General features: G+C 33.4%; 2 protein-coding genes across 4 annotated transcripts in view; both read left to right on the top strand.

Moving 5' to 3' along the window:
• LOC145294152 (WD repeat-containing protein 64-like) overlaps positions 1-1,716 on the top strand; it is a 124,088-nt gene extending 122,372 nt beyond the window's left edge. The window contains exon 33 of the mRNA XM_080141262.1: positions 1,356-1,716. Within this exon, the coding sequence (XP_079997388.1) occupies positions 1,356-1,442 (87 nt within the window). The 3' untranslated portion in view covers positions 1,443-1,716. The remainder of the gene's footprint in view (positions 1-1,355) is intronic.
• An 11,780-nt stretch (positions 1,717-13,496) lies between these two features.
• Positions 13,497-47,234, top strand: LOC145294151 (DALR anticodon-binding domain-containing protein 3-like). 3 transcript variants are annotated; one of them, XM_080141260.1, is made up of 13 exons: positions 13,497-13,714; positions 16,952-17,256; positions 21,787-22,112; positions 25,950-26,026; positions 27,816-27,872; positions 31,132-31,214; positions 31,932-31,990; positions 35,073-35,155; positions 37,329-37,461; positions 38,654-38,712; positions 41,137-41,244; positions 43,365-43,433; positions 47,071-47,234. In XM_080141260.1, exons 1-13 carry the CDS (start codon positions 13,523-13,525, stop codon positions 47,188-47,190), a joined length of 1,671 nt encoding a protein of 556 aa, XP_079997386.1. In that variant the 5' UTR covers positions 13,497-13,522; the 3' UTR covers positions 47,191-47,234. The 3 variants fall into 3 exon arrangements, with proteins under 3 accessions (XP_079997386.1, XP_079997385.1, XP_079997387.1); XM_080141259.1 differs by having other exon boundaries at positions 27,756-27,872; XM_080141261.1 differs by lacking the exon at positions 13,497-13,714 and adding an exon at positions 14,952-15,507 and having other exon boundaries at positions 27,756-27,872.
• Positions 47,235-72,089: the final 24,855 nt, after the last annotated feature.

Genomic DNA, 72,089 nt, shown 5'->3' with positions numbered 1-72,089 from the left:
AGTCAAATTCTTTTTATAAATCATATAATATGTCATAGATGATGTCAAGGGTTTGTTGGTGTTCTTTACACTTCTCATGGCCTGTCTAGTGAAGAAGATCATATATTTAGTCTAAATCCACACTGGCTTTCAGGGAGATTGCCCTCCAATAGGGTAATGGGGTAGTTAAGCAAAATTGTAGCAAGGATCTTCACTGTGATGGAAAGAAGGGATATTCCTCAGTAGTTTCCGCATGCATTTTTGTCTCTTTTATTAAAAATGGTGACGATATTAGCATCCTTCCAGTTCACCAGTATTTCCTCTTTCTCTCTAATCTCGAGAATCAGAAGATGCATTCTGGCTTGAAGTGGAAGTTCTACATATTTAATCAGTTCCAGAGGAATGTTATCTGACCGTAGTGCTTTGAAGGATTGGGTGGCTTTGAGAGTGGCTACAGATTCGTTGAAGGTGGAATTTGCAGGCAAACTGGGCTGGGTGTTGAAGTACATTTCTCAATGAGCATAGTCAAAGAGTTAATTAGATGGAAAGCTCTGGTGTAGGATGCTTGTTGTGCCAAGCAGAACTAACTTCTGGAGTACAGTGATGTTGATGCTGTATTTGATTTACAAGGAATTCAACTATTTCTGAAGATCATCTGGAATTGAGCCAAGTGCACCTATGATGACTGACACAATAAAAGTTTTCTTATTCCACAATCTAGCAATTTCCACCCCCAGTTTCTGATAGTTTCATATTATCTCATTCTTTTTGCCTGCAAAGTTGATGTTGTTTGGGCAAACCACATCAAAATTTGGCATCCATTTGTCTTTTTGTTCACAATTACAATATCCGGTTTCCTGTGAGTTATCTCTCGATCACACTGAACCATGAAATCCCAGAGAGTCTTAACTTCCTCATTTTCTACTATCTCTTCTGGCTGATGTTGGAACCACTTGTCCATCACTTGGATTTCAAAATTTTGGCACAAGCTTCAATACAGATTTGCACAAATTTTATCTTGGTGACGTTTGTACTCTTTTTGAGCAAGTGTAGAACACGCACGAACAGTATGTGACATTGTTTTAAGAGTTAAACTACACAAGCCTGCACTTATCAGAACAGTCTTTCCCGAACATTTTTCATTGATTTCATTCATATTTATTGCCTGTTCCCGAGCAGCAAATATAAGATTTTCTGTCTCTTTAGACAGAAAATTCCATGAGTCCTGACATTTTAGTGCCGTAGTATTTCTCTCAAATTGACCATGAAGTTACATTCTTACCAACTTAGCCAACTTTTCTGCCTCTATTCTTTCCTTTATTATTATTATTATTATTATTATTATTATTATTATTGTTATTTTGTATATATTTCAGGTGGTTCCTCTTCAAAGTCTTCAACGGTTCCCAAAATTAACAACAAATCGCACATTGCATGTCAGTCTTCCAACCATTAATACATAAAAATAAAAATATGGTTGAATTTGGTGATTCAATGGGAATCATGGCGCTAAACAAAGATGGACAATATCAATCCTAAATCTCCAAACATTGCCTCAAACAATTTTTGTGATTTTCAAATCGGAAATAAAACTCTCACAAAAAAATTTCACATTAGAACAGTGAATACCAATTTGACTATGGACAATCTTGAATACAATTCTGATGCACTTACGTCTTTCAACAAGACTTTGTAAATATTTTACAATTGAAAAATAAAAAAATGTCTGTCTACCAATCTTTATTGTTTGTTTTTTTATGTTTGTTGCCTATTTCTTGAAACTAATATGATTTAAAAATGAAGTGTAAAAAAATTTAAAAAAAAAAAGCCTTTCTCTCTTTCCCGTCAGTTTAGTTGAAGAAGGTTCCACCACAATAACTAAGTTGTTCAGAAATCCACACAGATGATTTGTTCATAGTGGTGAAGGCTTTGTGTAGAACCAGCCACACTTTTTGGTATTACTGCTAACCTTTGTCAGTGCAAATGACTGCCACAAAACATAGCATACAGTAGATTACAGGTTTTTACATCAAAAGTTACCTTCTCCTAGATGCATGCCTGGGGGTGCATCTCTTCCAGTGAATTAATGGACTGCCAGATATCAACCTGGAAATTTCTCAAACTTGGCACGGTACATACACTGCCTAATCTTTGTAAATAGTCACACCATTATATATATGAGTTTCTAATCTAAATTAATGCAAAATAATCCGACTTCTCAAACTGATAAAAGATCCATTATCATATTTGTATTATAAGGTAAAGCTGGCCTTAAAGCTCTATGAAACTAGAATATTCTAACTCTAGAGAAAGATGAAGCTAAAAAAATCGGAAGGGAATCAAAAGTAATAAACAATACAGAATCATACACAGATGACACCCACCTCCATCCTCAACAGGTCCTTAAGTACCCGGCATAGAATTGGTCAGGCCGGCAAGTCTTTTCTTCTTTTACGATATGAACTGATGAACATATGGTCACTTGCTCCAGACCAAAAGTTAATCAATTTTTCTATTTATTTAACCTTTGAAATCTATTTGTCTTAATATCCTAAACAGTTATACATTGCAATCATTTTTTCTTATTTCTGCTTTGACGTAAACTCTGAACATTTTAATTGTACTCATTTTGTAGTTTTTAAATCTTTTCTTGTTAAATGTGCTATTGTTAGTACTGTTTCTCTTTTTCTTATATCTAAAATGGGGGGGGGGGGATTTTCCTAACTAAACTTGCATTGTTATCTAAACTCGAAAAACACGGCTTTTTCTCTGCAGTATGCATTATTTTTAACTAGTCTAAACTTAATTCTTAACCCAGACTGTATTACTTCTAACCAGATTTTAAATGAGTTTTTCTGATCTAAATTAATACAAAATAATCCGACTTCTCAAACTGATAAAAGATCCATTATCGTATTTTAATCATAAGGTAAAGTTGGTCTTAAAGCGCTATGAAACTAGAATATTCTAACTCTAGAGATAGATGAAATTAAAAAAATCGGAGGGGAATTCTAATAGAAAAAAAATCTGGACTGGATTCTTGGCAGCATTCGAACATTTTCAGCTCTGACCGTTCCGATCAGCTCAACATCCATTGATTGTACATCTAATCTTTATCTAACTCCTTATATCACTTTGAATCTTACCTTAAACTTTCATTCCATCCTTATGTTAAGATAAACACATTATAATACTCTATCCAACTATTTAAAAAAAAATTAGACAGATGCAGTTATAATATCAGACTCCCTTGAGATGCTTTGTGCCTGGCCTAAATTACAGACTAGAACAATAAACCACGACACTATGTTTCTGTGATTTCTCTCAAAACTATAAAAAATACCGCTGCTAGTATGCTAAGTATATCCAATTATATCCTATAGATACTTTACCTCCAAGATGACTGCCTTTGTCTGTTTTGCATGCCAAACTTTTTTTTCTAACCGCTACCCAAAACTCTATGTCCTAATGTGTAATTATACTGTGCTGTTATTTAAACCCTCTCTCCTGATCACTAACCAACTGCTCTATTTCTCAAGCTGCCATTAAATCTAATCCATTGCACGCAACTTAGAGGGGTTTTTTAGCTCTCAACACTTAAACCTTAGTAGAATGGCTTCTTCATAGTCACTATCGTTAAGCTTTAAAGTAGATACTTACTAGCTGTAGTCTTGTACATAGATTTAAAAGTAACCAATAATAAATAGCAACCCGTTATCTTTTTTCCTTTGATAGGAGATAGAATTACAATAATTAATACATAAAAACTGAACTGATACTCATTATAATATAAAATACAAACTCCGGATTTTAAATGAAAGGTGAAGCTATCTTCCTTCGTTAGAAGTCTGAAGACAACAAATATACTTAATATCTAAAATTCCATATACTCGTATCTACTGAAAGCATACCATTTATCCATTTATATTTAATTATAATTACAGAATACGCCATAAATTTTATATTTTCCAGTTATACCTGTATTAAACTGTACTCCAAATCAAATGTTGTTACTTGTATCTATATTGAACATACATCTTATCTTTCTGTCATTTTAAACACTCAGAGTTTGGCCACCAAATTTTAATTCCTAATATCAAGATAATCATACCACTCCTAAACTAACATATAATTATATCTAAATCATTCATTAACTCCCCTCCTTCTCTTTCCAATCCTGTTGCAAATTTAGTTGCTTCCACTGCATGAATTCCTACTTATCCCCTCTTCCGTTAAAAATGAAAATGAAAAGCATAGTAATATCCTTTTTAATCACTTTGAGGAGTGTAACTTTTCAATAGATATATAACCTACTAAATAACTGATTAACATTAACTACCCATGCAGGGTCGCAGAAATACCTGGTTTAGGACCCAGGCGTAGGGCAAACCCTTTCGGTGCTAATGGACCCATAGATCTTCCCAGGTTATCTGCCTAGAAGAAGGAAAACTCTGAAGCAAAACCTAGGGGAGGGAGGCCTCTTCTGTCCCGGAGGACAACCTTCCTAGAGCTGGTGACACAAACAAATTACCGGTTGGCAAACCTAAACTGCTTAAGAAGGAGATAGACTCTGTCTATCGCCCAGCTTTCATACTCCTTCTTTACCTATTAGCCAGGCGTAGAGGTGCTCTCACAGGGACTCGACAGAATCGCTCAGTGGTCGACCTTGTTTCCTGACTAGAGCAATAAACGCCGTTTTCCCCACTCCCACCACATCCCATCCCCCTAAACTAGACACTTTGGGAGTGCTTCAGTACCATATTCCAGTATAGTTGAACTGGGCTGACTTTTTTCTGATGGGTTGAGGATATCAAATTGATAGTTCCTGGCTGCTATTTCTGACTGATAGTACAGGAACCCTAACTCTTTGGTAGTGCTTAGAGCGGCTGCTCCATCAACAGTTGTATAATATCGGGATGTTTGTAGTGTCATGTTACGCATGGAAAGGGACCCTACACTCATCCCTGGTGGGCTTTCCTGAGGCCAAAATCCTGTAGAGGAGACAGCTGTATTGCCTGTCTGATATTCTGCACAATCACCTGTCCAGCACCCCTCACTCAACCTAACTAAAACTTTTAAATTAAATAAAATGAAATGACAGTTCAATTAAAAATTACGTTTAAACCAGGACCAAACTCAACGAAAACCAACTTGCCTCCTCCCTTGAGGCTTGCTTTTACGAATATCCATGGACTTAGAACTAACTTAGATGATGTTGAATCATTTCTCCTAGTAAACACCCGGATATCTTAGCATTAAGTGAAACTAACCTACACTCTCCATTCTCTCTAACCATTTTAACATGCCAGGTTATCTCCCACTCTGCCGTAAGGACTCAGACAGACATATGCACGGGCTTGGAGTCTATATTCGTAACACCCTCCCCCTGACTAGAGAAACAAAAATAGAAACAGACAACCAGGCCTTTATGTGCTTCAGACTAAATATGCAACATAATATTAGCTACTTGTATTTTCTCTACAGCTCTCCCTCAACCCAGGACTGTACTCTAATAAACAAAGTCTCTGACAGCATAGATATAGCACTCTCCCTTGATACTAGCACACAAGTGCATGTATTTGGTGACTTAAATGTCCACCACAGTAACTGGCTTGAATTCTTTACTTACACAGATGCAACTGGTAGCACAACACATAGCTTCTCTATATCCCATTCTCTATCACAGACGATTTCCGACATGTTTCCCAGACCAGCAAGATCAACATGCCTCACTTCTAGATCTCTTTCTGACAACAGTTCCTAATGATTGTATAACAAATGCCTACAGCCCACTCAAGAATGCTGATCACGCTGTGATAATGATTGAATTCACCCTAAATTCTCGACCCAAAACTGAAGCTCCATTGCTCAAAACAACGAGGTATTACAAAAAGGCTGACTGGGAAGCCATCAGGGATCTCATCAGAGATGCTCCATAGGGAAGTATCTTTTCTCTTCCAGCTGAACAGTGTGCAAATGAGACTACTGAATCGTTCAAAACTGCAATTGAAGCACATGTTCCCACATGGAAATTCTATAGCAAGCCCCACTCTCCCCAATGGTTTACTTCTACTTGTGTAACTGCCATTGCCCAAAGGCAGCATGCATATCACAGATTCAACCGACATAAGTCCAATTCAAACAGACAGAAATATATAGAAGCTAGAAATAATTGTAAGAGAGAAATAACGATAGCTAAGACAGAATACACAGAAACCACCAGAAAACGTATCAAAGCACAGAAATTAGGAACCCGTGATTTTTGGAAATTCTACAACAGCGTAGTAAATAATGGGCAGTCAACGATTTCCCCACTATCAAACAATCATAAGGTTATTTGCACAGCAAGCGACAAGACTAATCTGCTTGCCAGTCGGTTTGTCTCAAACTCCACATTGGACCAAGCACACCACTCCCTCCTTGACTTTCGTTTGTGGACAGACGCCACACTAGATGATTTGAAAATCACCCCTTCTCAAGTACATGGTATCATAAAAAACCTAAACACCTCAAAAGCAAGTGGACCCGATTTCATCCCAGCTGTATTATTAAATAAATGCTCTGCTAAGGTTGCTCCAGTTCTCTCCAAATTTTACAACAAATGCCTTAACAAACCTTGCTTTCTTGACTGCTGGAAAACCGCTTCTGTGATTTTCCAGTTTTCAAGAATTCTGGTGAACTGACCCATTTAATTATTGACTCATTAGCCTTCGACAAAATATTTGAGTCCTTAATTAATCAAACTCCTGTCCATCACCTTACAGCTGCTAAACTTCTGGCCGATAAACAATATGGATTAAGGTAAGCCCGTTCCACAGCAGATATCCTAACTGTAATCTCTGAACTATTTTTGTTATTTTGTATGTAGATTCTCTTGGCCTGATGGCATCTCCAGTGTTAAGATTTTGCAGATATCTTTCGGTTTCTTTCCATCATAAAATCAAAAGAGTGATAGTTGTTGTTTATCATTTATCATGGTCAGAGTCATCTCAGTTTAGGGGCTTTATTGTTGGTAGAGAGAGGGACATTTCTTTTTAAACAATTTGTTATTTTCAAAATTTGTTACTTGCATAATAGTTGATTTTGAGTTCTTTTTTTCCTATTAAGGAGGCAATTTTCATTAATTCGGATTTTTACTTGTTTTGTTGTTGAATTCGAGTATTTATTTCTTTGCTGTTAATGCACAGTTTTGTTAAATTGTTACATCCTTGGCACTAGGTTTGAAGAGTTCCAACCTCAACTGAGTGAGTTCTATTTATACACACACAAGCATCATAAGATTGGGTTTTAATAGTGTTAAAAAGCACTGAAACACTACCACTAATCAAACCCCCCCACCCCCCAAAAAATAAGGAATAAAATAATTTTTTTTTTAAATTTAGAATTACTCCTGCCTCCAATTGGATGTTTTTGATGATTTTAAAAAACACTAGAACCTAACCCATACTTGGATCTTTGTAGCATACAATAGATGAGCTGAGCATGGGCATTACCAGAGCATCACCAAACCTCTACACACCACTGACGGTAACCCTAAGTCCAGGTTACAATATTTTTATAGAACTCAAAATAACACTGTTACAGAACTCTTAACTACTATCTCATCATCATGATAGTGATAATGATGATACCAAATAATTTTATAAAAAGCGAATAAAATTATTATTTTTATTCAAATTATTATTACTTTTCAGGAATTTTTAGATGAGGACAGATAATTTGAATTATTTGGACTATTGTTCTCATCTTGAATGTTATTCTCAGAACGTTTTGGCCAATATAACCTCTGACCTTTTGTGTGTCCTGTTGAACAGTCGTCTGTATAATACAAATAATAAAAATCCCAGTTATTGTGCAATATAGTCAACAAGAAAAAAATATTGAGAAAAATAAATATTCAACAAATAATTGTTACCAATATCAATAAAACTTACTTTTTGTTATGTGGAGATAGATAACCAACCCGAAACATTCTACATAAGGAAGCGAGTCACCGGATTTCACCAGACCCTTGTAAAAAACCAGAACCCCCCCCCTCCCCTGAACATTAACATGCTTTATTTGTCTCTACAATATTACATTAATAAACTTCTCTTTCAGTATTCCAACCACAGTGTATATTTATTTATTCCTTTCATGGAATACTTTATCTTTGATTGTCTGAATAATAGGCCATCTTAGGACCTATCAAATTGGCGATGAGAATGACATGTCCCGGTCCATAATAGGGCAATATGTATATCCGTGCATCAAGGCCTTCATTCTGGAAATATGTGGATGACCGCTATGGAATTCTTTTATCATTCTCTTTTGCAGTGTGATCGGTATGACGACTCTCTCTGCATGTCCGATATTTTTGGATAAAATATACTCCATTTTAAAATTATAATTCAACAGAATTATGCTCCTATACAGTCTGTATACAGTCTGTATACAGGATCAGTCCTAACCCAAACACAAATGCCGGTTTGTCACCAGCTGAATTAATGTTTGCACGGAAAATCAGATCCGTATGATTGATAATTTATAATTAAAATTTTACTAAATGCAACCAAGGCAACAGCAATGAGAGAAAATCACTCGACAAGTGATGACAAAATATTCTTCTTGAACTATAGGACTGGGAAAAGCTTTTGGGAGGAGGGGATGATTATGAAAAGAATTGGGCACATACTATATTCGGTAAGAAGTAGTAAATTTGACTGTCACAGGCATATGAATCAGCTAAGACCTCGACACACTGATGACTACAAACAGGCAGAAAATAATGAACTGCCTTTAAAGGTATTGTATGACTCTTTTAATATTCCTCTACCCATAGCACAACCTACTCTGAGAGTAGTATCTTCGACTCCAGGTCAGAGAGTACCAGTTTCACCACCAGCTCCACCTCCTCAAACGGTATTGAGGAGAAAAAGTACAAGGATGAAAAGAAAAGTTAACCGACTGAGCCCCAAACCTAAAAACAAACGGTATTAAGCAAAATTCTCCAAGGAGAAATTGGCTTGTGGAGAGGTGTTATGTGGAGACAGGTAACCAACCTGGAACATTCTACATAAGGAAGCGAGTCACCGGATTTCACCGGACCCTTGTAAAAAAACAGAGACTTCCCCCTGAACATTAACACGCTTTATTTGTCTCTATGTAAATACGTAAATAAACTTCACTTTCAGTATTCAAACTATAGTGTATATTTATTTATTCGTTTCACGGAATACTTTATCTTTGATTGTCCAAATAATAGGCCACCATAGGACATATCATTTTTCTACCTACCTGCATAATTTTAAAGCGTTGAAAGAGTTTTTATTTCAGTTTAAGATTCCATTTAAAACCAATAGTTTTATAACATACGAAAAAAAGAAGGGCGTTGATATTCACAACCGCCTGCACTTATTTGAAAATGATATTACGCCAATGTAAATTACATGAATATTAAAATAAATATGGCCATATTTACGTTTCAAGAGGCAGTTTTAAAGACAATATCAGAGATATTAGAATTCAACAAAGGTGCATCACATTGAATTGAATGACACTTTTAGAAAGGAAAAAGGTGTACACTAAAGGCGAGAATGTTACAAATCTCAACAGACTTTGAGATCAAATATGGCAGAAAATTGAGGCAATTAAAGTGTATTAGAATGCATAAAGATGACTTCCAAAAGAAACGTCAAAAAGTTTGGATAAAGCATCAAGTCTATTTGAAGACTGAATTATTGTTAAGTTATTGAACTTTTATTATTTTTGTTTGTTTTATAGCTTACAATTTTAAATACTAATAAAAATGTTCTTTGACTTTTTGAGTTATGCTTCTAAAACTGGACAGAAACGTATGACGGCATTGTTTTTTTTTGTTTGTTTTACATGGTAGTCACCACTTATCAAGACCCGGAAGCCACTCGTGGATAAGGGTTATTGCGTGTACAGCAATTAATGGGATAATATCATAGTAATCCTTAGTAATGGAGATTTGATAACGTGTCTTTACTTAAGGGAGCGGTTTATCAGGAATTTGTTTATATTGGACTTGAAGACATCCAAGTTGTAGTCAGGCGGGAAACAGGCAAACGGAAGAGAGTTCCACAGGCGTGCACTTCTAAGAAAGAAGCTTTGTTCATGGAATCTACATTTTGATTTAGGCACAGATAAAGAGTGGGGAAAATTATTGACAGTGGTTTCAGCTAGATGGGTGTTTTTTTTTTGAAAGATTGGCGATGGAGGGGGTCAGAGATTTGAGTTCAGATTAGTACTTGTCATGGAAATAACGATAAAACAAAGACAGACTCGCAATGTCTCTTCTGTGGGAGAGAGGTTGCAGAGAAGAGAAAAGGGCATCCCCCACTAAGCCACAAAGTCTATTTTGTGCTCTGTCAAGGCAGGATAGGCTGTTTTTAGCAGCTCATGCCCAGATGTGGCAGCAGTACTCCATCCCTGGATGAACCTGGCTTTTATATATATAAAGAATTGCACCAGCAGTGAGATATCTTCTGGAGCGGTAGAAGGATCCTACCATTTTTCCAGCGACCTTGGCAACAGACTTCTCCCAGAAGCTTGTCAAAACATGGAGCCTCCCCAAGACAAGAGCTATCCATTTCAATTGATATTGATGCCAGATGGGGATCAGATCGTTGATGATGTAAAGATAAGAGCTTGGTTTTAGATGCATTAAAAGTAACCAACCACCTCTTCCCCCACTGTATCACGCGCTCAAGATCATATAAGAGAGAATCAGAGAACTTTGTCATTTACGACCTTTCATGTGTTGCCATAGATGGTCGTGTCATCAACATGTCAACGAATGATTAAAGTATGTGTTTTGGGAGATCATTGATGTACATCAGGAAGAGAGTCGGGCCCAGGATGGACCCCTGAGGGACTCCAGCATTAATACTGTGGGGCGTATTCATAATACGCTGCATAACAATTTTGGTCCACCCATTGTTCCATTTCAGGATATCCATTTTCATTTCAGCCTACCCAATTGCATTTCAGTTCACCCATTTTTTATAACTTGAAATTTATTAGTTTAAAAAATATCTTAAAAACAAAATGAATACAATATTTTATTTTTATTTATGTTTTTGATGGGATTTAACAGCTAAAACATTTTTTGTCAATGTATCTAACTTTTTCTCATATAATCAATGAATCTAACAGTTTTAAGTGATCCGTTTTAAGCACATAAAAATTTGTGTCTTTCATGAAGTCAAAAATTATTAATTTTCTCGTTCAAATTAATTATTCGATAAACTTTAAAAACATTTATCATTTTATTTAGTTAGTTATAGTTAGTTTACTTACAAAATTTTATCTTAATAAAAATGGGTGGACTGAAATGAAAATGGACTAAAATTGTTATGCAGCATATTATGAATGAAATATTGAGTGAAGTTATACTCAAAAAATAAAGATAAACACATTATTTAAAAAGTTACTATCACTACTTGAAAAAATCATTTAGAAATAAAAAGAAAATATAATTTATGGAAAAGGAGATAAAACTATTATAAATTTTTACAAATCGAAAAAATAAAATAAGTAACACTTTAAAAGTGAAAATCCTAAACAATCAAACAAGTTTTATTAGACTTGTGGGTGCTTCTGCATTTATTGACCTGCAATTTCCACAAAGTTACACGGGTGTGCCTGGCAAATGACAGGAATAACCAAAAATGGGCGGGCAAACCTTATTACAAAACCACAAATTGTTACACCCTCCCCATCTATGTTAAGAATGGTGATGACCACTGAAATTCATAAAGTAATATATTGGAAAAATAAATGTCTTAATATCGAGAAAACTACTTGTCAACCGTTTCCAGTTCTTTCTATCATCTGCTGGGCACATCCAAGTAATTTTGTTGAAATTGCGGGTTGATAAATGCAAAAGTATCAACTTGTGAATTGGTTTAGAGATTATATCCTTCATTGTTTTACAAAAACAGAAAAATTAACAGCAGTAGTACCATTACATAATTGAAAAGGTGTAATAAAATAAAATTATAAAATGATTAGAGAATTTAAAGAAATTGTAGAAGACTAGGATATAAAATACCCTAAACTCGCTACAAGAAAAAATAATGAAACGAATTGAATGAAGGAAACAAAGAACTCAAATGCTGGAATACAATAAACATGTCATTTATTTTCTGTTGAGAAATGAAAGTCTTGGATGTACACGTGTTCATTCAGCCGTTGACGACTATGCATGTGGAAGGAAAGGGGAATGCAATAGAGAAACGCGAAGTGGCAAGCCGGCCTGTAGAAAGAGAGGGTTAAGCTCAGTAGAGCGTCGCGCACATGACTGTTGATGGACCAAGGCCGAAGGGGAGATAGAGTGAGAAAGTCAATCCAATCATGGAGAGAGAAAGCGCATAAAGTGTACGTACTGTTTGTTGGCTTTTTGCCCCACATAGTAGCAAGTGGTGTGAGGCACGCGCGTACAGCTCGAAAGCTGGTCCTAAAAAAAGGGAGAAGCTGCTTATTGCTCTTGCTTTTATAGGTGTTTCCGCTGGTCTTTTGCGCATGTGTGGATTTCCTTTGAAAGGGGAAGTGACGTTGTCCATGCGTGCGTGTATGTGAGTACATGTGTGTACGTTAGCGTGTGTGTATATACACGTGAATGTGAGTGTATGTACGCGAACGTGAATATATGAACGTGTGTGGACGTGGGCGCATATGTTTGTGTGCGCGTATGTATATGACAAGTAATATAACTTCAAATGTGAACGTGTGTTTTTGTGTGAGACTAGAAAAGGCTCGCGCAAAATCAAAAATGAAACTCAAAACTTAAAACGTTTAAAAATTTTATTTAAATACTAATACATCCAACATGGGTGTACTACAAGAAAAAATGGTCAATTAGCACCTATTCAATAAAAGTTTTACTTGTAGAAATCACTTTCGTGCAACAAAATGGATAATTATCTTTATTAATATTATTTTATTTTTTTTTACGAATTCTGTGATAAAAACTTAGTCCAAAATACCGGGTTAATAATTAGTATTTTCTTGATCTAATTGAACAAAGATTTCTAATATCAATTGAAAAATAGCTAAATCACACATACACACCTATTTCATTATTTTCACTCTACACAAACAACATGATCAAATATGCTATAAAAAAAGAAAAGAAAAACAAGTCAGTTGCAAATAGCATTTTTAAATAAGTGCAGCCAGCTGCGAATATAGACTTAAAAAAAAAAAGATGGTCATTTTTTTTTGGGGGGGGGGATCATGCCTGTTGGTGGTCATCATTCGGGTTTTCATTAAAGCGAAATTAATTATTTGAAATAACTTACTCTACTACTTAAATCTGAGTGTTTAACCTTCTCCCACTAGATTTAGCATTAGTTATAGGGTCAGTATTTTTTTTTTTTTTTAATATCTCTTCAGACTTGAATCGACGATTGAGATGACGATTGACAATCGTCATCTAAAATTAAAAAAAAAAAAAATTGATTGATTGATTTGATTTTCAAAATAGTGCAACAAGGGAGATAATTAGTCACTTAGTTATCTCCCTTTTTGAATAATCATGGCGGATTGCACGTGGTCGCCAGATATTGACAATTTAACTCGACTCAGTTCCCTGTTGCGTGATCTTCTTCTCGAAAAAGGAATAGAGAATGATGTAATTAAGAATCTCTTTATACAAAGGAGGGTTAAACATCTGCAAAATGGTGATGCATTTGTTCCTCGAGGGCGAATAGCAAATATTTCATCAAAGGTAAACACGTTGAAAATTTCGTTAATTGTTCAATGTTTTTATGATTTTCTTTTAACAGCGGTTGCTGGAACATTATAATTTTAATCGTTTACATTTTTCATGAGATTAAAAAAGTAGTCAGTGTTTGGCCTAAATGGTTTTCGTGCACTGCAGCCTGATTCGACTACAACCGGTGTCAAGCGAAAGTTTGTTTCCTCTAACAAAAAGCGACCGCGTTACTAATTGTTTTCGTTCTCGATTTTTTACGATGCATTTAATAATCTAGTTGTTGACAGAGGATTTAACGTTGGTCGGATTCGGATGATCATGTACAAACTGTACGATAGTGTTGTAGATTATAATCTCAAGTTTGTTCAAAATATAATAAAAAATAATGAGTACTTTTACAGAATTTGAACCGAACTGTTGTTTTAATCGTAGTTCTGGCTCCAAGTTTTAGTTCGGAAAAAATATATATATAGATACCAGTCTGTTTTTAACGAATATCACATTTAAAATTGTCGCTTACAAATAGTGTTTATTACAATTTTATAGTATTTTAATTCATTTATATATTTTTTTTATTTTGTTATTAAGACCTTTATTATCAACTGTATTTGCTAATGGTTTTCAATTAAAACGATACAAAACGAAACTATGTGCACTGCAGCTGAGTGCAGCTCCACGATCGAAGATTTGCTATTATGGAAACCAAAATGCCACGCTGAATATGTGGCATATTAATTGTCTATAGTTCTGGGATGAGGTGATTTCATTATGGATTTCGTTTTTCGGACTCATTTCCTCATCTTCGGTGTTTTTCCACTACGTTTCGGCCGTATCATCCTTCGGCCTTCTTCAGGTGTATCTCGAACTCGGGAACTGTTTTTTTTTTTTTTTTTTTTTTTTTTTTTTAAATTTCGAACCCAACCCCCTATTGTTACAGGGGTACCATGTTTTCGTTCCATTCAGGTCGTCCCTGCTGCTACCGCTTAATGCTGTTGCTGCTGCGTCTATTGCTGTCGCTGCCATTGTGTTGTCACTGCCACTGCTTTTGCTCAGGATTGAACCAGTGACACATGGCCGAGGCGACTAAGACGTTGAAACAGACATTGCAAGTCTCCAAGGTGCTGAGTTCAATCCTGAGTGAAAGCAGTGGCAGTGACAACACAATGACAGCAATAGACGCAACAGCATTAAGCGGTAGCAGCAGGGACGGCCTGAATGGAACGAGAACATGGTACCCCTGTAACAATAGAGGGTTGGGTTCGAAATTCCAAAAAACAGTTCCCAAGTTCGAGATACACCTGAAGAAGGCCGAAGGATGATACGGCCGAAACGTAGTGGAAAAAACGCTGAAGATGAGGAAGTGAGTCCGAAAAACGAAATCCATAATGTGGCATTATACTACGATATCTAAAGACACTAAGGCATTGCACTAATTAAGGGTAAGATAAAGGAATGGTGGCTCAGATGGTTTGCATATGTATTGAGGGCCAACGACAGGATTGCAAAACCTACCTTTGCAGTAGAAGTTGCCGGGAAACAACCATAAGAAGGCCGATGAGGAGATGGGCAGACACCATTGTACAAAGATCATTATATAATCAGCTGTCATCCGAACCAAGTCTGTGATCATGTCAAGTAGAGACAAAAGTCCATCATTTCGAGCTTTGCCATTGCTCAAGATTAATGCATAAAGAACAAAACAAGAAGTCACACGTGAAGTAAATCTCAGAAATAAATAAAAAAATTAAAAAAATGTTAAATCTTAGAAAAAAGAAACTGGAAAGTTTAATTCACAACAAAATGGGGTAAATTTTTTCTGAAAACTGGAAATCTTTGACCTATTTAGCAAAACTTAATTTTCACTAATTTTCTTTGGAAATTGTTTTCATTGATAATTAATTTTCTACCTTATCATTTTTCGTAACTGTTTGGATATGCATATTACTGTGACATGACCATTCGGTTGGTACCATTGATTTCATTTGAAATTCAGTTTTCGAATTTTGCTACAGTAACAAAGAAGAATCATTTTGAATATATGACTATTTGAGGGGATGAGCCATTATATTAGTGTATGAATATTTAGGGGGTTATCAATGTTCAATGTATGAGTATTTCAATATATTCAATTTTCAATCTATGAGTATTTCAATATATTCAATTTTCAATCTATGAGTATTTCAATATATTCAATTTTCAATCTATGAGTATTTCAATATATTCAATTTTCAATCTATGAGTATTTCAATATATTCAATTTTCAATCTATGAGTATTTCAATATATTCAATTTTCAATCTATGAGTATTTCAATATGAGTGTTTGTAGAAATTGGTTTTCAAAAACAAATATATCTAAAACATTTTTCAGTTATCAAAGATTATTTTTCCTAGAAAATTTAGATCCACTAGTGATTTTAGCTTAAAAGTTTATGTATTTTTATAACATTTAGATGTCAACAAAATTTAATTCTTTCTCTTATGCCATTAATAGTTTTTTTTATTTATTTTTTTTTATTCATTTATTTTTCAGGTTATTTTAAGTTGGGTTACTATTTTCAATAATGAACAATTTCTTTCAACGTTATTTTTCAACTTAGTGTGCATAAAATTGTGTATTTCTATGCATATAAAAGCAATCCACCTTAAAGAAAAACGGCCTACACATCAGGATTGGTGGACATAATAATAGGTTTTAATTTTATTTCATTAAACAAAAATCCAAGTTGCAAACTAGTGAATGAAATGTTTGCCCTATTAACAAATTGTGTTTTTGTCTGTGGAAATGTTTCCAAATCTGCTTTTTATTGATTTCTTATTGAAAGAAAAATGTTTGCTTTATTTTTACTCTTCTGAATCATATTAAGAAGATTCAATGTATTAGCTGTTGCAATTAAATTTATATGAACAATAAAAGTTTCACTTTAATCTCATTTTTGTATGTTTTTTTGTTTTAGTTTTTTTTCATGAATAAGATTTACATTTGTAAGAATTTTTTACTCATTCAAAGCCTGCATTTTTAGTTGTACACTAAAATTTAACGGCTGAACCAATAGCAAACACAATTTTCTAATTTTAAAACAAATTTGGAACAGTCATAATTCGGTGGTTAATTGTTCTACAAAAATAAATTTTGTCATCGTTGTTTTTGTTTTGTAAAGAGCTATGTGCCACAATAAATGTTAGATATGGTGAAAATAGAATTTTGATTTGAGAAATCTAATATAAATATTTTGATTGTTTTTTTATAGGTTTGGACTGAAGTTCTATCCGAGATAGAAACTAGAACGAAAGATTGGCCAATTCCATTCACGTGTGCTGAACCAAACAAGGACAATGCTGCAGTTTTCCATTGGAATCGTACCAAGGCCTTTCAACATGTGCTCCGTAAAGTTAAGAAGCAAGGACAAGGCTATGGAGTTACCTCCCTTGCAAAGGCTCATAGAATTCTACTCAACTGTGCTCATTTGTATTCCCACAATAGGATCCATGATCTGTCGCAAACACGTGCTCTACTATTATTGTCACACATTGTTAATTTACTTCATTCTAATGGGTGAGTATAATATACAGACTTATAAAATATGACCTGCTGAGTCATCTATTGAGTTCAGATTAAATTGTTTGAATCAGTCAAAAATTAGTTCACAAAACCAGTTCAATATATAAAAAAAATAAAGACAGATTCAAAGTAGCTTAATTTTACTTACTGTCTCTCTCTTTTTTTCTCTTCGATTTCTTATTATTATTCTTATTATTTTATGTTTCCTTGTCTTTTGTGGAGTGGTACTATTAGATCAGGCCTGTGTGAAGATATAGTCTTCCTGGCCTAAAATGCACCAAACATTGATGAAAGAAGAAGAAAAAACAAAAGAACAACTTTCCAATTTCCTGAAGATAAATATTCTACTATTCGAAAATTTGAAAAGAGAAAAAAAAAATCAATTTTATTTTTAATAAATAGCAATATTTATTAAAAAATAATTTCACACTTGTCTGGTCTCTCTAACCCTTAAATCTTTATTGATGTTATTGTTTTTTTCTTTCCCTTTGCAAAACTCAATCATGTTCTGCAAAATCAAAAACAAACACCAAATCAAACACTATGAATAGATATTTGAAGCATAAAAACTTCTCCAAAATTAGTGAATTTTTCATCAAATAACTCAAAAAGGATTAATATACTGTAAAACAAAACAACCAAACTTGTCTCATGTTGAAGTTAAACGTTTCATGAATGACTTCCAACTATACTTTAATAACACAAAATATGAGCTAAACTATACTTTAGTTCTGGGATTGAGTTATATTTGAAAACAGTTCTGTTTTAATTGTTCTATTTCGGCATAATTTATAATATATAAGAGAACCAGTCATCCATTTCTCTTGGCTATCTATTCTCTTGTCCTCAATGTTGGTTCAGTCTCTAATATTTCTTAATGTCTCTATGAGCATCTACAGAAAGGATGATTTTCTGTTCTCAACACGGCCATCTAATTTACAGACGAATATCTATACTAGTGGTGGGACGATTAATCGGAATCAGAATCGTTAATCGTAAGAATCGTGTATTTTGGGAGGTATCGGAAGCGGAATCGCATCGTTAAAAAATACCTTAATTTTCCGATTCCTTCATTACGATTCTTTTAGTCTGATGTTGAAAAAAAGAAAAAAATTCCTGATATTTCTAACCACAAGAGAGAAATGTAGCATGTTATAAAAAGAAACCAAAGAAATTCATTATTAACAGGGCAATGCTTAGTGCCCCTCCCTTACAAAGTTCATTCATTCAGATCTATTGTGATCAAAACTACAAAAGAGTTAACTTGAAAAGAAGTATGCAGGGCTCTACATTGCCAGTAAAAATTAAAAAAAAAACGCTTATCTTTTTGGTGACTGTTTTTTTTTTACTGACAAATCTTCTAATACTGAATGAAAATGCTTTTTCAACTTATATTTTCTTAAAATAAAACGAGCAAAGTCAAATTATTTAAACAGTAAAAGGTTTAATAGAACAATATACTTTTTTTTCTTTTTTTAAAAGAAGGCTTTTGAAAGAAATATCTCTAAAATGAAATTGATCACGTATTATTTCGCAAAGTTTTGACAGTAGTCGGCTTTTTTTGAAGTTTCAAAAAAATCGACCCCATACATATCTCTTCCAAACCTAAAGTTATTAAATAACCCCTTCGTTAATTTAAGGGTCATTAATTCAATTCAGTCAAGTTTTTTTTTAATTTCATTGAAATAAAATCCATTATTTATTTTTTTTTCTCCAGAAAGATAAAACCCTGAATTTGATTATATTAAAAGCAGAATAATATAATCTTTTTTCTAGAATTTTAAATTGAAAATTAAAAGTGTTTTGCGCAGTTTTTTGCCGAACGAAAAAGAAATTAATATATATATTTTTAAAAGGTTTTGTAATCAATTAATTTTTATGTCAAAATAATATTTACGATTAATTAAATAATTTCATTTTAAAAAAGTATTTATAAATAGAATTTTACTTAAGACTTATAGTTTAGCAATATTGAACCGCATCAACCATGTGTGAATTGAACACCATCAACCAAAAAACAAAATTCAAAAGAAAATGCATATTTGCATTTCATTATGTAAACTTTTATACATTGGTTTCAAAAATTAAATTCTATAAGTTTTTTTTGTTAACTACCGGTTGGTACAATTTACCGCCCCATCCCTTTATATTTTTTCTTTTTGTCTTTTTTAGCGGATTATTTTCAATTAATTATCCAAATAACTGACTAGCTTTAAAACAAAATTTAATAGTAAATTATTTGTTTACAGATAAACTGAATTTTCTAATAAGGCCCAAAGTCCAAAAAAAGTCTTGCATGGAAACTTGTTGAAGTTGATGAAGATGATGAGTTGAAAGCCATTTGCAAAGTCTGTCAAATTAAAATATCGCAAGGAATAAAACCATCTAACATGACCACAACCAACATGTTAAAACATTTAACTATGAAGCATCCAAATAAATTGGAGGAGCAAAATAAAAAGAAAAGGAACAAAAAATTACCAACTAGTCACTCAGAGCAGTTTTATTAGTGAGGGTCGAAATCGCAGTGTCTTTTTTTTTTGCCTACGTTACCATCTAGGTGTCATGAATTTTTTTAACCCTCCTTAACTTCAAAGAGTAAATACAATATATACAACTAAAAAAATAATTTTTAAAAATGCTGATTCTATTCATGAAAAATTCTTTTAACTAGAAATTAAAACTTAGGGAAAGATAGCTGATTGACAGCAACAGGAGCACTGGTTAACTACTGAACCACGTGGAAAGGTGTGGGGGGAGGAAAAAAAGGAAATTAAATGATGATAATAAATTATGATAACCGTATTTGAAAGGCACTAAACTCCTAAAATTTACTTCTTTAAAATTTTAGGCGGCACTCCCTGGCGATCTTAAAGCACTCTCTCTCTCTCTCTCTCTCAAAAAAAAAAAAAAAAAAAAAGATTTAATTTTTAAATTTGGGAAAGATATATTTATTATAACCGAATTCCTGTATGAAGACTGGATCTACTTTATTGGACGTTAATTTGTGAGATAAGTAATTTTTCAATGTTTAATATGTTTTTAAAGTTTCAATTATCAATTAAATTTTTTTTAATTGCGTTTATTTTTCAATTTATTTAAAAAAAAAACAGGGTTTTAAATGTATTTTTCAAGGTAACAAGCTTCGAAAGAAGTCTAATAAAAAAATCACTTAATTTTTAATTTCGACAACCCTGAGAATTTAATTATTAAAAAAATATTGAAATGTGACATTTTTTTAATTTAACATTTCTATTAGTTCAATTAATTTTCTTTCATTAATTCATTTCACTCAACAAACTTAACCATTTTTTTATTTTTTTTATTTTTATCTTTTTCTTTAATTTTGGTAATTATGTTTGCTCAATTTTATCTAGTATTTCATTTGTTTTTTATAGTGGTATCATTTTTATATGTGTTCTTTTGATATACCCTATTTCAAAATTAGTTTGGCTAAACTTATTCTTCACGTTAGAAACAACGTGTAAAAGCAATGAAAAAGTAAGAAAAAATAATAGTTGTTAACTACTCCTTGTGAATTATGGAGGTCTGAAGAACTGCCGTCACAAATACAATCAATAGCCAAACAAAAAATCGTTTTTAAAATTCCTTTAATTGTAACTTTCCGCTATACCTACCTTTTGGTATAAAACACCAAAAACTTTCGATTAATGGTATTTCTCATATATGGTCGTTAACTTTGGAAAGGTTATTTTGTATCTACGGCGCCATGTTACGTGGTATATTGTTTTTTTTTCATTACGCACGTTCATTTATAAATTATTAAATTAAATATTTATCTTTTTTATATTTAATTAGTATATATTTTCTTTCTCTTTCGCTATATTTTTTTTTATTTAATTCATTAAATCTGTTAATTATGAGGACCAAAATAATGAATCGTGTGTATTTATTCTCTAATTTTCTTGTTTTTGTTCTGTTATATAAATTCTATTTTATTTGTTTTTTCTCTGAAGGATAAATTCAATTTTCTTTGAGTTTTTTTTCTGTATTCCAATTAAGTAAAATAAGTTTTCTCTAAAATAAATTTTGCTAATTTTTCCGTTTAGTTTACTCTATAATAATTTATGTAAACCAAAACACGACGGTGTAGACATAAATATCTCTTCCAAAGTTAGGGAACATATTTGGGAACTACCGACATAAGTATAAAACTACCTGGTATATTTCAAAACAATAATTCCCTAGGAATCAGAATCGGAATCGTACTTGGTATCGGAATCGTTAATCAATATTTTCCTGGAATCGGAATCGTATAAAAATTAGGAATCGTCCCAACACTAATCTATGCACACCAAAATCACATATGTAAATTAGATAGAAAAAATTTTAACATAAATGACATTCAATTTTAACAGAACTTTCATCATCTTATAAATAATTTGTTTTCTCTATTTTATGATTTTTAGGTAATTAAAAAATATTTTTTCAATTATATTTCTTTTTTAACTTGTAAGAAAATATCTAATATATTTTTGTGGTTACTGTTTTTATTTTTCTCAGTTATTCTGTTGTTGGAATCATTCCTACTGAAGGGCAGTTGGACGACGACATACAACGCTTCCTGAACATAGATACTCTCATTGATATAAATTCCAAATCTTTAATGCTCAACAACCCAGATGCAAAGTTTTCTTGTATCAGCAGGTTGCTTGAAGCTGCTGCTGATTCGACCTATCGACATTTAGAAAAGGAAGATGATGTTTCCAAAACTAATGCTGATGAAATAGGCTCTGCTTTACTCATGGATTTACGCAGTTTCCTTGACTCGAACGACATGAGTTCTTGTCCTGTCAGAGGTTTTGATAAGAATTTAAATTTAATAGAAGGTAAGTTAAAGAATCTTTTATTTTTGTATTTGTGGTCAGATCATAAAATCTCACAGATGGCCGACATGTGATAGGAAAAAATACCTGACTCTAAATTTGGCCACCTAGAAAATGAGATTTCATTTTGAAAAAAGTAATTGTTTCTTAAAGACAAGGTTCAATGTTAACCACTTAAGGTTCTAACAGAATTTATATCTACTCCAGATAATAGACATCCTGGTGAATCAGTTTTTCTGTCCATAGATTAACAACTGATAAATCTCAAGTGATTTCATTGATAACTGTGTATACATATTCAGAGAAAGATAGGCAGAGCGATGTTTCTTGTCTTGTTTTAATCTTGGGGACAGATGAGCCTTTGCAGCCAAAGGTGACAGACATTTTATGTTTGGTAAGAGATGTTGGTTCTGATTGCAAGTATTTTGTTTGGTTGAGAAACCAAGAATCATTGTAACTTCTGAAAATAAACATTGCAAATACACATGACATAGTGATAAAGGACTTGTTAAAGTTCAGTTACACTCCGCTGCATGTTGAATGTTCAATCGTCAGTGCGGATGACACTCAAAATACAATTGCAAATTACTTAGGACTTCTGCTCCGTCATAGCTGACATAATAATGGCGTACTATCCCCATAGATTAAACAAGGATACTGTTTGAAATTCTGTACAGCGGAATTCAACAGAAAGATTTCCAAGTTTGATAAGATACACCTAAATGTTGGAGGTTACATCGACTGAAATGTTATAAAAACACTTGAGACGAGAACATAGTCCAAAGAATTTGAATAATTTGAAAACATTGTTAATGACCAAAACAACATAATTGACACTATGGCTAGTGTTGAACTCGAGCACTGAATTTGGACAAAGACAACAAGCAAATGATCACATCCTTAATGCAAATAAAAGTTCACCACGGTATAATAAGCTGATGTAGTTATCTTCTTTGATTTCATTACATCTGATAATAATCACTTTTATCAGTTTAATACCAAAGCAAAAATAATCAATGAACCAAAAACTTAACAGATTTAATCAAGTTAATCTACAGATCAAATGCGAAATGATAACCTGTGAACTTTTTGTTTATCTCCCAGACTGCTATGAACGATCGCTCACTTCAAGCATAAATCTCTCTCCTTTCTTAAATGCAAGGGAAGTAACTTGACGATTTGTTGTTTTTCTTTTTGAAGGATGATACGTTATTGAAGAATGATGCGTTATTGAAGGATGATGCGTTATTGAAGAATGATGCGTTATTGAAGGATGATGCGTTATTGAAGGATGATGCGTTATTGAAGGATGATGCATTATTGAAGGATGATGCGTTATTGAAGGATGATGCGTTATTGAAGGATGATGCGTTATTGAAGGATGATGCGCTATTGAAGGATGATGCATTATTGAAGGATAATGCGTTATTGAAGAATGATGCGTTATTGAAGGATGATGCGTTATTGAAGGATGATGCGTTATTGAAGGATGATGCGTTATTGAAGGATGATGCGTTATTGAAGGATGATGCATTATAGCTTTCAGTCAAATCAGGGCACATCCTTTTCCAGTCTGCTAAGCTGAACTATGATGTGTCTGTTTGATAGTAAATTACTTGAGTTCTATGTTTTCCTGTGCAATTTGATATTTTGTTTTTTCAACGTAAACCATCATCTACCATTCTTCATGGAAAGTAGAAAGTGGATCTTAGGTTTACTTTCAATAACTTTGTAACTTTACTTTTCTCTGTCTTTACTGAAATTTGGAAATTTGCTGAATTTTGTGCCAGGAGATTTCCTCATCCTCCCACATACAGTGCATAGTATTCCATAATGGTCACCTATTTGATACTGGTATCCTCCTTCAGCTTCTATCACCAAAATTGAAGTTGAAAGGGACTTCAAGCTTTGATCAGGTAGTCTTTATGTCCTCCATTGCTTGGTTTGTTGCTTCCATCAGATTTGGTGTGATGAGGATGCTTATTAACTTCCTTTTCAATAACATTCCACATGTAATCATCCAAAGGATTAAGGTCTGGTGAGTTAGAAGGCCATAAGTTTGGCGTGACATAATCATGAAAATTCTCAGTCATCCAATCCTGGGTTTTGAGGGCTCTCTATAATCCAGAATTGATGGTGCCGAATCTTGTTGGAAGACATAGGTTCTTCTGTTAGTTACATTGCCTATCCAAGGTTCCAAGGTTTGAAGAGTCTTGACATAGGTATCTGCAATGATGCAAAGGCACTCTGGAAAAAAAAATGAGGCATGATGTGCCATTCACTGCTAACAATACCAAAAATCATCACTGGCAACTTAGAAATCTTGCAATTTCTCAATTGTCGTGTTTTGTTTTTATAAATACTATTACAGTGTGTATTTTAATTTCATTAGTCATAGTAGTTTCTGCCATGGGATCTTCTGAAAGCAAAATAACATTAAGATATTTTTAATTTAAATTATAAAAATATAAGTGCCCTCAAATATCTTGCACACACTCTCTCTCTCTCTCTCTCTCTCTCTATCTATCTATCTATCTATCTATCTATCTATCTATCTATCTATCTATATATATATATAGAGAGAGAGAGAGAGAAGGAGAGAAAGAAAGTTTATGGATGTAAAATGGTATTTAAATCAAGTTTCAGAAGTAAATATTCACCAAGCTTATTTGTACGCATGTTTCCAAACAATATTCAGTAGACTGGCACAAAGCATAGAAAGAAAACATCTAAAATTGCCTATATAATTACACTAGCGGAGGGGTTAATCAAAACATAAGAATAACCGAAGTAAAAACAAACACAAAAAAAAAACTAACGTAAGGCACACGAACGATGTTGAATGTAAAAATCGGAAGAACAAAAAAAAAAAACAGAAAAACGAATGTTAAAACTTCTGAAAAATAAAAACCAAAAAAAAAAACATGTGAAAAATGGCTTAAATAAGCCTGTTTCAATATTAAAATTTAAAAAATCGGTGGGTACCCGGGTGTTTTTAGGTGGGTGTGGTCAGTCGGAGTGGGGGGTGTTAATGAAAACCTAAGAATAAGCGAAGTAAAAAAAAAAAAACAGAAAAAAAAACGTTACGTGAAAAATGGCTTAAATAACCCAGCTTCAATATTAAAATTTAAAAAATCAAAAAAAAAAAAAAAAAGAAGACATCTCACACCACGATTTGAACCCAAAATGTTTAAATAATAACCAAACGCTCTAACCAACTGAGCTAACGTACATGAAATTGTGTCAGTTCTTCAAATATTTAAACTAAATCAGGTTATGACGTCGTCTGACGCATGCATACAACCGATCTCGTCATTTGCTGCCCTACCCCCTGTAGAAAAGTGTTGATTTCAGGGTGAACAAATTAATGTTTTTGGCCAATTTTTCGATATTTGTCGGATGAAGGATGGGGCTTTCATATGAGACCAAATTTGTGAATTTTCGTCGTGTCTGTCGAAACTTTTTAGCAGACATCCAAACATACACACATACATACATACATACATACATTTTTGCTTTTATATATATAGATAACGACTACCTCTCTTCGCAAAATTACATGAAAGCATCCAAAATCAATCAATGAAACATGTCAAATAGCAGCAAGCAGAAGAAACAAAAATTGCCAACTTCTCCAAAGAAATCTCAAGAAAATACAGATTTTCCTTAAAAGTAATTATTGTCTAAACTAGGCATGTTAGCAATCATATGTGATTGCTTCTGTACTGAAGAGTTCTTATTCAAGGGGAGTAACTGCATTCGTTATTTAATTTGCTCTAAGATTTACAGCTATATTTACAACATGTGTTTGACTTTTTTTACACTTTTATTTTTTCTCAGTTTGTCACTCAGAGAAACCCAAACCAATTTTGGAACAAGTTTCATTTTTAGAACAAGGCATTGTCTCCTCCAAAAAGGTAAGTATAGAATATTCAATTTTTTAATTCATTTCAAAACGAAAACTTACCAGCTTCCATTATGAAGAATGCAAATTGAAATCGCTTGAATCATAGCAGTCCATTTTGCTCTACTAGCGTGTAAGTTTTACAAGTCATTTTTATGGTGACCTCTATCTGAATCCATTATATAATGAACATCTATTTCTTTTGAATGTAAATGCAATCTTTTGCAGGATCATTAGTTGGAGTTTGGGTGGCGAAAACAGACATGTTAAAACTCATATAGAAATATACTGGGCAATCTGAATACTTCTGTACATTAGTGTGACTTTCAACCATTTTTATTTCTGCACATCTTGTTGATTGGAATATAGCATTCATTTCTTGAACAAGATGTCATAAAGATAAGATGCTAAAAACATGCTTTCATTCTTTGCGAAATAACAGGAAGACAAGATGGAACTCCAGGACTCATTATTTTCTGCTAAGCAAACTTGCCTTACATGTTTATGTTTCTGTAGAAAATATGTTGATATTTTATTTGGAACCTGGTGATCCTATTTTCTTCTTCGTTTCAAACCAGCTAAGTCAGATGAACATAGACACAGCTAACTCCACAGTGGAGATCTTTTGTCTTTGTCAAACGACTTTCCAACTCATGCTAACAATTCACAATAAATGCTTAAGAATTAGAGGTTGGAGAACATCCTCAACTGATAGCTGCCACATCAACCCTGCCCCCCCCCCCGGTTCTATTTATTTGTGAATTACAACTACAGAAAAAAAATCATCTTACATATTTGTTTCTATTATGCAAACTTACTTTATGCTATTATGAACTATTACATGCAGTTTGACATTTTGTGAATATTTAAAACATGGGTTATGCAAATAACTGTATTAAAAACTACCTGTATCGATTCGGCGTTGCTGGAGAGTATTTCATTTTTGGTTGATTATTTTTAAAACTATGCACTCTCATTCACACACAAGCACTTTTTATTTTCAACTCTTCAACTGACACCAACAATTCACAATAATTCCACATTAGGCATTCTCAAATCTTGTAAAAAATATGAGTCAGAATAGAATGTATGATGGGTTCTTTAGGATAGGCATAACTATAAAAGGGAGGATGCTTAGCGTCACTGTCTACATGACATCCCCTTTACATACCGGTATGTGTTGGACAACTGATGCCCTTTTCTGTCCTCTGCAATCTCTTTCCCACAGAAGAGACATTGTAAGCTTTGTTTCTGCGCTATCATTATTTTCATAGCAAGTGCTCATCTGAGCTCCGATCTATGCTCCCCACCCTTGCCAATCTTTCAAAGAAATGATTTAGGAATGGTAGAATTGATGTGTAATATGAGTGTTAAAAACAGGCTTAAATCAAATGATTTCAGAGGAAAATTAAACTTGAACAGATATGGAGATGTGTGTAGAACAGGAGACTTTGTTAGTATAGTCATATTAAAAGGATGGATGAGTTTTGGGGTTAATAAGTGTAGAACAATTGAGGTAGCAGGGTCAGTTTGCAGGGAAAAGCCAAGGAAGACACGGGAGGAAGTGGTAAGAATGTATTTGAGAGAAAAATAAAGCTTTAATTTGTAAGTCGATTTCTAAAAGCTGTCCAACACATGCCATCATGTAACACAGATGTGCAACCGGATATGATGATGATGATAATGATGATCTTGCATAAAATATTTATTTTAAAAAAAATGATTTTTTTTTGTCTTTTAAGGAAGACGCTCCCATTGACAGCATTTTACATTTCACTCCGAGTTCTTTGTTTTACACGCAGCAACAAGTCCATCTCCTTTGGAAGATGTTATCTCCAACTCCACATTCTCTTCAACAGGTGAGATGCAACATTTTACAACATGAATTTCCTTTGTTCAACTTAAATATTTAAAAACCTCTGACAACACGTTCATTTTTTTCTCAACTAAAAATTATACACTGTGAGCCCTTGACCACCTAAAAAAAATTCCTTCCATAAAATCTATATATATATATAAAAGTGAGAATGTGTGTGTGCGAAGACATATATACTCAATGAAATATTTATCTATAAACTTGAAATTTGGTATATAGGATATTCAGACATGTGGAAAACTTTTTAATTGGTTTGCATCCAGACTGCTAAGGGGTCAAAATTGAAAAATTGGTAAGTGGAGGCAATCAGATTTTTATGTTTGCTGTTTCACAAATGCACATACATGAATCACATGACAGATTCATTATGTTAAGAATAGGTAAGTTTGAAAACACTTTTTAAAAATTGTCAAGCTGGCCTAATGGTTATCATACTTGACCCACTATTTTTAGGTTTTGGTTTTAGCTCATTTTTTTTTTTACTTACAAGAAGTGAACTGTTTAGAAAAAACAATACTTGCATGCACATGTCTCAGTTTCTGTATGAATGAAAATATAATATTTATGCTAATCATTGATAAAATTCACAATCTTTTATGCCATCCAGTCATATTTGATAGAAATTAACTTCAATGTTTGACTTGTCCATTAAGTTTCAATCATGGATGTCAAAGGTTTTGCTTTTCCAGTGTTTGATGGTATGCAGGGGACACTTTTACCATTATTTCATCAATGCACTTGTTTATAATACCTTGAACATCTGCCAGTTCCTGGCGGAGAAGAATTATACTGGAACAACCACCTTATTCATCTGATCTTGCTCCATGTGACTTTAAAAAATTATGCTCTTCCAAGCTCAAAGTGGTTGTTATAGTACGTTGAGTTTGAAATCCATTCAGAATTACATTTCTAAAATCATCAAATTTTTAATTGAATGACAAAGACTGACATTCATGGTTGAAACTTGGTGGACAAGTCAGGTACTACATTTAAGTTTATCTAATAACTATGGTTGGACTGCAGAAAGGATTGTGAATTTTACTAATGACTCTTTAAGTGAATTTTTTTTGAGTGGGGGATTTATCACCCTATAATAATAGCTATTTTTAAATACAAAATTTTTGTTATTTGAAAAAGTAATTTCTGGCAACATTTACAGGGTTCGCACAGACTTGAAAAATCTTTGAATTTTGACTTTTGCCTCGAAAAGTTTTTATTTCTATTATTACTTTGAAAAATTCTTGAAAATATGGAAAATATCTTAAAAATGCCTTGAAAATCATATTCTTTATGCCAGTAAAAATTTGTGTCAAAATATTAAAAATGAAATTGAAATAAATACTATTAAATTATTATTTAAGTATTAATAAAAAATACCATTAAAATATTTTTTTTAAATACTGAAAATAAAATCAAAATACATTGTTCTGAAATTACATCATATTATTGTGGATACAAGAGTTACGTCCCTTCATCATGAAACTATCTGATGTTTTCCATATAATAACAGTGGGTAGTTTTGTGAAAAAGGGATTTTACTCTTGTATCCATAATACCGGAAATTCAAAATTTAAAAGTAAAACAAACACAGCGTAGATCAATCTACAATGAGGGAAATAACATTTAATCATACTTGGTTGGCCAGGGAATGTAAATATGATTGTCAGCAGGCATATGGTTTTGTATGTAAATGAAAATGACTTCTCCTGGTGTCAATTATGAAGTTTTTTAGTTTATTATATCATTGTTTATATATTAAATTTTGTTTTGAAAACTTTAATTTTGTCTGGAGAAGGCCCTGAAAAACGTCAAAACGTCCTTGAAAGTAGACATTGAAAATCTCTATTTCTATTCTGTCTGACCCTGACTTAGCATTTTGCAATTTAGAAGTAACTATGACTTAAAAAAATATTTTCATTCCAAATTCTGTTTCAAATTAACATTTTACTTAAGTTCTCACTTTTCAGCCTCAGAATCATACAGATATCTTTAATATTGTACCAACATCAAAAGATTAAAAAAATCTTGAAGCCACTTATATCAAAACTAAACATCCTACAATCCCCATCTGGCATCAATTGAAATGAATGGCTCTCGTCTTCAGAAGGCCTCAAGTTTTGACAAGCTTCTGGGCTTGACCATTACTCCTGATCTTAAATGGAACACGTACATCAAATCTGTTGCCAAGGCCGCTGGAAAAATGGTGGGATCTTTCTATCGATCCGGTAGATATCTCACTGCTGATGCAATTCTCTATCTATATAAGAGCCAGGTACGTCCAAGGATGGAATACTGTTGCCACCTCTGGGCAGGAGCTGCTAGAAAGGACTTGTCCTGCCTTGATAGAGTTCAAAATAGACTTCGTAGCCTCGTAGGAGATGCCCTTTTCTCTTCCTTGCAACCTCTATCTCACAGAAGAGATGTTGCGAGTCTGTCTCTGATGTATCGTTATTTTCATGGAAAGTGTTCGACTGAGCTTCAATCTATGGTCCCCCCTCGCAAAACTTTCACAAGAAACACTCGTCTAGCTGTAAACACTATCAATAATTCCCCCCACTCTTTATCTGTGCCTAAACCTAAACGTAGATTCCATGAACAAAGCTTTTTTATTAGAACTGCACGCCTGTGGAATTGTCTTCCGTTTTCCTGCTTTCCGGCTGACTACAATATGGTTGTCTTCAAGTCTAACGTAAATAAGTTCTTGATGAGCCGTTCCATATAATTATCAAATTTAACAAAGTTTCATTACTAATGATTATTATATTGTCCAATTTCTAATGTACACTCTTTAACCCTTATCCTTGAGTGGCCTCTTGGCCTTGATAATGTGGTGATGCCTATGAAAAAAAAAAAAAAAAAAGAGTCCAATGTGAACAAGTTCTAATTGAATCGTCCCCCTAAGTAATCCAAGTTACAAAATTCCCACTGTTTATTATGCTAAAATCACAATGACTAATGTATACCTATTAACCCTTATCCTCGAGTGGCCTCTGGGCCTTGATAAGTGGTGACACCCATGTAAAAAAAAAAAAAAAAAAAAAAATTAACAATATGAATTACAAAAGTAATCAAAAAATTTGTTAGTGTTTGGCGTAGTAATTAATCTTAAGAAACTCTTACCCATTAAGCAACACCAGTTTAGACTTTGCATGTTGTCATATTCGCATGCAACATCTCATTACTACCAAAATCCACACTTTAATCTCTATATAGATTTGTAATTTAAAATAATTTTTTTCCAGTTCCATGTAGAATTTGGGCCAGTGCAAAAACGAAAAGGAATTGAGACAACTTCTGGGGCTCTTGATGCTTTGACTTATCTCAGGTAAAATTTCTCAGAATCAGATGTTCATGTGTATCAATAGAGGTTGACAATTAAGGGAGAAAACATCAACATCATCTCAATAACATGCAGGGTACTCCAGATATGAGAATGCATGAAAGATCAAGGAAAACCTAGCTTGAGTCCATACAAAGTTAATTGACTGCTTGCTGTGTAACTGGTATGAACCCTTTTGGTCAGAGAGTATGGAGAGCAAGCATGAAACATTACCTAGTGTCGCCCACATCAGAATCCGGGATAGTCACAGCATCTTAAATGCCAAAATCAGATGATAATCAGTAATTTGTATCATTTCAATTAATTGGATTACTGTTCTCGCCTTATTGTTTATTCAACGTTTCCAGAAAAATAATTTTTATTAGTAAGATAACTAAGGTGAGTAGAAACTGGGTCTTGGGTTTACTTTCGGCAGCTGCGTAACCCTAGCTTTGCTAATTTTATCCTTTAGTTATCACATTTCATGATCGATGTTTCTAACAAAAAGGGAAGAATTGTTGTTTTTTTGGTCAGAATCTATTTCACTCAACACTTATTATTTGTGAGTTTTTGACCTTGAAATAAATTTTTTTTAACTCCTTAGAGCAGCCTGTCTGGGGCGATTTCCTTTAAAAAGTCTCCTTTTAGTTATCCAAATAATGAATTCCAACCTCAAAAATTCTCCAACGAAATCCTCATATTTTTGTTTTTTGGATAATGTAGGAAGCGGCAAGAACAAATGGAAGATGCTGCAAAGATGAAATATGGAATTCTGGGACAAGGTAAGAAATCTAATTATTGTACATGTATCTTTTAAGTTAACTTAAGTCACTAAAATTAAATCAATTGATTTGTTCCATCAATATTAACATTCATCTAATGCATAAATTGTTCGGTTTACAAGAATGGAATTCCGCAGTTGATGTGTTTTGATGTGTTTCAATGAGAAAATAGAAATTTTCATTCAATGTTTTCTGAATCCTTGAATCATATGTTGAAAAGATTGCAAGTGAACTTCAAATGAAGTAGATAGAGTTAAAGCATCAAAAAATATTCTTTTGCCATAGTTGCTAAATTGAGTTGCCATCTCAAGTACTGTTACATGTGGTGACATCTTCGCACCTGACAATTAAAAAAAGTGACAGAAACTCCAGTCTTTCTCTAACTTTATTGTATGATCCTCAAAGGATCTTTGCACAATTTCTGGATACATGATCCATGTTTTTTTGGGGTTTTTTTTGACAATATTTCCACTATTAGCAAAGGAAGATCTACATCTTTGCAGACATGGTCAGTCCAGCGTTTTGGATACCTACCCCCAAATATTTTCATTCTTGAATTCTCAATATATACATCGCTTTCAACACTTTTTCTGATGATGTAACCAAACTAGTTAATTCTTCCTTTCTTGATAACTTTGCTGATGCCATTTCCAAACTCAAAAGTTTCTATCCAGACAAGTTTTGCTAACCATGGTTCTCAAGTTGTTTTCAAAAGAGTTTGCATTCATCCTTTGCTCTAAACATCCAAGTCTCAAAAGCAACTATGTTTCTTTTAATTTTCTTATTTTATTCGAGCTGAGGGTAGGCATTCTACTGGATGCCAGACATTCACCCACAATTTCATACATTCCGATCAACAATTGTTAAGATTCTATCATTTTAAGAACAATTGTTTGTATCTCATAAAGCGACAAAATGAAATAAAATCTTGTTTACTGGATCATGTATAAAACTATTGGGATGCATGAAAAGACAAGATTTTATTTAGGACAACCACTGGTCTCTCTCTCTCTTAAATAAAGTAAAAAAAAAAACACATCTAATGGTCTAATGTCTATAACGCTCTAGTTCTTGTACCATCACTATAATATTACACTTGTTTCCCAAGTACTTCATTGGGATGTGCTCCAACCAACTTGCTATATTGGTGCCCCCCACCCATTATAAATAACTTTGTTAATCAGATAATCCTGCCTCTTCACCAGAGTCTTTCCATTCTAATAGCTTCTTTCCTCAAATTTCTAGCTTTTGAAATTTACTCCTTTCTCCCAGTTTTCCTGACTATGTCAATACACAGAATTTTAAATGTAATGTGAACAAGCATTTTGTTACACAACTCCCCATTTAGAATGCTCCTATAAATTCACACTATCACCTTATGTCTTAGTGGCAATGTGCCCTGCTTGGGATGATTTCAAGTAAAAAAAAAAACAAGTATTTGTTGCTATTGAACTTAAAGCTATGTTATAGTCAGCAAGGAAGTAGTCTTGTGCTATTGTATTCCACAGATGGGAAATTCTTAGAAATAAACTCTGCTTATTTCATGTTGTTTAATGTATACAGAGTACGAAAGGGATGAGTGCTTGTGTAGTAGTATGTGCATGTGTTGGTGTAATTGGTGCAAATAATAGAGGAGTTTGGATTTGAGATAAATTGACTGTTGTGTTGTGACAAGTCATATTGGATCAAAACTTTGCTGACAGAAAAATATACAAAAGCAATTTCTATTGGTTATCCTGTGGTATTTGTTGACCAATTGGAATGAATGATGAAGGGGATTTGGCTGTGTAGGAGTACATTTTATACTTTTAGATTTCAACAATAAACAGATGTACACAAATCTTAATCAAGAAAAAGGCTTGGAATAACTGAATGATGAACTCGGGCCACGGCACATCAAAACAAACGTAAATCAGATGTTCATCGAAAAAGTCACTTGCTGTTGCCATGGTCAATGTACAACCTGTGTCTAATGTGAAAACAAAAATAAAGTAACTTGCTTCCCAACTCTGGCATAATAGTCAAAGAAAAAGAAGCTTCCATGTCAGTTCTTGGTGTTTTATGTTTTAACTTTGTCTTTCTCAAATAAATTGAAAATTAATTCTTACAGTATCGGAAGATATGAGCAGAATACGAGACTTTGTATGGTATGTCCACATTGAATGAATGAATGAATGAATGAGAGTTGTTGGATCAGTAGATGTAGAACAGTTGAGGTAGCAGGTCCAGTTTGTAGATGAAGGCCAAGGAAAACATGGAAGGAAATGATAAAAATGGATTTCAGTGAAAGAAGAATAAATTAAACCTGGTCAGAAATAGGTTACTTTTGAAGTCATATTTTAAAGCCAACTGAGCATATAAAACAGGATATTAACTCTTTATGACCTCGTTGACCTAATTGGAACAAACAAACCAAAATAAATAAATAAATCTGACTTGGTTTTTGTTTCTTTTTTTAAATGAGTCATTTATTACCATTTTTCTTTCTCCCTGTCTTGATGTCACATGCTCCTCTCACCTTTTTCCTTCCCCTGACCATGTGGTGTCCTTTTCTTTTTTTTTTTTTGTCACACCAGCTTGCCTAATTTGCATATGTGGCTCTTTTTCGCTACTACTGCTAATATTCTCACAAGCTATCTTACAGCTGCTGATATTTTCCCACGTGCTCATACATGCTCTGTAACAGCGAGACCTATTAGGGTAGAATTCTGTTTTAGAGGTAGAAGTTAGTAGTTGCTACATGGACACATGTGGCAACAATACTCCATGAATAGTGTCTTTATAGAGATCTAGGATATTGGCAGGTTTAAGAATTTTTTCTGGTAGAGAGAGTCTACCTTATTTGCATAAACTTTGCATCATGTTTCCCGTTCTTATTTCACTTCATTATTAAATTTCTGCACCGTCTTTTGTCTTCTTTCGATTGGTGAACTCCATGTTTAGATTCTTCATCTTCATCAACATCACAGTTTCAGTTGTAAAAAGAATTTTGCAGACTTATACCACTCCACCATCTTGTTTTTCTCTTGCGCTTTGCTAGCCTTTTTTTTTATTATTGTTTTTTCTTTTTATTGACTCTCAGGTTCTGAATGGGAGAGCATGATGAGAGGACTTTTAAATGCCTGTGTCAAATTTGAACTTCTCCGCACGGTCTGCAGGAATGTGGTAAGAAATTTCTTTCCTATTTTTTCCTTTTTTGTTGCACATTTCTGAAAAAACAATGAATTGCTTACAAAACTTGGAATGATTTAGTTAGAGATGATCTCAAACTCATTGAGACCAACATAAATGATCGAATTTTGCAGAGGAAGTCACTTTAGTCAACCTGCAATGCACATCTCATCTGGAAAAGACAAAGAATGACATTCAGTTCTTGTCCAGAATTCCCACCATATTAAAAACAAAAAATAAAGAAAAACCTCTATGATGTATGTATCCATGATGAAATGAAATTATCATATTCCAAAAATAATATAAATTGATCAAGTAGTTTTATTTTTAACCAAGAAAATCAAATTTAATAATTATCTGAGGAGTGACTGTTATGTACAGGGGTTTGAAATGCCAATAGATATATTTGGGTGTGTGTGTGTGTGTGTGTGTGTGTGTGTGTGTGTGTGTGTGTGTACACATTATTATATATATATTTGTATATTGATCTAGTAGTTATGTCAACATGTGCATAACATTTAAAGGATTGTTCACACAACATATACAGATTTCAAAACGATGATGCAGACCATACCTTCTCGTCATTTATTATTTCGTTATTTCATCCGATATCTTCCATTCTTAGTTCACCTGTTTGAACCATTGGATCTGGAATAAAGATCTTCAACTTCTCCAAAGAAACAGACCAACACAAAAATCATCAATAAAATAATATTTACACTTCTTTATTCCGGTAGTCCTTTTCTTCTCAAAGTTGCAAGCACCGTTTTTATTCACATTTCCAGGCTGTTGCATTCGACCCACTTCTTAGTCGTTCGGAGGACCCAACTTCTTTTGTCAGCTCCAAAAACTCAACTCCTCTAACTAATTCAATCTCCACGTCTCATTCAAAGATCCACGTCATCTTAAGTAACCTCTATGTCAGACTACATCAGACCTATTTTTAAATTATTGTTATTAATTTAATCATTCTAAAATCCATTTTGTTTTTCTCTAAACATTATTTTTCTAGTTTATATTTATATAAACATTTATTTCAACTAGAATTTAATTTCAAACAACCAATTTATCCTAGGCTAGAAAGGTTATCTGGCATCGTCCAGCATTGCTTATGCAACAATTGTATCGCTCACTATTTTGAAAAATATTTCCAGACATGAAGGGAAATAACTCAACAATAATTAAAATTTACTAAAATTATGTTTTAATGTCTAAAAATTCCCATTAATCACTTAAAAATGATTTTTTTTATAAAACATTTTTTTAGCAATCATATTCTGTATTCCATGAGACTTAAGAAAACTTTTTCATTGCAAATATATCTGGTACCATTGTCAGGGTTAAATCTGAAATTTTTGCTTCAATATATGTGAAATTGTCATATTCCAAAATTCACATAAATTGATCAAATAACTACATTTTTATCAAGAATATCATTTTTAAGCAATTAATGGGAATTTGTAGGCATTACAACATAAATCTCGCAAGTTTTGAATTATTTTTCTTGCTTTTTGAGATTTTTTTTTAAATGGTACGTGAGATGGTCGCTCCTTGATTAGCCATAACATTTGATTTTCTTGTTTAAAAATAAAACTACTTCATCTGTTTCTTGTACATGATTTTTGGAGTATGATATTTTTCTTTTGTCACAGATACATACATCATACAGATTTTTCTTTATTTTTGTTTTTAATATGGAGAAATTTTGGAGATGAGCCGTTCTTTCTTTATTTAAAATTGTAGCAATCTAATTCTTTTGTAAAGCAATAAATATTCTCTATCTTCGAAGCATACAAATAATTGTTAGCAAAACTTATTCTTCAAATTAATAAAATGTCATATTTTTTAGATGTATTTATTTAAAATTGTACTCTTTTAGTTGATGGGACAACAGAATCCGATTTTAAAATGAGTAAAGTTTGAAATGTTTACCTTTCCAACATTAGGTTAACTATCGTCTTTGCTGATTGGACAATCTCATTTTTTGTTTTTAATATGGAAGGTGATATTGTATATACAAACATGAAGTGACTTAATATATTATTATTATATAAATATTTCAAACAAGTTTTTTCTTGTTTTACTAACAGATCACTACTAAGGCCAAAAGCTATTCGAGTATAAGAGTTAATGGAATAAAATGCTTAAATTGTTTTGTTAACTTCAGGTCAAGGTAGATTTACTTGATTGGAAAGAGCAACCAGATGCCACCATTGACAACCAAGCTGGTCCCTTTGTCATCTATAACTGTGCACGGCTTGCAATGTTGTTTGAGAACTACCGTAAAGCTGTCAAACAAGGTAAGTGACAATTCAGCAAGACTTTTAATTTCCTGCCTTCACTCTCCACCTCCTTTCATCCCAGTGTCATATTCTCTATAAGCTTTAATAAGTAGAAACCTCGATTCCCACTTAAGGTCAGCATTCATGCAATGTTTCAGTATTCAATGTGATTTCCAAAGGGGCTACAGAAGTTTCTTTGGAGACAGATGGAATCAATGCAGCCTGTAAGCTGAGTAGTCAGTGTGTAACCAAATCACTTAACTTGGAAATTGATTCATAAGAAATTATTAAAGGAAGTTTTCTCCTACTTTTTCTTATACCAACTTCTCTACTCCTCTCCTGTTAGTGCTCTGTTCCATTATTATAGAGTATGCAGTTGTAATTTTTCTGCCCTACCTCCTCCTCCTCCTCCTCCTCCCACTGCCTCTTCTTTACATTAATTATAATACAAAAGAAATCTACTAGTAAATTAATTTATATGATTTGCTGTATATGCATGACGTTGTCTGTGATGCAGTGAAGTTATTTTAGTTTTTAATGTGTATTTGCATATTTTTTAAATATATATTAAAAAAAGAAAAAAAATTAGTTGTAAAATATATTATTTTCCAGTTCTTATTTAGAATGAAAATTAATTAAAAAAAAAAAAAAAACAACCAAAATACAGACAAATCTTTATGATATATGTACACGCAATGGAACAACGTTTCATATTCCAAAAATCATATCAATTGATCAAGTAGTTTTTTTTAACTAAGAAAATGAAAACTAAACTAACAAAATATGTTTTTTAATGCTAATAACATGGTAAAACAATAACAAATAAAAATTGTTAGTCAGAATTAAAATTTGTTACATCAGATTAAATGTTATTTTTATGGGTCATCATTTAAAATCTTGTAAGATAACTTTATATGTAAAATAAGTATAGATGCCAATTTTCTGTCTGTTTTGTCCTCTGATTTTGCTACTAAATCAGTCAACCTCCTCCTTCCACTTTTTATGCTCTCATCTCACACTCTCCTCATTCAATCAATCAATGAGATCTCAAATATAATGTGATACAAAATATATGAATTAATACACAACTATCTTAATTATATAGTAATTAATCTTCAAACTTTTCATAATGAAAATTCGTTTTTGTTTTGTTTAAATTCTCTTAACATAATTTTTTTAATACAATTTTAATTGCATTTTTCTTTGTTAGGTGTCTACCCAAAGCTTCCACTTATTTCAAAGTGTGATATGAGTACCCTCAAGTTAGAGGTAAGTTGTACCACTGAATTTCAATTTGACCTAAGACTGAACTCTTTTTAGGCATGGTCCAAACAAGACATATTGTCACTAGAATATAAAGGGCTACTGTGATAGATGCCAGATTCATCTTGAGTGAGAAGTTAAGTGGCAAAATGTTTGTTCACATTACATATTTTTTTAATTACCTGTTCAAAACAAAACAGATTTTATATTTGATTAAATGAATTTGAGAATATTTTTTATAAAAGTATCAATATTTTTAAGCTATACAGATTTGAATTTTATACTGTCATTATTATGCTTAGGATTCTAGCTATAGACATTACACACACACACATATATATATATATATATAGAGAGAGAGAGAGAGAGTTAAAAGAAGTAATAAAATTAAAATTTACATTTATTTTATTTGTAATTATGCCAAAAATTGTTTCACGTAGATTATTTTGTTTTAGTTTTGTAAAATAAAATCATTTAGTTATTTTTTCTTGGAATCTGTCTCAATTTGGAATTTCAAACATGGAACAGAATTAACTAAGCAGAGCCACAAATTATCCCACTACAACCCTCTCCCTACTAAAAAAAACTGGACCACCTGCTGGATGTGGATGATGACTTATGGACTTATGATGCCATAGGACAGGATGCTGGTGGTTAAGCATTCATTCACTTGGACACTTATTTTGGCTAGATGGAAGGTCAGACAGGCCTGATTTAATCGATCAGTTGGTTATATTATACCCCAGTATGTCTAAGTTCGTCTCCAACTGCATTATTCAATCTGATTCTTCACAAAATAAAATCTTTATTTCTCATTTTTATTTTTCTCTCTAACTAAATACTAGAAGGCAGTTAAAAACAAAGAAAATTACCAATGCTAAAGAATGTTTTCAAAGAAGTTAAGTTCTTCTATTATCAAATTTTTTTTTATTTTTGAGAGTGGTGTTTTCAGCGAGTAATTCCTCCATCTCTCATAGTTTCCTTCTAAGAGTAATGTTTCCGCTTTTACTATTAAATTTCCTTCTGAAAGCAATGTGATATAAATCCAACTTGATTCAACATGAAATGACTTGAAAAGAGTTAATATGCCATATAACAAAATTAAAAAAATATTTCATATTTTAAAAATAGAACTAAAATACACTGTGATTACTAAAATAAGTTACTTGTATTTAAAAATAAACATATACAAAAAGATAGCAGCAAAAAGATGTATCACATGGCACAGAGAACTAAAAGTATGCCAGACTCATAGAAAACAGGAAATTATCGTGAATGAAGCATTTTCGGTTCGTAAATTTAGTTTCATTGTTAAAATGCAAATACTCAAAATTGTAAAAAAAATAAAAACTGTTCGGAATGTCTTTCCCTTTAATCTTCAGGATAATCTATGGTCCCACTTTCACAAAAAACACTTGTCTAGCTGAAACTATTAATAATTTCCCCCACTCTTTATCTGTGGCTAAACCTAAACATGGATTCCATGAACAAAACTTCTTTCTTAGAGCTGCCCATCTGTTGAACTCTATTCTGTTTGCCTGCTTTCCAGCTGACTACAATATGGTTGTTTTCAAGTCCAATGTAAACAAATACTTGATGAGCCATCCCCTTAAGTAGTCCAATTTACCAAATTTCCGCGACTAATGATTATTATGATATTGTCCCAATGACTACCATACAGTCATTAACACTTATCCTTGAATAGCCTCTGAGCCTTGATATGACTCCTTTGTAAAAAAAATAAAAAATAATCAGGAAAAAAAGTTGAAGATTAGTGGTTTTTTATTGTATCTACATGGGCTTGTAACTAATTGTATATGTATATCATAGTGGTGTGACGATTAATCGGAATCTGAAAAATTGTAACTTTTGATGTATTAGAAGCGGAAAAAGTTCCAAAAACGATTATTTTAATTGTTATATTTATTTATTTTAATTAAAACTTTCTTTATTACTTGACCTCATATTACAAAGAATATTTCTGTAAAGAATGTATTTTTTAAAAGTTTATGCATCAAATTATCATTTTTATTGGTATTTGTAAAATTTAAAATAAGTAAATAAAAACGAATTCATTTTGAATTGTCTATGAGAAATGCAGCGTCAACAAAGGTTTTTATTTTCTTTGTTTTAAGAACATCATTCCATAAATATGTTTTTTTATTCCTTGACCTCATATTGCAAATGTTATTTTTTAACGATTCCTTCAAGGTAAAGAAACAATGCCAGGTGAAAATCATTAGTTAATAATAAATGTTTAGTATGAAAGAGTAAAACCTTTTTGTTTTGTTTTTTTTTGTTTTTATTTCAGGAAAAACAGGATGTAATGTACATTGCGGAGAGAAAATTATTTTTCTCATTTAATTTCATAGTTTTAATTCATATCATTTCAGTATTTTAGTATTTTTATTTTTTTGATCCTTCATCCAGGAGGAATGGTTGCTTTTCTACAACTTTGTTGAGCCTTACCCGTCGCTTGTGCAAAGCACTTTGTCTCTCGTCACAGATGCAGTACGATCAGAAATACACACACACAAGGTAAAACTAAAAAAAGTACATTCCAGTTTTTCTTTTTTTTTATAAAAATTTTTTTATCAAGTTATTAGCAAAAACGAACATGACATCATCTAAATTCATGGATTCTCAAATATTTCAGTTCAGCACTTAGCAATGATGAGAACATCTTCAATAAAGTTGCTTTTTTTTTTATATAGCATTTCTATATTTTTATTGTTCTAGTTATTTTCTCTGAATAAAAAAAGGCTAATTTTTTGAAACTCCATGGAATAAATAAAAAACTCTTTTGTTTTCCCTATATATATATATATATATATATATATTCCCTTGAATAATAAATTTTGTAAATTTCAACTTGCATCATTTAATTTCTTTCATATAAACATATAATATACATGTGTGTGTGTGTATATATATATATATATATATATATATATAAAGAGAGCTGAAAATATGACACTTGTGAACAAGTGCTTCTGTGAAAAGCTGGCTACGTCAACCACCTTAAGTCACACAAAGCTCATGTTCAGGTCAACTTTGAACCAAACAATCTGTTTAATATGCAGCAAAGTTTGCAAGTTTACTGTTGGTTTGAGAAGACATGATTGTTCATAAGAATACCCTTCAGCCTCTAGAGGAAACAACTCAGTGAAAATTGCTCAATTTGTGTGTCACATCTGCTTCAAGATGTGTGAATCTGTGGCAGGAGTGCAGTCATCTGAGATGGCATGAACGACAAGATTGGGAGAACTCAATGTTACGGTGATCATCTGGAAAGATGCAGCAATCATTATATATATATATATATATATATATATATATATATATATATATATATACCATACATTATTATAACTGAACCATTGAGTTAGATCTTTTCTTTTTGTTTCTGTTAAAGGCTGTCATAAAATCTAATGTAAATGATTGTTATTTTTGCTATTCTAAAACATTTTCTAGAACTCAAAGAGCTAGAAAGAGACCATTGTGAGATCCTGGGCGAAGAAACTCGTGTGTTGCCCAAGCGGCACGAGTGGAACTTGACCAGAGCTGGTAGAACCCAAGGGAAGACAAGGTTGATACGTTGGTACCGACTCTGGCTGCAGGAGATAGCCGTTGGCTCATAAGAAGCTCATCCGACCTTTGATAGGTCTTGTTTTTGGTCCTGCTGGGTGTTCTCACACCCTCCTCCCCCAGGTTATCCCAGGCGGGGGAGCCGGTTTAGTCAACGACAACCCAACCATGAGGCAGCTAGCACTGGGTTACATGGTACCAGTGGAAGTCTAAGACTCAACTGACAGGCAAAGAGAGTGTTAACTTATTTCTAATTTTCTTACCGATTCTAAAGATGTTTTTGACCCTGACATTTTACTAACGTTAACATTTAGTGATGGTCCAAAAATATATAGTGTCCCTCCGAAAAATGTCACATAATTTTAACAACTGTTAAGTCTAACTCAATGAAATTGAATATTTCAAGCAAAACTCAATTATGTTCAGTAAAGCCAAAAATGAAAACATTTTTTTCTTTACAAAAACAATCAAACTAAATGCAATGAACAAATATTTGAAGATATAAAAAACTTGAAGCATAAAAATTTTTCAAAATTCATTGGATTTAAAGTTAAATAACCAAAAAATGGTTGATATGCCATTAAAACAAAGCATAAATTCTCAAACTTATTGATCTGCAAGATAATATAAAAATTTTTTGGACACTCTGCATAGAGATCTGAAATTATCTTTTATATTTTTATATCATGCAAATGTATTATCTGCAGCCTAAATCATTATATGAAGTGCTGTTGTCCAAGTGTGTATGTGGGTGCCCTGCTAAAAGTCAAAAACTACACAAGGATACACCCGCAAAATTAATTTTTTATTTTTAGCATTGCCTTAGACAAATTTAAAAAATTTTTTTTTTGAGTCATCAAGAACAAAATCATGAGGGTGTGAAAAGAATCAAAGTAAATTAGAGAAGGAAAGGTTTTATAGAAATAAGGTGTTATAATAAAAGAAAATTTTGTGCTTTTTAATACTTCTGTTTTGTTATCGATGCATCTAAGCAATAGCGAGCAACAATGCTAGTTGAATATAAAATGTTTGTTTTGTGATTTTAATTATTTTTTCCTTCTCTTGTTTAGGTTGTCAGTTTCTTGGTTTCTTTGAGTCACTGCTTCAGTTCCTACTATAGTCGAGTTCACATCTTAACGGTAAGATGAAAATTAACTAAAAATTATAACAATCTATGAGCAAAACTAATTGAAATGACACATATATTTAAAGAATAAAATAATATTTTCACATGTTCATATAAATATATATCTATATATTTATGCGGAAATATGTTTCTTCAATTATATTTCGCATTTTATTTCTACCAATCCTTTAATTTATAAAACTCAATGTAATTACATCATATAACAAATAAATGAGAAAAGTCTATATTCCAAATTTCAAGGTGCTGTCAAGAATCGTGCATGTCAACATACTTAAAGGAATAAATGGTAAGATAGTCAACATCTTGAAATTTGGAATATAGACTTTTATCCTTTATATATATATATATATATATATATATATTAGTAATATGATTGATAATTTAAAATTCAAATTAGTATTAAAAATTAAAAATCTGTTTCATAAGAAGGAACAACAACAAAGTCAATAATTTGTACGATCGTTTCGGAAACGATGTTTTTATTGTGATAGACATTAAGTCACGGACAATAATTTTGACATAGTATTTTTTTTAAAACAAAGTCTCCTCATCAGCAAAAGTATTGGATGTTTTTTTTTTTTATATGTAAAAGACACGATAAATCAACCTAGCAATTTTTAAGTAAGGCAGATGTATCTTTTAATTGTTCGCCTTTTGAAAACCGTAATTATCGTCAAACCATTCATTTGGATGTTGATTGTAGCTTATAAATGTACGAAATATATATATATATATATATATACGAAATTTTGCAGTTTAAAAATAGAGCTACAATAATCTCAAGGCGTTTCCATTTACATTGCACATCTACAAAATGCCAAAATTGGTTAACGGTTAAAAACTTCAAAGACTGTATATATATATATATATATATATATATATATATATATATAGTAATGTGATTGATAATTTAAAATTCAAATTAGAATTAAAAATTAAAAATCTGTTTCATAAGAAGGAACAACAACAAAGTCAATAATTTGTACGATCGTTTTGGAAACAATGTTTTTATTGTGAAAGACATTAAGCCACGGACAATAATTTTGACATATATTTTTTTTAAACAAAGTCTTCTCATCAACAAAAGTATTGGGTGTTTTTTTTTTATATGTAAAAGACACCATAAATAAACCTAGCAATTTTTTAAGTAAGGCAGATGTATCTGGAAAAAATAAAAAAGAAAATATTTACTTGATAAGCAAATTAATATGGGTTGAGAATAAAAAATAGAATAAAATTATAAATCTAAATTTGGTTTAAATATAAGGTTATAATATGTTTTTAATAAAACTTAAGAATTATATATATATATATATATATATATATATATATATATATATATATCTCAATTATAAAATATGCTTAACTATGATATTTTAACTTATGCAGATTTTGTATTTATTATTATAGAGTCAATACTCTATTGATTATTATATTGTACCCAATACATAATAATTATTTCAAAAGTTAAAAAAAAGAAAAAAGTTTAACTTGGGTGCCATCAGCTAGAATCGAAACCAAAACATATAGCTCTCCATCACTATTGGTTACCATCTAAGCTAAGTTCATATGCATATAAAAACTTAAGAATAAAATTGTTAAAGGTATAAATGTATATTTGTGCATGCATAGAAGTAGCATGTTAAATTGACTTACACCTACAAATGAGGTCAAATAGAAGCAGCAGAGTTAACTTTTATTGTGGCCACGTGTCAATTCTGTTAATAAATTCAAACATGTTTCCATTAGTATTTCGTGGTGGTCCAATGGTTAACGTCGCATGTTTTTTTTTTTCACACTTTAATTTCCAACTTTGCCTCAAGGGTTCGGGTTCAATCCTCATACTTACCTACCAAAACTTTTTTTTTACCCCCCTCCGAAGTTTTGATTTACCCAAAACCACACACACCTCCAAACACCTGAGCAACACCGGGTACCCCCTGCTAGTTTGGTTATAAAAGAACAGCAATATTTCCCTGAAAAAATAATAGTTCTTGTTCAGAATTCCCTCCAAATTCAAAACAAAAATAAAGAAAATTCTGTGTGATGTACATACACATGATGTAATGAAAATATCATCCTCCAAAAATTATGTAAATTGATCAAATAGTTTTATTTTTATAAAGCAAATCATTTTTAAGCAATTAATTGGAATCCATTAGCATTACAACATAAATCCTGTAACTTTGAATTATTGTTAGGTTATCTCCCTTTGTTTCTTTTTAAAATGGCGGGCAAAATAGTCTCTTCAGTTACTCATAAAATTTGATTTCCATTTTAAAAAATAAATCTACTTGATTAATTTATGTGATTTTTGGAATATGATATTTTTGTTTTTGTCTATTGTACGTACCTTATACAGATTATTCTTTTATATTTGCTTTTTGATAAAAATGGAATTCTAGACAAAAAACAAAAATAGCTAACTTTGTTAAAATTATCTTGCTTGGTCAGACTACACACACAACTTAATATTCAAGACAAAGCTGGTTCAACCTGCTTTTAGTGCATGCAGCATAAGAACAGAATTCTTTTACCATATCTCATCCCCTCCTCTTCCCCCTCTTCTCTTACCATAAAAATAATGATCAGCGTAATATTTCTAAAATCAATAAAATAAATGTGTACTTTTTGAAAAATATCAAAACAATTTTATTGTTTTGGTCACAGGAGGACAATTTGATTTTGGAACAATTCATTTTAAAGTTGGAATTTTTTATGTTCACACACCAAATTATTCACTACTTTTGCTGATTGGACAATTTCATTTTTTTAAATATGTATGGAAGGTAATAATGTATACATGAATACAATATAGTTTGGAAGTTAATTTCTTAAAAATTTACAACACATATCAACATATAAAATAAACAAACATGAAATACCTTAGCATATCGTTATATGCATTCAGTTATACGTGTCAAATCGCAACCTGCATTCTATTATGCGTGTCAAATAGCAACCTGCATTCAATAATGCTATGAAATTACAGTTGAATATTGCTATGAAACAAACATGCAAAATTTTCCGGCTGACTACAATATGGTTGTGTTCAAGTCTAACGTAAATAAGTTCTTGATGAGCCGTTCCATATAAGTTATCAAATTTACCAAATTTTCATTACTAATGATTACTATATTGTCCAATTTCTACTGTACACTCTTTAACCCTTATCCTTGAGTGGCCTCTTGGCCTTGATAATGTGGTGATGCTTATGTAAAAAAAAAAAAAAAAAAGTTGTCCATTACGTGACCCATTCTTGATGTATGGAATGTTTTTTTTTTTTGTTTTTTTTGTCCGAAACAAAACATATTGCTACTATTTGGATCATATCTACAAAGGTACTGTGGGGAGGTGAACAGCGATATGTCTGTTCACATTCTTTCAGCAGGTCAGTACAGTCAGGGAAGCAGAGAACAGGGAGGGAACTCTAAAGTCCAGCTATCCAAGGAAACAAACTATTTTAGTGTTTCTGTTATTGGTTTGCATATGTGTATATTCGGTTTTTTTCCTTCATGTCTATTATAGAGCATTATGTCATTAGTAAATATACTCATCTTTGGCACAATTTTATTTTTTTGCATTATTTTCTTTTTGATTTTATTATTTCTATTATTTTCTCTTTGCAGGAACCTCGTCCCCATTTGTTGCCTACAATGTTTGCACGTCTGCATCTGATGTCAGCTGTGCACCAAGTGATGCAAAATGCCTTGCGCCTGCTTGATATCATTCCACCTCGGCAATTATAAAACTTTTCATCTTCAACATAAATTGGAATAAATAATTAAATTGATGCATTGTGTCGTCTGAATCAATATTTGCATGCAGTCAAAAAAAGAAACGAGTTTAAAGTATTTATTTCCATGGTAGCACGCTATACATGCACATATAGTTACATATGTATATCATCAATCATCATTCAAACCCGGGCAATGCTGGATCACCCTGCTAGTCAGATCATAAAAGAAGGGATTGTTTCAAATAAATGGGATTTCTGTACAATTATGAACAGTTAGAAGGGAAATGAGGAGCTCTAGACTTCCAATCGATGAATCAAGTGATGAAAGTGATAGACAATAATTAAACAACAAATAAGAAATAATGAGTGAAACAAAAAAGTTTAAAGCTTTCCAAATCTGTACTAGAATTTTCCGCAAAGGCCTATGGTTTAGTGGATAAAGTATTTGATAAAAATTCAGTTTTAAGCCAAACACTTCAGGTTAAAAAACAATTGTGAATTACTTCAGACTTCAACTAATTTTTACCTGTTATGTTAAAAGCACTTTATTTCGAATTTGATGCGATTTGTGCAGTAAATGTACTCCTGTGCACATGCACATGTCTCGTGCATTTATGTCCAGTCTCGTGCATTTATGCCCAGTGCACATGCATATGTCTCATGCATCTATGTCCAATGCACATGCATATGTCTTGTGCATCCATGTCCAATGCACATGCACATGTCTTGGTTATTTATGTCCAATGAACATGCACATATCTCGTGCATTTATGTCCGATGCACATGCACATGACGTGTGCATTTACGTCCAATGCACATGCATATGTATTGTGCATTTATATCCAATGCACATGCATATTTCTTGTGCATTTATGTCCAATGCACATGCATTTGTCTTGTGTATTTATGTCCAATGAACATGCACATGTCTCATGCATTTATGTCCAATGCACATGCACATGTCTCGTGCATTTATGTCCAATGCACATGCACATATCTTGTGCATTTATATCCAATGCACATGCATATGTCTCGTGCATTTATGTCCAATTCACATGCACATATCTCGTGCATTTATATCCAATGCACATGCATATGTCTCATGCATTTATGTCCAATGCACATGCATATGTCTCGGGCATTTATGTCCAATGCACATGCACATATCTTGTGCATTTATATCCAATGCACATGCATATGTCTCGTGCATTTATGTCCAATGCATATGTCTCGGGCATTTATGTCCAATGCACATGCACATATCTTGTGCATTTATATCCAATGCACATGCATATGTCTCGTGCATTTATGTCCAATGCAAATGCATGTGTCTTGTGCATTTATATCCAATGCACATGCATATGTCTCTTGCATTTATGTCCAATGCACATGCACATATCTTGTGCATTTATATCCAATGCACATGCAGATGTCTCATGCATTTATGTCCAATGCACATGCACATATCTTGTGCATTTATATCCAATGCACATGCATATGTCTCGTGCATTTATATCCAATGCACATGCAAATGTCTCATGCATTTATATCCAATGCACATGCATATGTCTTGTGTATTTATGTCCAATGCACATGCATATGTCTCGTGCATTTATGTTCAATGCACATGCATATGTCTTGTGCATTTATATCCAATGCACATGCATATGACTTGTGCATTTATGTCCAATGCACATTGGATATAAATGCACAAGACATATGCATGTGCATTGGACATAAATACACAAGACATATGCATGTGCATTGGACATAAATGCACGAGACATGCATTGGACATAATTGCACGAGACATATGCATGTGCATTGGATATAAATACACAAGATATGTGCATGTGCAGTGGATATAAATGCACAAGACATGTGCATTGGACATAAATGCACAATACATATGCATGTGCATTGGACATAAATGCACAAGACATATGCATGTGCATTGGATATAAATGCACAAGACATGTGCATGTGCATTGGAAATAAATGCACAATACATATGCATGTGCATTGGAAATAAATGCACAATACATATGCATGTGCATTGGATATAAATGCACAAGACATATGCATGTGCATTGGATATAAATGCACAATACATATGCATGTGCATTGGATATAAATGCACAAGACATATGCATGTGTATTGAATATAAATGCACGGGACATATGCATGTGCATTGGGCATAAATGCACGGGACATATGCATGTGCATTGGATATAAATGCACGAGACATATCCATGTGCATTGGATATAAATGCAAGAGACATATGCATGTGCATTGGATATAAATGCACGGGACATATGCATGTGCATTGGATATAAATGCACGGGACATATGCATGTGCATTGGACATAAATGCACGGGACATATGCATGTGCATTGGATATAAATGCACGGGACATATGCATGTGCATTGGATATAAATACACAAGACATGTGCATGTGCATTGGACATAAATGCACAATATATGTGCATGTGCATTGGATATAAATGCACGAGACATATGCATGTGCATTGGACATAAATGCATGAGACATGTGCATTGGATATAAATGCACAAGACATATGCATGTGCATTGGATATAAATGCACGAGACATATGCATGTGCATTGGACATAAATGCACAAGATATGTGCATGTGCATTGGATATAAATGCACGAGACATATGCATGTGCATTGGACATAAATGCACGAGACATATGCATGTGCATTGGACATAAATGCAGAAGATATGTGCATGTGCATATAAATGCACGAGACATATGCATGTGCATTGGATATAAATGCACGAGACATATGCATGTGCATTGGACATAAATGCACAAGACATGTGCATGTGCATATGATATAAATGCACAAGATATATGCATGTGCATTGGATATATATATCCAATGCACATGCATATGTCTTGTGCATTTATATCCAATGCACATGCACATGTCTTGTGCATTTATATCCAATGCACATGCACATATCTTGTGCATTTATATCCAATGCACATGCATATGTCTCGTGCATTTATGTCCAATGCATATGTCTCGTGCATTTATGTCCAATGCACATGCACATATCTCGTGCATTTATGTCCAATGCACATGCACATATCTTGTGCATTTATATCCAATGCACATGCATATGTCTCGTGCATTTATATCCAATGCACATGCACATATCTTGTGCATTTATATCCAATGCACATGCATATGTCTCGTGCATTTATGTCCAGTGCACATGCATATGTCTTGTGCATTTATATCCAATGCACATGCATATGTCTTGTGCATTTATATCAATTACACATGCATATGTATTGTGCATTTATATCCAATGCACATGCACATATCTTGTGCATTTATATCCAATGCACATGCATATGTCTTGGGCATTTATGTCCAATGAACATGCACATGTCTCATGCATTTATGTCCAATGAACATGCACATGTCTCATGCATTTATGTCCAATGCACATGTGTATGTCTCGTGCATTTATATCCAATGCACATGCATATGTCTTGTGTATTTATGTCCAATGCACATGCATATGTCTCGTGCATTTATATCCAATGAACATGCATGTGTCTTGTGCATTTATTTCCAATGCACGTGCATATGTCTCGTGCATTTGTGTCTAATGCACGTGCATATGTCTTGTGCATTTATATCCAATGCACATGTATATGTCACGTGCATTTATATCCAATGCACATGCATATGTCTCGTGCATTTATATCCAATGCACATGCATATGTCCGTGCATTTGTGTCCAATGCACATGCATATGTCTTGTGCATTTATATCAATTGCACATGCATATGTCTCGTGCATTTACATCCAGTGCACATGCATATGTCTCGTGCATTTACGCCCAGTGCACATGCACATGTCTCATGCATTTACGTCCAATGCACATGCATATGTCTCGTGCATTTATATCCAATGCACATGCATATGTCCGTGCATTTGTGTCCAATGCACATGCATATGTCTTTTGCATTTATATCAATTGCACATGCATATGTCTCAGACATTTATATCCAATGCATATGTCTCGTGCATTTATGTCCAATGCACATGCATATGTCCCGTGCATTTATGTCCAATGCATATGCATATGTCTCGTGCATTTACGTCCAGTGCACATGCACATGTCTCATGCATTTACGTCCAATGCACATGCATATGTCTCATGCATTTATATCCAATGCACATGCATATGTCCGTGCATTTGTGTCCAATGCACATGCATATGTCTTGTGCATTTATATCAATTGCACATGCATATGTCTCGTACATTCATGTCTAATGCACATGCATATGTCTCATGCATTTACGTGCAATGCACATGCATATGTCTCGTGCATTTATATCCAAATGCATTTGTCTTGTGCATTTTTGTCCAATGCATATGTCTCGTGCATTTATGTCCAATGCATATGCATATGTCTCGTCTATGTCCAATGCACATGCATATGTCTCATGCATTTATGTCCAATGCATATGTCTTGTGCATTTTTTCCAATGCACATGCACATGTCTCGTGCATTTATGTCCAATGCATATGCACATGTCTCGTGCATTTATGTCCAGTGCATATGCATTTATGTCCAATGCACATGCATATGTCTCGTGCATTTATGTTGCTGTTGAAAAAAATCAAAAAGTTTTAAATATGGTGGCCTTCTTGTATAGATGCGAAGAGTCACATCTACACAAGAATTCCACCATGTTTCAGCTTGTTTTATTGCTTTAACTTTTTAAAAGTTTTTTTATCATTTAGTGCTAGATGGAGATGGTGCATCCTGTCAGACGCCAGACATTCACCTGCTATCTCATACATTCTTTTTTCAGATTCTAATTGTTCCAAGTGCAATTGTGTGTGCCTCTCTTTAATTTTGTTCACCAGTTTTATTTGCCAGGTATTTTTTTCAAATTCTTTTTTCATGAGTTTGATTGTTCCTATAAATGCTGAAATAATAGAGATCTTCAGATTCCAGTTTCTTTGCAGGTCGTACATAAGACCTTTGTATTTTGTTTTATTTTCCCATATGACCTTACAACATGCATTGATATCCATGTGTATTTTCTTACCGTTTAATAACTGTCAAAGTTACGTAAAACTAAAATACTACAGCTTTGTTCTTTAAAGTAAACGAGAAACTAACACACTTTTCTGTTCTTTTCTTTTGATAGTTATTATAAAAAGGTTCTTGCTTAGTTTAACCAAGACATTAAAAAATCAAAATATTGAAAAAAAATGCATCGTACGTACTAGTTATGGAATAAAGTTTTCATAAAAAACCTTTAATTTAATCAAGTAGGTGTTTTTTTTTTTTTTGTTTTTTTTTTTTTGTTTTTTTTTACAGAGGAAAATCAAATGTTAATGAGATTGATCCTGTCGTGACCATCTTGCCTATTTCGCCGACGAGGAGAGGGGCGCCAGGGGAGATAATTCCAGTCACAGCTTAAAGTTTGTCAAAATTTGCCGAGATTATTTTGAAACATGGGCAGAAAAAATACCTCGATAAATATTTTTTTTACACTTATTTTACAGTTTTTCTGCCCTTTTTTAATCCCTTTTTTATTTTGTCTTTTCTTAAGGCACCCCCTCCTCATCCGTGAAATAGGCAAGATGGCCGCTAGACCGTCGATCTCATTAAATTTTGATTTTTCTCTGCAAAAAAGAAAAAAAATTACTGGATCAAATTGATTTTTTTTAATAAAAACTTTATTCCATAACAAGTACGTACAATATAATTCTTTTCAATATTTTCTTTTTTAATGTTTTGACTGAACTAAGCAAGTACGGAACAAAAAATAGTTTTCATGGGAAGCAACTCCTGTCGGAATAAATAATTCAGGCGTACAAGAGTAGCTTCCCTTGGCTTCAGAATTATTTTAGTCTATTTTTAAGACATTTACAATTTCATATTTTTCTTCAATCTTATTTATAATCGATATAAGAGCATGTGTGTTTCTTAGTCTGTGTTAAATTCTAACAACTCCAATGCCATTGGTACTCACCATATCGACGGCTAGTTAATGAAATTGTCATCCACATAAAATGGGTCTATAAAAACTCCATTATATTTGGTAGAGCAATGAACGTTCAATTGATTTTAAATTGCTGCTTCTAAATTGAAAGAAAAATATACCAAACGAAATGGCATTAATAGAGCACTTTTCTCTCTCCTCTCTCCCCCTCTCTCTCTCTTTCCCTTACTCTCTGTCTCTCTCTCCCTTTCTCTCTCTCTCTTTCTCCCTCATATATGAAATACTAGCGGGGGGTACCCGGCGTTGCCTGGGTTTTTGGAGGTGTGTGTGTAAGATAAAAAAAAGAAAGCGAAGTAATAACCCTATTTAAGTATTATAAAAAAAAACGATGTTAAACTTCTTTAAAAAAAATCGGAAAAACCAAAAGAAAAAACAGCAAACAAACGTAAGACTTTTTTAAAAAAAGAAATTGGGAAAACAGAAAGCAGAAATAAGGGAAAGAAATGATGAACGTGTTGGGAAAAACAAAGAAACACAGCGAAAAGCAAAAAAAAAAATGGCATAAATAAGCTTCGATTCGGTTAAATCCATGGTGCGTTTCATCCAGTAGAAAGCATAGAACAAAAACATAAAATAAACATAACTAACGAAAAGGTGGCATTCGGCTAGTTTGGGGCATGTTAGTGTATTTCCTGAAAGAAAGAAAAACCTTAAAAAAATATTATTGAAATCCGGCATTGTACAGTGGAAAACAGTGAACGGGGTAAGCCTAAATGGACTATACATTTTGTAAGCACGTTTTACGTGAATGGCGTAATCGATAAAATTACATGGAAGAAGTGAACGGTTTTATAATGCAAAAAATTATTGTCAGTAAGCTGTCACTGGTCATGATCTGTTTAACATAAGAAGTACGATTTATTGTCAAAAACTATGCTGTGATACGAATTAACTCACTTGAAAAGCAAATGAATTTTGTTCAATCAAAAATGTAAAAAGCTGGCATGTGTGATTTATTGAAAATTGCACGATCAATCATGATGTTTTGAACTTTTTCTTTTAATTTTCTTATCAGTTTGTTCAAGCTGAGGATGGGACATCCTACCGGATGCCAGACATTCACTCACGATCTTATACATTCTAATGATATGATCTTTATAAGATTCTGTCTCTTTAAATGCAATTGCTTGATTCTCTCTTGCATTTGGTTCACCGTGTATATTCGCCAGGTAGTTTATGAAATTATTTTTAATAAGTCCAGTTATAATTACTGGCATGACGGAGATTTTTCTTAAGATTCCAGTTTCTTTTTATGTCCTAATAAGACCTTGTTATTTTGTTATTCTGTTATTTTGTTATTCTGTTATTCTGTTATTCTCTTATCTCTTTCTCTCATCTCTGTTTAACCCAGCATCATTGGTGGCACAAACTTGTTTTTATCTCATCTGCTAATCAGTTATTCCATCAATCAAAATAGGACCTATATTATTCCTGATATTCAAAACTGACCTTCCTGATAAAATTGCTTCTGAGATGGGTATATTTGCTGATGACACCACTCTCTATATCAGGCACGAGGGGAAAATAAATGAACACATATTTAAGGAAATGGCAGAAACACTAGAGGATGACCTCCAATCTGTAGTGGAATGGGGACAAAAATGGATGCTCACATTCAATGCTGCCAAAACTAAGCTTGTTTCCTTCAATAATTACAAGAAACCTTCTCTACCACTAATAGCAATGGTCAAAAACACATTACCTGAAAGTACTTCTTTTAAACTCCTCAGCCTAACATTCACAGGGAACATGAACTGGAATAGATACATTTAGAGCTATGCCAAAGTTGCTGCAAAGAAGGTGGGCTCTCTCTACTGTGCTAGAAAGCTACTTACACCTGAAAGTACCCTGTATCTCTATAAGGCCACCATTCGCCTGTGTATGGGGTACTGTTGTTACATTTGTGCTGGTGCATCTGCTACTTGTCTCTCACTCCAGGACAGGGTTCAAAAGAGAGTCGACAACCTGATAGGTCCTGAACTGTCATCTAGGCTTCAGCCTCTGTCCCATCGATGAAATGTTCCATCCCTCTGCCTGTTCTACAAGTATTTTATTGGTGAATGCTCTGACGAACTACAAGCACTTGTACCCCCTCAACGTAAATACCCTTGACAAATCTGACAAGCAACTAAATCCCACCCCTACACAGTAGAGATCGCTAGGTGTAAGAAAGCATTCTACTTCAATCGTTTCTTCCTCAGAACTGCTAGATTTTGGAACTCCCATCCGGGATTCTGTTTTCCCAACTGTACTGACATGCAGAAGTTCAAGTGTAATCTTGCTACTCATCTCCTTTCAGTAAATTTAGGAAAACTCGTATCCAGAAAACTTGTTCATTTTTGTTAGGTAGGAATACTGGTCCCTTATTGAATAAATATCGATTGAAAACACATTTTATGATCGTTCTTAGAGATATTATTAAAAGAAACTATACCTCCCCATAATATTTTTAAAACATATTTTTACTTGTTTACTGTTGTTTTTAAAAAATAAAATCGATTTTCTAAGTGTCCGTTTTCTACCTAACTGACCAAGTTGTTAGCGGTTTCACTTATTTTAAAGCGTTTATTCTGTTTCAAGACGAGATTACAGATTGAATAATATTAGCAGAAATGAATGAGGCACGGTGCTTTGTTTAGCATGAAAATTGAATTAAAAAAAAATATATATGTAAAAAGTATTTGGAATATCTAATTAAAATATCTAATTAAAATGGCTTAAAAAATGTAAGTGAATGGTGTGTTTCGTATTTAGGTGGAAAATGTAGAGTAATCAATAGACAATAACAAGATTTCAAAATATGAAATAATAAATGTGTTATGAAAATGTGTGTCTTCTATGTAGACTAGCTTGGGTACCCAGCGTTAGGTGTGTCAGAAATTTTGTGAAAAATAGTGAATAATTCCACCCCGTCTTTCCAAGCTTATAACTCCTCGAAAAATGTAATTCAAGCACTAATTTTTTTTTTTAATTAAAAGGAGCAAGGACCAAGGTTTCATTAAAAAAAAAACAAAAAAACAAAAAACAAAAAAAAGAAAAAACAAACAATGTGGTTAAAAAAAAAAAAAAAAGGTTTTAAACTTCGAACTTTACAAGTAAATTTCTAAAAAACTACTTTTTTTTTTTAATTCGAATATATTATTAATGACCTTTTCAATTTGTGATATATAAAACTTTGGTGAGTAAATTAATTATTTACTTTTTAATAGACACTTGAAAATAGGGGGGGTGCATGAATTAAAAAAAAAAACATTTGTCTAAAATATTATATTCAGTTTATTGGAAAAAGCATTAAATTTCACATTGACCCTGAAAATATCGTAAAAATAGAATCAATAGAAAAAGTTTGATAGATTTTTAAAGTTTAAAAATTGAAAAATATTGAGTTGGTAAAATTCATTACTGTTTTTTAAAAAATAAAAAAAAATATTTCTATTACTTTTAAAACAACTTTAATAGTTTATTTTGGAAGTATAATCCATAAAGAAAATAAACAACCCACTTTTAAAAGTTTTTTATATTTTATTCACAGTTTCGTGTTAGGGGTGTCAAAAATTCCTACAAAAATTCTGATACGCCTAACCCAGCGTTACCCGTGTGTTTCGAGGTGTGTGTTGAACAACAAAAGAAAGTTTTAGCAGGCAGGCAGGCTCGAACCCGTGACGCAAAGGTGGAAAAGAAAGTGGAGGTGTTTGTAAGGGTGCTGGTTGAGCAAACAATATGAAAATTGCGAATGCAAAAACTAAAAATAGGAGTAGTATACGCCAGAGGAAAAAGAGGTGATCCCCCCCCCCAAAAAAAAAACTGTCTTACCAATGTGCGTGCTGTGGTTATGACGTCACGGACAGTCGAAATAACGCCTTATATCCAACGTCGTGGGCGCTAGGGTTGGATGACTTGCAAAAAATGTCAGCGAGAAAACATACCCGCCCTGTAGAAAACTGCCCACTTGAGAGTGAAGGGATTAATATTTTTGTTCAATTTTTTGACATTTGTCGTCCGAAGGGTCGAGCTTCAAAATGATACCAATATCGTGAAAATCTGTCGCCTCTATCGAAAGAGACATACATACATACATACATACATTTAAACAGACAGGTGAGATTTACATTATAGAAGACATCACGATGAATGTGAATGTTTGTGGTAGTAGATCCGATCATGAGAATAAAAAATGCATCGACTTCCCGTGTGCATATTTATGTTGAGAGATCATGCCAAGCAGGGTAATGCATCATTGAAAGCGAACAAAATGGGTTCGCACGTGACTGTTTCTTACAAGCACAAGTGAATGAATATTTGGACATTTCTCTCAATTCATTGTCCGTCAATAAAACTATAAAATTATTTATGTAGATGTCACGTTTTTTTTTATATATAAATATATATATTGTCTTCCCTTTACAAAACAGGAAAGAAAGTTTCACCCATGAACAAACGAAAAATAAATCCTGGTTAAAAAAATGAATATGATAAATGGTGATAGAGCAGGAAAAAAGAAAGAAAAGGAGGAAGACAAAATGAACGACCGATGAATGAGAGACAAAAATGAATAAACCTATGTGCCTTAAATGAAAGAAAAGACAAAAAAAAAAACACGAAAAATTAATAGAATAACGAAGATGAACAAAAGAATAAAAATGACTGAAAGATAAATGAAAGAATAGAAATTCAATGACATAACGTAAATGAATAAGATAATAAATGAATGAAAAAGAATAATGTATGTAAAATTAATGAATGAAAGAATGAAAATAAATGACGAAATGTATATGAAAGAAAGTTAAAAAGAAAGTAAAACAATGAAACATGATAGAAAATTTAAAAAAAGAACGTGAAATAAAAAAGTGAACAAAGAACGAAAACATGATGAGGGCAGAACGAAAGAAAACGAGAAAAATGAAGGAAATTAATAAAAGAAAAAGAGAAAAACTAAAAGTGAAGCATAGAAAAAAGAAAGGGAAAAGGAAGAGCAGCGATGAATGAAAACAAATGAAATAATCTATGAATGTCATCAGTTACGAACCTATTTTTATGAAGTGTTACAAAAACCTCTTAGTTTTCGTCATTTCTAAAAGTATGTTATTTTTAAAATGAAACTGAGAAAGGAAAAAAAGAAACCATGAAGGAGCTTTTATCTTCGACTAAAATAAAGAAGGAAATAACATATTTAAAAAGAAATCATATATATATATGCATGCATGTAGTCCTATTTAATTTATTTCTGGATACAGATTGAGCGTCTCACTCTACTCTCAGCTGGATTTATCAACTTCATTTCCGTTTGACGTTTTCTTTCTCAGGTCACCGCCAATGAATCCGACCATTGTTGGCGCTACGTTGGCAGACTTTTCGGCCGACATTTGCGGCTCGGGGGCCAACCGCTGCCGCCATTTATCGATGTTCCCGCGCGAAATTGTCTCGCTTTAAAATCGGCGCTATTAACACCGACATTTACACTGTAATCGGGAATCTAACTGGCGTCATTAAAAATGAAAAGAGGAAGAAGAAAAGCATGTTAAAGTAATATAAATTAAATAAAAGTTGGAAAAAAAAGAAGAAACGCACGAAAATGTTGCGCAACTTTTATCAACACCGTAACAGAAATACGACGAGTTTTGGACCGAAAAGTATTCACTCATTTTAAATTAGCTAAGCACACGCCTTTAATAGACATCTCTCTCTCTCTCTCTCTCTCTCTCTTTCTCTCTCTCTCTCTCTCTCTCTTCCTCTCTATATATATATGAAAGAGAGGGAGAGAGATAATATATTACATATATATTTTTTGTTTCTTGTACTTATTTACTGAGTAAATTTTGTTGCAGTATAAAAATCTTAAATAAAATATGTCACACACGTGTTTGTGTTTCATTACTTCATTCATTTCATTAGGAAAACTTCAGGATAACAGACAATTTATTTTTACAATATATCTATATATAGTAGGTTTTGAAAACATATATGGCAATTAAGCTACACAAAATTTTTGTGTTTCATCCTCGTAAGTATATATCTAGGAAATACGTAGGTATATATATATATATATATATATATATATATATATATATATATATCATTCAAACACGGTAGTGTTTTGAATATATGGTTAAGTGGCAGCTTTAGTCATTTAGAACTGCTTTAAAGCTTCACCGCTCATTCATTTTTCGACCAAATTTCAAACAATTATTACAGTTTATGGATCACCTCAGCTATATTGTGAAAAAGTTTTTTTTCAATTTTCGTTCAGTAAAACAAAAGTTATTATGAATTTACTGGTGTTCCAAATCGTAAAAATATGTAAGGAGGTGAGTGACGTTTTTTATGACTAGTTTCCATAGCAACGTCGCTTCAGCGACTGTTGTTGTTACTAATTCACTGCTGTCGCGAAAAGAGAAGTTTTTTTTAAATTTTTTTTTTTATTACATTTTCACCCCAAACAAGGCAAATTGCCACTTTGGTGTAGGGGGCTACTATCAGGGGCAACAACTACTGGGGTACTATGTAGGGATTTGGGCAGCAAGGTGTCGGTTCACGTTACACTTGAACTTCTGCACGTCAGTACTGTTGGGGAAGCAGGGACCTGGAATGGAATTCCAGAGTCTAGCGGTTCTGGGGAAGAAACTATTGGAGTAAAAAGATCTTTTACATCTAGGGATCTCTACAGTGTGGGGGTGGGATTTAGCAGCCTGTCGGGTTTGTCGAGGGTGCTCACGTCGTGGGGGCACAAGTGATTGCAGTTCGTCAGAGCATTCACCACTAAAATACTTGTAGAAAAGGCAGAGGGATGCAACATTTCGTCGATGGGACAGAGGCTGAAGCTTAGATGCCAGTTCAGGGCCTATCAGGTTTGCGACTCTCTTTTGAACCTTGTCAAGGAGCGAGAGACTAGTAGCAGATGTGGCAGCAATACTCCATACATGGGCGAATGGTGGCCTTATAGAGGTACAGGATACTTTCGGGTGTTAGTAGTTTTCTAGCACGGTAGAGAGAGCCCACCTTTCTTGCAGCGGCCCTGGCAATGCCTTCAATGTAATTGTTCCAACTCATGTTTCCTGTGAACGTTAGGCCAAGGAGTTTGAAAGATGGACTCTCAGATAAAGAGTCGTTGGCCATTGCTATGGGTGGTAGAGAGGGTTTCTTGTAATTATTGAATGAAACTAGTTTAGTCTTGGCAGCATTGAACGCGACCAACCACTTTTGTCCCCATTCCACTACAGATTGGAGGTCTTCCTCTAGTGTTTCTGCCATTTCTTTAGAAATGTGTTCATTCGTCTTCCTGTCGTGTCTGCCATAGAGTGTAGTGTCATCAGCATATATACCCATCTCAGAGGCAATGTTGTCGGGGAGGTCATTTATGAATATCAGGAACAATAGAGGTCCAAGGATAGACCCCTGAGGCACTCCCGCATTTATATCATATTGTTTAGATGTACGACCGTCGAGGACAACCTGGATTTTTCTCTTATCTAAGAAGGATTTAATTATGTTAAGTATTCTACCAGTGATACCGTATGATCTGATTTTACTGAGGAGACCCTGATGCCATACCCTGTCAAAAGCCTTAGATATATCTAGAGCTACCGCTCTGCCCTCCCCCGCTTTGTCCAGTGAATGGTATATGCGTTCAGAGATTACAGTTAGGATGTCTGCTGTGGAAGTAGTTGTAAATCTTCGTATACGTTACGTCTAATTTAGAAGCAAGTCTCGAACAGTTGTGTGTGGCTTGGCTTCGATTAAAGCTCTTAATTGATCATTGTCAGCATCCAATGGTCGACCACTACGCTTATCATCTTCAAGACTCTGGTTGCGCCACGAACTTTCTTAAACCTCCAAAAGTTCGTTCAATCGTGGTTCCTTCATTGATATAGCGAGATGTTTCAGCAGCTTTTCGGCCTAACTTAAATTGAAATAAGAAAATTGTGCGAATTTGCTTTTTTCCATCTTGCATTCAAGGTTCGGAAAAGAAAACAATTGTTTTAAAACGATTGTAATTTAAATGAATTGACAGAACGAAAAACACTATTTAAAACAATATATAAAATAAAAGTATTATAACGAAAATTTTGTATGAAAATAATCATTTCAAATCAAAATGTAAAATTCGGCAAGAACTTTCTGGTCAACCCAATATATAAACACGAGGAGCGTTCTATAAGTAACGCCCCCTGACCAACATCTCATAGCAGTAGATCGACGAAACTTGGCGCAGTTATTAGTCTTTCGCTACATAAGAACCATCCAAAGTTACGCATTTCTACCATCGTTTAATGCAGCCCCGGAGACTTTTGTTGGTCCCTCGATCACGACATGATTTCGGAAATCAAGGTTTCATCATCTGAGAAGCGCTTTTCATTCAAAATTAACTTCATAACTCAGGAGATATGAAAGTCAGAGGATGTAAGGTCAAAAGATTAGAGGTAATTGGGGAAGGTTACATAGTCCGTGCTTCTGATGTGGCGACATGGACGTTGATGACTGAAGCATTGTGTGCAGGAAGAAGATATATTTGTTCCGCCTCTTAATTTTTATAGCTTCTCTTTCGCTCAACAGTAAAACATAAAAGGATTCTTTAATCGTGATGCCCTTTGCTTCGTTATGGTCTTAGACGACTGTGACCATGAGCTTGCCATCGGAGGGCTGTAATTTTTCGTTCTTTGCAGGTGGTGGTTAAGTGTTTCCACTAAATTGATTGCGCTCTGGTCCGGATCACTGCACGACACTCAACAAGCCTAGTATATAAAAAGGAATAATGGAAATAAGCAAAAATAGGCGACATAAAACAAAAATGAATAAACATGATGTCAATATTTTGTTTAATTTATTGTCAAGTAGCATTTTATTGAATAGAATCGAATGAATATGCATCAAGTTGAAGTAGTAGAGCAAGAAAGAAAAAGTAAGTCGCAGTTAGTAAAGTAAGAGATTATGTCAGGGCTGGAAGGTGTAAGGCCGGTGGATGGACATCGTTATGTGTGTGTTTATAATATTAGCAACAGTATGTATGAAAATTAGCAAGTGTACGCGAGATTGCATCACAAGAAAAGAAAAACAAAAAGGGCAGCACGTAGTCGAGACGAGAAGTTTTTCCAATTCAAATTTCAACTTTTTTTTACCATTTCTAATCTGAATGTTTTTAAAGTCGATGCTGTTTTTTAACCTTTACATTTGTATAATGCCAGCTTTTTCTCTGGCTAGAAGTATTTATCTTCGAAATGCCAGGGTCTAATAAAGTTTCTATGTAACTTAACTTTTTATCTTCTTAACTTTGTGCGTATATATATCTGTGTCAGGTCATGTCATATGCTACTGGTACCATGTAACCCAGTTCTACCTGCCTCATGGTCGGGTCACCGGCGATTAAACTGGTTCCCCCACAAGACTTGTTTGGTGAGGAGGGTGGCTAGTCTCCCTGAAGGATTAAAAACAAGACCTTCCAAAGGGCGAATGAACCTTTTTTCGGGGTCAGCGGCCAACTAGCACTGTGTGTGTTTGTGTGTGTGTATGTGTGTGTTAGGGTGGAGAGGGCTCCCGTAAGCCGTGGTGAAGGCAACCTTTCCAGGAGAAGCAAATCTCTGATTAAAAAAAACATAAAGCGAGGGACCAGTACCCGCATTAAGCTGGTCTGCAGTTTAACTTGTTGCTGGTTATCTTGCTCTAGCTTGTTGCTGGATCTCAACATTTTGAACCGAGAGAGAGAGACTTAGCTGTCGTACAAAGCTAAGACTCTGTAACATCATCTTTGTATAGATACTCCCTAAGTCAGTTGTCTATGAAAATGGTCCTGTGCCGATGGAAAAGTTGTGACGCGTTGATGCTTGAAATGCCGGAAGCGTGTAATAATTGATATCAATGACCGTCTGCAGTGCCGTACCTGCTTGAGCGTGTGAATTCACCGGTAGAACAAAAAAAAGTCATTTTTGGACTCATGGACTTTAAGTGTCTGAGAGAGTGGCACTCGTCTGACAAGACGTTGCAATCATCATATATATATATATATATATATATATATATATATATATATATATAATGTTTCTATGGTAACTGGCCTATTTTTGCACGGGACGCCATGCAATCCGAGATGAGAACTACTTTATTCTAGTGCAAATCGGCGTATGGAAAACATCTGAGTGCAACTCAACAACTGTTTTTACAATGAAATGCATGATTCCTCTTTAGTTAAGTGAAAAAAAACTAAGCCCTCATGCATTACAGACGATAGTGAAAACTAGTGCGTAATTCTGTGCAAGGCTTGAGTCTAAAACGAAGAAATGTAGAGGACGTTTCATTATTTATATTCTAAAATGTCGTTGCAGAAATGATTGCGGACGTTTGTGTTTTAACCTAAAAATGAACGTTTCTATCTTTTTTCTTACACAGGCATCACCACATTATCAAGGCCAAGAGACCACTGAAGGATAAGGGTTAAAGACTGTACAGTAGAAATTGGAAAATATAGTAATCATTAGTAATGAAAATTTGTTAAATTTGATAACTTATATGGAACGGCTCATCAAGAACTTATTTACGTTAGACTTGAACACAACCATATTGTAGTCAGCCGGAAAGCAGGAAACCGGAAGACAATTCCACAGGCGTGCAGTTCTAAGAAAGAAACTTTGTTCATGGAATCTACGTTTAGGGTTAGGCACAGATAAAGAGTGGGGAGAATTATTAATAGTGTTTTCAGCTAGACGAGTGTTTCTTGTGAAAGTTTGGCGAGGGGGGGACCATAGACTGAAGCGCAGTCGAACACTTTCCATGACAATAACGATACATCAGAGACAAACTCGCAACATCTCTTCTGTGAGATAGAGGTTGTAGGGAAGAGAAAAAGACATCTCCTACGAGGCTACGAAGTCTAGTTTGAACTCTATCAAGACAGGACAAGTTCTTTCTAGCAGCTCCTGCCCAGATGTGGCAACAGTATTCCATCCTTGGACGTACCTGGTTCTTATATAGATAGAGAATTGCATCAGCAGTGAGATATCTACCGGATCGATAGAAAGATCTCACCATTTTTCCAGTGGCCTTGGCAACAGATGTACGTGTTTCATTTAAGATCAGGAGTAATGGTCAAGCCCAGAAGCTTGTCAAAACTTGAGGCCTCCTGAAGACGAGAGCCATCCATTTCAATTGATGCCAGATGTGGATCAGAATGTTGAAGATGTAAAGAGAGAAGCTTGGTTTTAGATGCATTAAAAGTAACCAGCAATTCCTATACCCATTGTACTACGTGCTCAAGATCAGAGGAGAGAGAATCTTTTTGCAATAATCATTATCTGATTATCAGCGTAGTAATTAATATGATGAAAGTGGATGGTGTAATACAAGAAATGGTCCATAATTAGATTTCTTCTGTATTTCTCTTACAGTGTTTTAGGTTAACAGATGCGGACTTATTACTGTGGATGAACGAAGAGTTAGTCACATTTACTTCCTACTGTGTAAAGAAGAAACGGCTAAGCTAATTTCTACTTATATATAAAATACGTTTTGTGTGTGTGTGTGTGTGTGTGCGTGCGTGCGTGTGTGTGTGTGTGTGTGAGGCCGATTAAAAAAAATCACAAAATGTACTTCACGTAACTGACAGTGTTCTCAGATAGGTTTTGAATCGAAATGCCCCTATAAGTAACAAAAAATCAATAATCGAAAACATGATTAAGGAAGGAACTGTCCGATTTTTATCAAACTTAACGCTCTGATACAGCCTAACATCACAAGTGAATTTTAGAAGTTTTACCATCGCACAACTAGAAGGGCCGGCTATATGACATCAACACTATGTGTTTTCATAAGACAGGGGCGCGTTCGAAATGAATGTTTTTGTTTATTAAACAATTAAACAGTGATATTATCTTGGATAAAATAACTTGAGTTTGTGCACACAAACACACACACAAATTCTAAGTTAGCAGAGAACAAAGAAAATACCATGTCGAACTTTAACACATATATTGACCTCTGATGAAACAATGAAAGAATTTGTCGATAAAAGCAAAAGGTTCGAAGAACAAAAACACAGAGAGGGAGAGACGAAGAGACGCACGATCGTTAGCTTGTCACTCCCACCTTTTACCCTTGCTCGATACGTCCGACGACAGCTGTAGGCAAAATAATAATTAAATAAAAGCAAACAGTTTTGTTATAAAACAGTCTCTGTGTTTCATTGTAAAACAACTGAAACAAGCTAGAATATATATATATATATATATATATATATATATATATATATATATATATATATATATTTAGCAGCACGCATCTTCGTAGATGCGCGAGTTATAAACAGATAAATCGTTAGAGAGAGACAGACTATACAACACTTGGCTTTTGTCCTTTAAACGTTAATTCAAGCCATTATATAAAAATAATTTTACAATATCGACCATATGTTTTTTAACAGTGCAATGTAGATTGCAGTATATTGTGAATTAAGTCACTGCGGTGTCCTTCCGGTGCATCCTGGTTGGTTTCCGACTAAAGCAAGCAATCAATGGATTTGATTGAAAAAAACGGATTTCGATGACAATAAAAGTATTGTAAGCATCAACATTCGTTGATGTTAATTCAATCCCAGGCAACATCGAATGATCCTGCTAGTAAAATGGTTAAATTGCATATGAAGCTGAATTCGAGCATGTTTAACAACGCCAACAAACCAAAAAAGAGGTAATAAATTAACATACAACAGAAAAATGAATCGAAAATTAAACAAAAAATTGGTAACAATATATCCAATAAATGTCACAGATGTCCGAAAATGTAATGCGCTAGGAGTATTTTGGTTAATTATTGATTTTTTAGCGATTATCAAAGCTCCATATGGCTGTAATGAAACCGCCATTATTTTTCGTTCGGACTCAACTAACTTGGCACTACTTTCGTTTTCAAGTAAAAAAAAAACGCTTTAAAATAAATTAAAACACATGCAAAAATATACCTAGGTAAAAAGAAGAGTAATGTATCTTGCTTTTGGTAACGTTTATTTGTTGCGAATTTGTTTTTCATCTCCTTTTTCATTCTGTTGGCTGTTGTAAAAATGTCCCAGAATTCTATATGTAACTTTTGTTTACGGAGCTATATCGGTCAAAGAAATAGAGGGGCTTTTTACTTCATTTTTTTATATAAGAAAGAAAAGAAGAATACATAATATACATAAGTATATATAGTCGCCCACAGATATATATATTAATTGAACAATTACAAAGCGATGCCGACCTACTTGTGAGTTGCCTTCTAAACCAACATTCATAAGTGTCCTGTGAGATTCAGTCTGAAGTTGTGGTAGGAGTTAGAGGTGGTTAGTTCTTTCTTAATTTATGGTCATGCAATGCTACTATCCGTAGGGGAGGGGCCGATGGTGGGAATTACCATCGCGGTGAGCGGGGGGGGGGCGTAGAAGGGCTTCTCTGGTACCCGCTCATCGTTCTTACCCTCATCCGCGCATCAATCCAGCCCTTTCACCTCATGATTGGTCTCAGCCCACACACCCCACTCACCATCGTAATTCAATCGTCTGCCCGATCATCCTGCTCCTTCGTTGTGTGGGTGGCCTCTTTAAGGGTTACATGTGGTGGATTGCAGGCAGCGGGGTGGCGAGGAAATTAGCTGATATCCCGCCCTCACTGCCTTTCTCATTTTCCTTCTCATTCTTACCTACTCTCTCTCTCTCTCTCTCTCTCTCTCTCTCTCTCTCTCTCTCTCTCTCTCTCTCTGTCTCTGTCTCTCTCTCTCTCTCTCTCTCTCTCTCTCTCTATTTGTGGAGTACTATATATATATATATATATATATATATATATATATATATATATATATATATATATATATATACATACATATGTATATATGTATGTATATATATGTGTGTGTGTGTCTGTGTAATCCAGAGACAGGAAAAAACAAAATTGCAACGAATTTCCAAACATTTGAAGAATTATGACGTAATTAAAATGGCATAAAGATCTATGAACGGCAGTACGTTAAAATGTGGAAATGAATTTTTTACGATTTTTAAAAATTAATTTATTCCAAACTGATATTTTTCATTTAATCATGAATTACCTTATTACACCCATCATACTATATATCCTCAAGAAGGGTCGTTATATAGGGTGACCCCCCCAAAAAAAAAAACAAAACATGTGAACAATCCAATAAAACCAAGAGAAAGAAAAATATTTTATTTATTTTTTGAAACTTTAAAGTATTGAAGCAACAATGATGGAATTTTCTTTTTAAAAAAATATGTTTTGTAGATTGCGTCCTCCTGCATGAATAGTTTTTTTTTTATACTTGGGAGTCACCATTATCAAGACCCGAAGGTCACTCGAGGATAAGCGTTAATGAATGTAAGGTGATAGTTTAGTAATCGATAATGGTGTACGTTGGGTAGAATTTGATTATTTATGAGGACGGCTCAACAGGAATTTGTTTACATTGGATTTGGCGACTACTATGCTTTATTCAACGTAGAAGGAGGCCACCGGAACAATGTTTCACAGACGAGCAGTTCTGGGAAAGAAACTTTGTTCATGGAATCTGCGTTTAGATTTAGGTACAGATATAGAGTGGGGGAAATCGTATATAGTGGTTGTAGATAGTCGAGTATTTTGTGAAAGTTTGAGAAAGGGAACCCATAGATTGGAGTTCAGTCGAGCACTTGCCATGAAAATAAGGATAGAACAGGAAAAGGTTCGCAACGTCTCTTCTCTGAGAAAGAGTGCTGCAGGGAAGAAAAAAGGGCATCACCTATTAGGTTTCAAAGCTATTAACTCTATTAAAATGGGATAGGGTGCGCTGCGTAGCTCCTGCCCAGATGTGGCAACAGTACTCCATTTTAGGGCATACCTGGCTCTTATACAGATAGAGGATGTCATCGGCAATGAGATACATTCTGGAACACCCGTTTTTCCAGCGATTTTGGCAACAGATTTGATGTATATATTCCATTTCAGATTAGGAGTAAAGGTCAGTCCCAGGCGTTTGTCAAGACATGGAGCTTACCTAAGACGAGAGCCATTAATTTCACTTGAGGCATGATGGAGGTCAGAGCGATTATGATTGAAGGAAAGAAGCCTGGTTTTCGATGAATTAAAATTAACCAGCTACCTTTTACCCGTTGCACTACGTTCTCAAGATCAGAAGAGAGAGAATCAGAAATATTTTGTTAATTGCTGGCCTTTGAAGTGTTGCCAAAGATTGTGGTGTCGTTTGCATAAATGTCTACGAATAATCTAAAAATGTGATTTGGGCGATCATTGATGAAGATCAAGAAGAGAGTTGGGCCCAGGATGGAACTTTGACAGACGCCAGCGTTAATACTATGAGTTTCTGATTTTTACCCGTCAATGACTACTCTTATAAGCTTATCAGAGAAGAAGGATTTAATAATTTAATAATTGAGAGGACATTTCCAGCTATTCCATAGCTGGCGATCTTGTTAAGTAGACCTTTATGCCATACTCTATCAAAAGCCTTTGATATGTCAAGAGCTATTGCTCTAGAAAAGGAGCCTCTGTCGAGTAATTAACTAATCCTGTGTGATATAGCAGTTAGTACTTCAGCTGTAGATCTTGCAGAACAGAAACCATATTACATGTGACTGAGCAGGTGATTTTTGCTGAGGTGGTTGACCACTTCTCTGATTATCACAGATTCCAGCAACTTACTCATGATGCACAGGAGACTGATTGGTTTGTACAGAGAAGGAGATGGTCAATCTCCGGAATTATTAAATATGAGGGAGATATGAAGCTTTCCAGGGTGTTTAGAAACATTTCTCCTAAGGCAACGTTTAAACAGATGTGTGGGTATGGGAAATAGTTTCGGTTGAAGCTTTTTGACAACTATGACTGCAATGCCGTTGGGGGTGACTGGCTTTACTGAAATCAAGGTTTTTGATAAGCTTGGTAACATCACGCACAGGTATTTGTATGTCGCATAGTGTGTTTTCAGTCAGAGGAGGGAATATAAGAGATAGGCGGTTCTGATCGCAAAGGGTAGAATTTGCTGCAAAGTTCTTACCAAAGAGTTTTAATTGTCAGATGCTGACGAAATTACTTAGGGTCTATTGATGATATTGATAGAGGGCATGCTTCTGTCCAGAACATTGTTTGTTATTCGCCAAAACTGGTGGGAACCCAGCCGCTGCTCAGCTACTTTCAACTTAATATATTAAGTATACGAATCTCTTGCGTTTTTTATTACGTTTTTACAATGATTATTGGCAGTCCTAAAGGTGGCTTTGTTTTCACAACCTCCTTTCCGTTGGAAGCAATGGAAATAGTGATTTCTGTAAGCAATGGCAAATTCTGTGGTGAACCGCGGCTGTCTGTTTGGTTGTGACTGGAATTTCTTGGTAAAATAATAATAGTTAGTTCGCTACACCTCATAATAAAAGTTCATATAAATTTCAATTAGATCAATATGTAGTTTCCAAGAAAAATGGAATAGACAGTCAAAGAGACTGACAAAGAGAAATTTGATGTAAAAATAATTTCTATATATTGTCCTCGCGGGAAACAATGATTTCTATATATTGTCCTCGCGGGAAACAATAATTTATATATATTGTCCTCGCGGGAAACAATAATTTATATATATTGTCCTCGCGGGAAACAATAATTTATATATATTGTCCTTGTGCGAAACAATAATTTATATATATTGTCCTTGTGCGAAACAATAATTTATATATATTGTCCTTGTGCGAAACAATAATTTATATATATTGTCCTTGTGCGAAACAATAATTTATATATATTGTCCTTGTGCGAAACAATAATTTATATATATTGTCCTTGTGCGAAACAATAATTTATATATATCGTCCTTGTGCGAAACAATAATTTATATATATCGTCCTTGTGCGAAACAATAATTTATATATATTGTCCTTGTGCGAAACAATAATTCATATATATCGTCCTTGTGCGAAACAATAATTTATATCTATTGTCCTTGTGCGAAACAATAATTTATATATATCGTCCTTGTGCGAAACAATAATTCATATATATCGTCCTTGTGCGAAACAATAATTTATATATATTGTCCTTGTGCGAAACAATAATTTATATATATTGTCCTTGTGCGAAACAATAATTTATATATATTGTCCTTGTGCGAAACAATAATTTATATATATTGTCCTTGTGCGAAACAATAATTCATATATATTGTCCTTGTGCGAAACAATAATTTATATATATTGTCCTTGTGCGAAACAATAATTTATATATATTGTCCTTGTGCGAAACAATAATTTATATATATTGTCCTTGTGCGAAACAATAATTTATATATTGTCCTTGTGCGAAACAATAATTTATATATATTGTCCTTGAGCTCAGGACACAAAATGTTTTCCACTACCTATGTCTGTCTAACTAATAGGTGCTTGCGCTTGCGATGATATAATTGCGTGAATTTAAAATTTCTATTGTTTATTAATGTTTTCAAATTTTAATCATGATTTTCTCGTTATATACTGAATATTTTTAATGAAACCTATAAAGAATATGTTCCTCATTTAATTCTACACACTTTTATTTTTTTAGGTGAATTAAAAATTTTGCCTCTGAAAAAGTTATATGATAGCTGATGTTTTAAAATTTTTAGATTTTGTATATTTTTAAAATATTACATACAATTAGATGATTACAAAGTGGCAAACTGAAAAGAAATACATATGAAGAGAGAGACGTATAGACCAATAGAGAGTGAAAAACAGCTATTGTTACTACTAATAAATCTGTGACGGTTTTTCACGTTATTTAAGAATATATTTTAATAAAACAGATGGGGAAAATTCGGTTTAGAAACTAGTTTTATTAGTGCTTCGCCTGCCTTCTTGCGTAGATTGGTGATGTTTCAACCCAACTCATTTCAGGTGAAAACATTATTACGTACTTAATTGTCATATAGAAATTAGTAAAAATCTAAAAAATTATGGAAAATGAATCGATAGAAAACTAATGACAAGAAAATAGGATCTTTGTGTAGATTAGAGATCTTTCAAACCAACGCATTTTAGATGAAAACATTATTACTTTCGTGTCATGTCGAAATCAGTATAAATTCTCAAAATTATAGAAAACGAATCAATAGAAAATAATTAAAAGAAAAGAATAGGGTACTTGTGTAGACTAGGAACTTTTTACACGAATGCATTTCAGGTGTAATCATCATTTACTTAGTAAGAATTCCAAAAATTATGGAAAATTAATTGAAATAAAATCATAAAAGATTTAGGTTGCTTGTGAAGGTTAACGATCATTTAAACTAACGCATTTCAGGTGGAAACATTATTATATACTTGCGTATCATGTCGAAATTAGCACAAATTCCAAAAATTATGGAAAATGAATCGATAGACAAAAATCGAACAAAAATCGGATGTTTTTGTAGATTAAGGATCTTTTAAATCAACGCATTTCAAGTGTTAACATTATTATAGCTATGCAAAAGCATATTAAGCTTTTTTAAAAAATTAAACTAAAAATTCAGATAGAAGTTAGGAAAAGGTTTCTTGTATGCAAAATAAATAGTTAAACTAAATAGTTTTTTTTTTTTAAATTTTGTTGAAAATTATATATCTATATAATTAATTGCTAAATAATTGATAAATTTATTTTTTTTAAATTGCAACAAAATGTACATAACATAAAATAAATCCAAAGTAATTTTAGAATTGATTTTAAATCAAATTGTTATATTTTACTTTGTAAAGTTTAAAAATGTGAACTTTAAAAATGGATAAATTTCAAATTAAATCTTGTACGTTAATTTTACAAGTTTATAAAAAATACCTGGTTTATCCATTTTCATTGCAAGA

Source organism: Euprymna scolopes, chromosome 15 (genome assembly GCF_053919585.1).
Source record: "Euprymna scolopes isolate OS-2025 chromosome 15, ASM5391958v1, whole genome shotgun sequence".
Taxonomy (NCBI): Eukaryota; Metazoa; Mollusca; class Cephalopoda; order Sepiida; family Sepiolidae; genus Euprymna; species Euprymna scolopes.
Note: the sequence above shows the minus strand (reverse complement) of the source record. Positions and strands in the feature narration are given on the sequence as shown.

What these genes read in the sequence shown, in the direction of transcription:
- LOC145294151 (XM_080141259.1), top strand. Translation starts at nt 13,523, where the DNA reads ATGGCGGATTGCACGTGGTCGCCAGATATTGACAATTTAACTCGACTC. An exon ending in GCATTGTCTCCTCCAAAAAG is followed by an intron (nt 26,027 to 27,755) that starts GTAAGTATAGAA and finishes TTGTCTTTTAAG; the next exon opens with GAAGACGCTCCCATTGACAG. An exon ending in TGAGTACCCTCAAGTTAGAG is followed by an intron (nt 38,713 to 41,136) that starts GTAAGTTGTACC and finishes TCCTTCATCCAG; the next exon opens with GAGGAATGGTTGCTTTTCTA.